This window comes from Chanodichthys erythropterus, chromosome 3 (genome assembly GCF_024489055.1).
Source record: "Chanodichthys erythropterus isolate Z2021 chromosome 3, ASM2448905v1, whole genome shotgun sequence".
NCBI classification, from domain to species: domain Eukaryota; kingdom Metazoa; phylum Chordata; class Actinopteri; order Cypriniformes; family Xenocyprididae; genus Chanodichthys; species Chanodichthys erythropterus.
In genome coordinates, this window is record NC_090223.1 from 23,779,207 (window position 1) to 23,851,295 (window position 72,089).

At 36.6% G+C, this 72,089-nt stretch overlaps 3 protein-coding genes across 4 annotated transcripts in view; 2 read left to right on the forward strand and 1 right to left on the reverse strand.

The window, feature by feature from the left end:
* fn3krp (fructosamine 3 kinase related protein) overlaps positions 1–6,349 on the forward strand; it is a 7,312-nt gene extending 963 nt beyond the window's left edge. For both annotated transcript variants that reach the window (XM_067372178.1, XM_067372186.1), the window contains 5 exons: positions 2,328–2,479; positions 2,610–2,701; positions 2,778–2,860; positions 2,964–3,086; positions 5,896–6,349. In XM_067372178.1, coding sequence (XP_067228279.1) covers positions 2,328–2,479; positions 2,610–2,701; positions 2,778–2,860; positions 2,964–3,086; positions 5,896–6,234 — 789 coding nt within the window. In that variant the 3' untranslated portion in view covers positions 6,235–6,349. The remainder of the gene's footprint in view (positions 1–2,327; positions 2,480–2,609; positions 2,702–2,777; positions 2,861–2,963; positions 3,087–5,895) is intronic.
* Positions 6,350–9,021: 2,672 nt separating this feature from the next.
* On the forward strand, positions 9,022–55,205 carry tbcd (tubulin folding cofactor D). The gene is made up of 39 exons (XM_067381432.1): positions 9,022–9,538; positions 10,635–10,685; positions 10,770–10,867; positions 10,960–11,061; positions 13,754–13,900; positions 14,088–14,143; positions 15,271–15,403; positions 16,651–16,696; positions 16,779–16,911; positions 17,013–17,155; positions 17,248–17,308; positions 17,457–17,531; positions 18,522–18,616; positions 24,536–24,692; positions 30,699–30,756; positions 31,488–31,517; positions 31,666–31,751; positions 34,567–34,647; positions 34,722–34,795; positions 34,921–35,038; positions 35,110–35,170; positions 35,263–35,285; positions 35,383–35,414; positions 36,904–36,966; positions 37,107–37,183; positions 37,267–37,348; positions 37,622–37,740; positions 37,830–37,921; positions 38,104–38,244; positions 39,583–39,666; positions 39,760–39,918; positions 42,006–42,144; positions 48,701–48,822; positions 49,458–49,535; positions 49,774–49,863; positions 52,216–52,303; positions 52,393–52,505; positions 52,598–52,682; positions 55,029–55,205. The coding sequence occupies exons 1-39, from the start codon at positions 9,364–9,366 to the stop codon at positions 55,041–55,043; spliced, it is 3,582 nt and encodes a 1,193-aa protein (XP_067237533.1). The 5' UTR covers positions 9,022–9,363; the 3' UTR covers positions 55,044–55,205.
* znf750 (zinc finger protein 750) lies at positions 19,220–22,398 on the reverse strand. The gene is made up of 3 exons (XM_067372198.1): positions 22,334–22,398; positions 20,021–21,300; positions 19,220–19,841 (listed from the first exon to the last, which is right to left on the reverse strand). The coding sequence occupies exons 2-3, from the start codon at positions 21,250–21,252 to the stop codon at positions 19,220–19,222; spliced, it is 1,854 nt and encodes a 617-aa protein (XP_067228299.1). The 5' UTR covers positions 21,253–21,300; positions 22,334–22,398.
* Positions 55,206–72,089: the final 16,884 nt, after the last annotated feature.

Sequence of the window (72,089 nt, forward strand, 5' to 3'; positions counted from 1 at the left end):
CCTTTTATTAAACTATGAGGAATTTCTTAGTCGTTTTAATATTACCATTACCCCTAAGGAATTTGCTATTGTATTCGATGCCATACCATCTGGAGTTATTAGACTATTTCAACATATCCCTTATCCCTCTATTTTACCTTCTTTAGACCCTAACATTACAATGATGGGGAAATATTGCTTTTCTTCCACTTCTTCTAATAAATCAATACGTTTATTCTCAAAGAAATCGTGGCTATTCCAAATGTCACAGTTTATTGGAATACCTTTGTTTTTGATATTGCCTGGAGGAAAGTTTGGCTGATCCCAAATAGATACTTAATTACTAATAAGATAAGAGAAGTTTCATTTCGTATTATCCATCGTGTTTATCCTGTTAATACTTTCATCAAGAAATTAAAAAAAAAAAGATATTGACACAAATTGTTCTTTTTGCAAACAACACCCAGAGACCATTGTGCTTTGCCATTACTCTAAAATATTGTGGAAAGACTTTTCCCTTTTTGTTATTGAGCTCATTGATAAGGATTTCTCCTTCCTTCCCTTATGTTTTGTTTGGAATTGTTAATTGGAAAAAGCATTTAGTGGAAAACAAGTTATACTTACTAAATCTTATTTTATTAACAAGATTTTATATACATAAATGTAAATTTTCAGGTCAGAACCCACTTTTTTGTGTTTTGCTTGCTGAATTGCAGCATTACTTTGGGACTATCCTTATCTCTTGTAACAAGAAGGCTTTAAAAACAATCGAAATTTGTAAGTCTTTTAATCTTTTCCTTTAAGGTGATTTTCTGTGATTAATTATATACCCCTGTCTTGTACCTTTTATTTTATTTTATTTTTTGTTTTGTTATTTGTCCTACATTGTGACTGCTTCGTTCTTTGTCGGTATAATGTTCTCAATAAAATAAAATAAAAAAACACGCTCTATCTCACACAAGAAAACAACAAATGGTGCTAATATACACACACAATGTGGTGTAATACTACAAAAAATATATAATTACAACCTTTATCTCCACACCAAAATTCCAGATGGTCAGACAATGATTCATCTTTTATAAATCATTAAAATATTAATATCTGTGACGCTGTGAGCACGGAGACTGTTGCGTAGACTGTAAGTAGTTAAAATGTTTAACTTTTTAAAATGATTGATGTTTATTATGAATAAATAGCGCTCTTAAATGGCCATCGATGGCATTCTCAAGTGAAACGAGTCGAGGCTTGGACCCGGAAACGGCGTTACGTCATGACTTAACAAGCGGATAGAATTACCACAACAAATCAATTCAAGTTCTTTTCTATAGTATGGTTCAAAAACACTATGGTATTTACTATAAGTTACTATAGTATTTTTTTTTTCATGTGGTTTTCTTTCTTTCTTTCTTTCTTTCTTTCTTTCTTTCTTTCTTTCTTTCTTTCTTTCTTTCTTTCTTTCTTTCTTTCTTTCTTTCTTTCTTTCTTTCTTTCTTTCTTTCTTTCTTTCTTTCTTTCTTTCTTTCTTTCCCAGTTCAGTGGTCAGAATACCAATGAATTCTACTTCATTCATATTATCAATAAATAATAAAAAAACAGGGACAGTACATTTTTGTAACAGTTATTATACTATTATTATATATATATATATATATATATATTAGTAATACAGATTGTATGTAATACTATAAAAAAATTATGTAAATAGTATATGTAAATAAATTTCCACTGCAAATAGTGAACATATCAAAAAAGAGTTATAACAAAATTATAACTTTACAAAATGAAATAACCAAAATAAAAATGAAAGCAAGATAAATAAAATAGTTTTTAAATTAATATTTTCAAAGTTTTCTGATTGTGTTTATAATTTTTATTTTCACAAATTGTGAATGTACTGCTTCCATTCATTCACAACTACATCTCTTTACATAAACTAACAAAAACTAACAATGAAAAAAACTTCTAAAGCATTTATTAATATTAGTCAATGTTCATTTCAGCATTTACTAATATATTTTTAAAATCCTAATTTGTAGCTGTTAACATTAGTTGCACTGTGAACTGACATGAACAATGATCAATTATATATTTTTTTAACAAAGGTTAATAAATACTGTAATAATGTATAGCTCATAATTAATTAATTCCACCCTAATGGATTAACTAATGATAAATACGAAACCTTATTATAAAATGTTACCTTTATAACTATTTGAAAGTACATAAATTAATGTTTTATGTTGTATATATCGTATAATTGTATATGCTTAGTGTAAAGTGTCTATCTGTAACTATGTGAAACATCATCAACTAATCATTGAAATTTTTCGAATCTCTCTCTGTAGGCTAGGAGGATGTTTGTTGGAGAGATGGCAAGCTTGGAAGCGATCCTGTCCACAAACACAGTGAAAGTGCCCAGGCCTGTGAAGGTCTTGGACCTCGAGAGAAGTGGAGCTCTTCTCGTAATGGAGCATGTGGATATGAGGAGCCTAAATAAGTAATCATGTGAACCCATAGAGCCTGTTTGGGATCATTGTGATAGGAGTGAGAATTGGGTTAATATCACATTAACATTCTGGGCGTTGTTGGAAAGTGCTCTTTTTTTAAAATAGTTTATGTTTGTGTAGATACTCATCAAAACTGGGGGAACAACTAGCTGACCTGCATCTTTACAACAAGAGACAGATAGAGCAACAAAACAAGGAGCAGCAGACTGTTGGTAATGTTTTATTAATATTGCATTGATAGACTTTTCAGTGCCATTATTGTTTATCATAATTTCTGTATTTAAAAAGGGAAAGGATCGGGACAGTCTGAGGTTGAAATAGCCAACAGGTTTGGGTTTCACGTGAATACATGCTGTGGTTATATCCCTCAGGTCAGCATCTCTGCTCTGTATGGTGCCTGATCATAAAAACAGAGTGATATATATTTAAACATACTTTGCAATGAGAGGTTTTTATCTCTCCTTTGGTTTTCAGGTAAATGATTGGCAGGAGGATTGGGTGTCCTTTTACTCCCAGCAAAGGCTGCAGCACCAGCTCGGCTTGGTGGAGCAGTCGTACGGAGACAGAGAGGCCAGGGAATTGTGGGCCAAACTCCAAGTAAACCAAAATGCTCAGATTTTTATTCCAGCAAAATAACAAAATAAGATTGTCTCTAGTTTTTCAATGGAATAAGCATTGGTAAAAAAAAAATATTATAAACATTAATGTAATATTATTGACATTATATACATTTTTTTAAGACGACAAAAAATCTACTGTAAATATTTACTATTTTTATTCTATTGTGAAGTATGTTATTCTTCATAATCTTTTGTTGAGATGCTATACGTTTCTGGGCCTCTTAAATTCATTTTCTTTTTTGGTTTATGTAACCAAACCATCTTACTTTCATCTCTTCCACTCCAACCATGTGACTCAATTCTGGGTTAGAATGACCACTTTTGTCAGTCAAACCAATTACTGTTTGTTTCCCAAATCATGATCAAATCAAATTGTATATTGTTCTATTGTTTTAAAGTGTAAAAGTACACAAAGTAAATTAGTAATTTGATATTTATATATAATGTTTACCCAAAACTTGCTCAAAAATATTTGAAAACAGAAAATCTGCATTATATGTTGAATGGGACAATCAAAATATTGTTTGTTAATGTAAATGTAATTAAGGAAAACTATTATAAAGCATCTTTTTTTTTTTTCTGACAAAAGAAGACACTAGTCTTTGTCTCAAAAGTGTAAAGGGATAGTTCAACCACAAATTAAAATTCTGTCAGCTTTTATTCAACCTCATGTTGATCCAAACCTGTAGGACTTTCTGTCTTCTGTGGAATATAAAAGAAAATATTCTGAAGAACATTCTTAACCAAAGAGTTTTGGTTCCCATTGACTTTAATTGACCGTTCGCAAAGACCCGCCCCCTTTAGTTACTGTTTCAATGCTACGCTCTCACGCCACACATCATGTTCTCACACAGTGAAAAAATACATTGCAGAACAAAGAGGACAAGACAGAGCAGGTTACTTGTGATATGAAACAAATTTTGTAATTTTTAAAGAAATTTAAACAAATAACGTTTTGTGGCTCTTTAAAGGGATTGTTCATCCAAAAATGAAAATTATCCCATGATTTACTCACCCTCTAGCCATCTTAGGTGTATATGACTTTTAGATGAACACAATCAGAGATATATTTAAAAATATCCTGGCTCTACCAACCTTTATATGGTAGTGAATGGAGGGGGCCTGTTTTTAAGCCCCCCAATACATGCATCCATCCATCATAAAAATAAAATCCATATGGCTCCAGGGGGTTAATAAATGCCTTCGGAAGTGAAGCGATGGGTTTTTGTAAGAGAAATATCCATATTTAAAAAGTTATAAATTAAAATAACTAGCTTCTCTTAAAAATTTCTTGTTTTAGACTTTGTGACAGTGTTTGCTCTTTCCTCTGTAATTCCGCGTTCGTCATTGTGTCACACGTCGGGTCAGAGGTTACTCTTCTTTCGCAAATCGATGCGTTAGTCCACCTGCCGGAAGCTAGTTATTATAGTTAATAAAGTTTTAATATGGATAAATATGAATTGCTTCGCTTCAGAAGGCCTTTATTAACCCCCTGAAGCCGTATGGATTACTTTTATGATGGATGGATGCATTTTTTGGGCTTTAAAACAGCCCCCCCTGTTCACTACCATTATAAAGCTTTGGAAGAGCCAGGATATTTTAAACATAATTCCGATTGTGTTTGTCTGAAAGTAGATAGTCATATACTCCTAGGATTGCTTGAGGGTGAGTAAATCATGGGATAATTTTCATTTTTGGGTGAACTATCCCTTTAATGTGTCTTGACAGATCACTGTAGCGGCTCAGTTCAAGCGGCTCATGAACCGATCATCTCTTCCTACTAGTTAATTTATAACATCAAATAAACATGAATGAACATCAGAAGGAATGTTGTTTCAACTTTGGAAAGGCGTCAGTACACACTATTTTCAAGTTCAAGTGCACTGATGTTAATCTACTAACTCCCCTGACTGCTTTGTCGGACAAAATGGTGAATTCTGCATTATGATTTACGGAGGGTCAGTTGTATGGACAAAAATTACAATGGAAGTCAGTGGAAGTCGAAACTGTTTGGTTTGATGCTTCATAGAAGAAAGAAATGCACACAAGTATGGATCAACATGAGGGTGCATAAATGATGACAGAAGTTTCATTTTGGTGTGAACTATCTCTTTAATTTATTCAAAGAATGACAAGCTAATGATGCAGTCTGTAAGGCTGTGTGTCCACCAAAGCGTTTTTTTCCAGCTGCTAGCGTCCTTTTCAATTGTTTTCAATGGGAACGGCGTGTTTTTTAAACGGCAGGAGCGTAACGAGGCGTCTTTTTCACGCTCAAGCGCTGAGAGATCGGCGTTTTTTACCGGTCGCCTCGAGTTGAAGAATGTTCAACTTTGAGTAAAACGCTGCGCTCATCACTGTCACTTTTTAGCCAGCCGTCCAATCAGAGTGGAGGAGGGGCAGGACAAATACAACACCGGCCAACTGTCACAACATTCTTGCTGTACAACAACATCAACAAGCAGAGAACGAAACAAAATGGATGAGAATTTAATATTGCTGGTCTCCGAACATACATAAGTATTCCACATTGTGTCGAAAATTTTTAGCCTGAAACAAATTACCTGCAAAATCAGTTATAAGTAACAATGCCGCGGATATCATAGCAATAAAGCGTCTCAACTAAAAGAAAAAAAAAACACTGTGCAGCTGAAGCGCTCTCAGATAGGCGTTTTAAGCAGATCGTCTAGCGTTTTCATCTGGCTAAAAAACGCTTCGGTGAACACACGGCCTAAGTCTACATACATATGTATGCCACTCAAAAATGTTTCATGTTTCTCTTTGTTTAGCTTAAGATTCCTCAGCTTTTCACAGACATAGAAGTGGTTCCAGCTCTGCTTCATGGAGATCTCTGGGGAGGAAATGTGGCTGAATGTTCTGATGGTCCCATCATCTTTGACCCAGCATCGTTTTATGGCCATTCGGAGTTCGAGCTGGCTATTTCTGGAATGTTTGGTGGTTTTGGGAGCTCATTTTACAATGCTTACCATGAGAAGATCCCCAAGACAGCTGGGTTTGCTAAAAGGCAACAACTATACCAGCTGTTCCACTATCTAAACCACTGGAATCATTTTGGTCAGAGTTACAGGGGCTCTTCTCTACGGATCATGAAGGATCTAACAAAGTAGATGCTCTCCATTACACAATCTCTCTCAATTCTTCATTTATGAAGGTGGATGATGAACTAACCCAAAGTTAGTCACACACTTTGAATCTAACATTACCAGTTTGATGGAAATGCATTGTCTTACACCTATATATATATATATATATATATATATATATATATATATATATATATATATATATATATATATATATATATATATATATATATATTTTAAAAGATAAAACTGTGAATACATGCGTTTCCATGCAATGGCCAAAAAATAAGTTGCTTAAAATGCATCATTCCCTTTTGCGAATTGCACTTTAACTTGAATGCATAAATATGCTTTTGAAGAGAGCCTCTTTTACAATACTCCTTGATTTAAAATGTGCATTATATGATAACAAAAAGTTGCATTTCACCACACTACACTGTTACTATCACTTTTAACCTACTGATGTTTAAAACATCTGAATAAGGTTTATTTAAACAGCTAGTGATCTTGCGGTACTGTAATGTTTCAGCTTGCATGAGTAACAGGATGCACAAAGGATGTGTGAACATTCAAATAAAACTTTAAAAATAATTTTGTGTTGGTGTGTTTTTGATTGCCATGTTTCATAACTGTGCTCGCATTTACAGATACGACTATAGTTTATTCGCTTTAAACATTGCCAATCTGTTTAAAAAGAAAACACAATAACCATAGATTTGAATAACGGCAATAATAATCATAGTATTATTATCGTATTATAAATTGATGTGAAGTTCCATGACCTCACATTTTGTTTTGGAAAATTGGGTGATTAATGAAACAATTTCTACATGATATAAGTGTTCTTTTTTTAATGACTGCTGGCTTTCAAGCTACAGTGGGTACTGAAAGTATTCAGACCCCCTTAATTTTTTCACTCTTTGTTATATTGCAGCCATTTGCTAAAATCATTTAAGTTCATTTTTTCCTCATTAATGTACACACAGCACCCCATATTGGCAGAAAAACACAGAATTGTTGATATTTTTACAGATTTATTAAAAAAGAAAAACTGAAATATCACATGGTCCTAAGTATTCAGACCCTTTGCTCAGTATTTAGTAGAAGCACCCTTTTGATCTAATACAGCCATGAGTCTTTTTGGGAAAGATGCAACAAGTTTTTCACACCTGGATTTGGGGATCCTCTGCCATTCCTCCTTGCAGATCCTCTCCAGTTCTGTCAGGTTGGATGGTAAACGTTGGTGGACAGCCATTTTTAGGTCTCTCCAGAGATGCTCAATTGGGTTTAAGTCAGGGCTCTGGCTGGGCCATTCAAGAACAGTCACAGAGTTGTTGTGAAGCCACTCCTTCGTTATTTTAGCTGTGTGCTTAGGGTCATTGTCTTGATGGAAGGTAAATCTTCGGCCCAGTCTGAGGTCCTGAGCACTCTGGAGAAGGTTTTCATCCAGGATATCCCTGTACTTGGCCGCATTCATTTTTCCCTCGATTGCAACCAGTCTTCCTGTCCCTGCAACTGAAAAACACCCCCACAGCATGATGCTGCCACCACCATGCTTCACTGTTGGGACTGTATTGGACAGGTGATGAGCAGTGCCTGGTTTTCTCCACACATACCGCTTAGAATTAAGGCCAAAAAGTTCTATCTTGGTCTCATCAGACCAGAGAATCTTATTTTGCACCATCTTGGAGTCCTTCAGGTGTTTTTTAGCAAACTCCATGCAGGCTTTCATGTGTCTCGCACTGAGGAGAGGCTTCCGTCGGGCCACTCTGCCATAAAGCCCCGACTGGTGGAGGGCTGCAGTGATGGTTGACTTTCTACAACTTTCTCCCATAAGCAGAAATTTTTTTGTAACCTTGGCCAGATCTGTACCTTGCCACAATTCTGTCTCTGAGCTCTTCAGGCAGTTCCTTTGACCTCATGACTCTCATTTGCTCTGACATGCACTGTGAGCTGTGTGGCTTTCCTAATCAAATCCAATCAGTATAATATAATCAAACACAGCTGGACTCAAATGAAGGTGTAGAACAATCTCAAGGATGATCAGAAGAAATGGACAGCACCTGAGTTAAATATGAGTGTCACAGCAAAGGGTCTGAATACTTAGGACCATGTGATATTTCAGTTTTTCTTTTTTAATAAATCTGCAAAAATGTCAACAATTCTGTGTTTTTCTGTCAATATGGGGTGCTGTGTGTACATTAATGAGGAAAAAAACGAACTTAAATGATTTTATCAAATGGCTGTAATATAACAAAGAGTGAAAAATTCAAGGGGTCTGGATACTTTCTGTACCCACTGTAAGTTAGGTAGGCCATATTAATATTAATTGTTGTTTTCATCTATTAACAATGATATTTTGGCGAATATATATATATATATATATATATATATATATATATATATATATATATATATATATATATATATATATATATATATATGAGCTTTAAAACATATGGGTGATTATATAATTGTAGGCACATTTGGTGTCCAAAGTTCTTATAAATGTGAAAATCATGAGTTCCTGTTGTCAGTGTCAATTCTGTTAGTATCAAACTCTGTTACCAAGGTAGTATCAGTTGCCAGTCGTATGTTTGAGAGAGAAAAAAAATAATGATTTTGGACATCAAAAATGTAATCACCCATATATGAGATAAATGAAAGGTGGCAATCTAAATATTAATACTCTCTTTTTTTAAATATTAAATAATGCGTTCAATTGCAACATTCCCTTAAAGGTGTAAAGACTTTAAACTTGAAGTGTAAAATACGCGTTTTTTAAATGACTTTTGATCCTACCGACTTGCCGTTGCCGACTTGAGCAGCAGCGTGAGCATCATAATAATACGAGGGATGCATTATAAGCCTTTACGCTCTTTTCTGATTATGTCATATGTGAGTCGATTTGTCAGTGTTTTGAAGAAGAAGACAGAGAGTTGCTTTTAATGAATGTTTTGCAGCGTATTAGAGACACTGAGAAGTGATGAGCTGAAGTTTGAAGAGAATTGAGTGCGTCATTGTGAGCGGCTGCGACTCGAGTTTGAATCAGTTCTTCTAGTCCGAGACATTTTAAACAAACCTTCACGCGCCCGTTCAGCGCATCTCCAGTCTGATCGGTCAGACACAACACTGTCGGTACTGCGATAGATCATGTCGGTGATGGAGGGCGTGTGTAATGGAGAGGAGTCTGAGTCTGAGCTGACGGTGCAGGCGTGTGTGCTGTCCGAGTTCAGCGAGAGCGCAGAGGCTCGAGCTCTCTTCAGCAGCCTGCCGGACATTCATCACGACACGGCCAGCAGAGAGGCCATCATCGAGAAATTTGTGGGTAAGAATGACTTTCATCTACATGATGGCTAGCTAGATAGCTCCTATCTGTCTGTCTGTCTATATCTATCTATCTATCTGTCTGTTGTATCTATCTATCTGTCTGCTGTATCTATCTATCTGTCTGCTGTATCTATCTATCTGTCTGCTGTATCTATCTATCTATCTATCTATCTGCTGTATCTATCTATCTATCTATCTATCTATCTATCTATCTATCTATCTATCTATCTATCTATATGTCTGTCTATCTGTCTGTTGTGTCTATCTGTCTGTCTGTATCTATCTGTCTGTTGTATGTATGTATGTATGTATCTTATCTATCTATCTATCTATCTATCTATCTATCTATCTATCTATCTATCTATCTATCTATCTATCTATCTATCTGTCTGTCTGTCTGTCTGTCTGTCTGTCTATATGTCTGTCTGTCTGTCCTTTGACCTCATGATTCTCATTTGCTCTGACATGCACTGTGAGCTGTAAGGTCTTATATAGACAGGTGTGTGGCTTTCCTAATCAAGTCCAGTCAGTATAATCAAACACAGCTGGACTCAAATGAAGGTGTAGAAACATGTCTATCTATCTGTCTGTCTGTCTGTTGTATCTGTCGGTCTATCTCTCTATCTGTCTATATGTCTGTCTGTCTGTCTATCTATCTATCTGTCTATCTGTTGTCTATCTGTGTGTCTGTCTGTCATGTCTATCTAAAAATTCAAAAATATTGCCAAAGCATATATACATAAAACAAAAAAATAACCATCTGTATAATAGAAGAAAATATTATCAAATATTATAACATTATCAAATATTATGACATAACTTAAACTTTAAACTTTAATTAACAACTTTAATGTAACACATTAGAACATGTCTGAACATTTGATACCAGAGTGTTTTAACATATACACACACACATACTGAGGACGGTAGGGAAAATCTGTCTGTTGTCTATCTGTCTATCTAACTGTCTGCTGTGTCTATATCTATCTATCTATGCTATTGTGTTTTGTATTGTGAATACAATGTTCTGTATTGTATTGTATAATATAATAGATGACAAAAATGTCAAGTCATGCTCTGGGTTGCTGTTGCAGTTATGATGGATCATTACCAGGAGCAGCCACATCTTCTGGACCCTCATTTGGGTAAGAGAAAGTATCATGGATGTGATGAACAGTTGACATGCTGATTGTGTTTTGTGATTGAAGGCTGTATTTGTTGTTGTTCAGAGTGGATGCTGAACATGCTGTTAGAGATGATCCGCAATGAGAAGTCACCACCTCTTCTGGTCCATCTCTGTTTCAAATTCCTCTATATCATCTCAAAGGCAAGCTGGTTTATGACTCTCTAAGTTGGACTGATAATCTTTCTGAAATCATGGTACAAAGATTTGTGACTGAATTTTTGGTGCTTTCTTAGGTCAGAGGCTACAAGATTTTCATGCAGCTGTTCCCCCACGAGGTGTCGGACGTTCAGCCAGTTCTGGACCTTTTATGCAGACAGGACCAAAAAGACACTGAGGTCAGTTGGTCCCTCAGTTTCATAAATGCTTTTAAGCTCTTTTTTTAATGAATACACTTTTTGTGTCCATTTTTGCACCATCTCTCTGATCCTTTGAATTAAACATGACATTATTTGCAGCTGTGAAACAATTTAAACACTACATACACAAATGCATTCAGCTATCTAAGGTGAGAAAGTTGCGGAGTTCAAAGGGTTTTTTACAGTTTGGTTTCAGTAAATGCTCTCTTTGGCCTACAACGAAAGTTTTGAGTTCTAACAGTTATTGTATGCTTTCATAATGCAACAAGCTTAAATTTAATTTCTGTTATAACCACATGATTTATTTATCTGCATTTTGTGGAAAGAGATACATTTTTCTGAAATATTTCAGGTTATGAACTTAAGGTACTTTAAAGTACTACTTATTTGTTTGTTAAAAAAACATTACACATACAGTACAGCTATAAAAGTTCTGTCATGAAACTCTAGATGGCGTAGGCTGATAGGTCCTTAAAGGGTTAGTTCACCCAAAAATGAAAATTCTGTCATTAATTACTCACCCTCATGTCGTTCCACACCTGTACGATTTTCGTTCATCTTCAGAACACAAATTAAGATATTTTTAATGAAATCCGAGAGGTATATGACTCCTTCATAGACAGCAATTTAACCACCAATTTCAAAGTCCAGAATGATAGTAAAGACAAAAATTGTCCACGTGACTACAGTGGTTCAACCTTAATGTTGTAAAGCAACGAGAATACGTTTTGTGCGCAAAAACAAAACAAAAACAACGACTTTATTCAACAATATCTTTTCTGTATCATTCTCCTATGCTGTTTATGTCCAGCTCTTCCAGGTTCTATGTCAGAATGCCGACTCATTATTGGCCGACGCTGTTTACGTGAGCAGCACGACACATTCGTGTGATGCTGACACAGGAGCTGGCCAATAATTATTGCTGTTGATTAGTGCAGGAACTTGCTCCGTTGATACACTGCTGTGAGCAAGTAAGACATGCTGCTGCTGCTGTACAAATAGCATATATCAATTACCCATAGCAGATCTATACAGGCGGAGCTGGGGAAGGTGAAGGGTTTCAGAGGAACTTTGAAAGAACGCTGAGAATTGCTATAGTAATTGTAACCAGTCATTTAAATGTTGTGAGCAGCAAGCTCATTGGCTGCAGATGTGACATGAACCAATCAGCTTGTGCCAGTAGTTAATATGGGTGTAACAATACATCGATATAGATCGATACATCGATTATATATCTAATGAGACAATATATCGATGTACCGTGTAACAAAACGATAACTGTAGGTCATATTTATGTATTTACACATTATTTACATTATACACATTATTTTCACAATGTGTCACTGTCACTGACCGGTCGATTGCTGAAACTTCACAAAAGTTTGTCAGTTGCTCATTTTTAAAGCATTGCAGAAAGACAAAAGAGAAGAGCTCAGCACACGAATAGGCCACTGAATTCAGTCTTTTTTTAACTTTTTTTATATTTGTGCTTCAGTAGATAAAGGTCTATGGTTTTGCAATACATTAAAGGGCTTCATCTTGCAAGAGTTTATTGCTGTTTCTAAATCATGTTACTTTCTGCTGGGTGTCTGTTAGATCACAGTACTGGAAAAGAGAGAACTATGAGTTGTTCTTTATGTGCACAGTAACTGAAATTTAAACCTCTAAAAAGAAAAAGCTCAATAAACTGTACCTTCAAGCACATCATTCTGTATTCGAGACTTTCATATTATAATACTTTTGCACAATGAAAGAATATTAATAGCCTATCTTGTTCTGTCCTATCTATATGTTGTTGCCGCAATAAAAAAAAGCATTGAAGAACAATGAAACAGCTTTTAATTTTTGTTGTGTTTATATATAAATATATTTATTTGTTTTTCAGTAGATTAAAGTACTACTTCTAATCTTGACTGTTACCATGTCATCAGCTGACATCAGATTACTGATCTCCTGTGTGACTTGAGTTTTTTATTTGTGGATGTCCCAATCAGGTTGCTGGATTTGAAATTATAAAATAAATGTATGTTATATATTTTGGTTGCATTTGTGAGTAAAAAAAAAAAAAAAGAAACTGGTTGTGTAAAATAGGCACATAATATCATAATATCGCTATATTGATTGATATACCCCTGAATCGGATCATATCGCAGAATTTTTTGAGATATTGGCAAATATTGTCGCTGGCTATAAGAATCAATATTGTATCGTATTCTGATGAACCTTCCGATTTACATGCCTAGTAGTTAACTGTTAACTCAGCTTGCGCCATCTAGAGTTTCATGACAGAACTAGGCACATCTCACCAGGTGGGTATTTTGCATTAGGTGCACTTATGCGGGTGTTCAGATGTGCGGGTACCAAATTGAGTCTGTGCTTGGCACTACTGATACTGCAGACATGTCTTAACTTTTGAACCAATCGCTTTTGAACGAGTCTCTCATTTCAGAATTAATGTCTTAACATTGATCTATCATTTTATTTATTGACATTTGTATTTCTTGAGCAAGAAATGACAACTGAATCGCTTCAGGTGGTAACTAGTTGCAGCAGGTCACCATTTGTCGTATCTGGAAAAATGCCATCCATGTGTTTTTTGTAATTTATCCTTCCCAAAGCACAAAACAAGTTGTATATCATCTACTTAGTTGACTTTATGTTTCTGTATTAGACCTGGGAAACACGCTATATACTCCTCCTCTGGCTCTCCATGACATGTCTCATTCCCTTTGACTTGTCCCGTCTGGATGGTCACCTGTCCGCTGACTCCGGGCTGAACAGGGAGACCATAATGGATCGTATTTTGGCTGTTGCCAAGGTAACACCCACAATCACAGACCACCATAGACTTTAACATCCTTATTTAACATCACTTATCAGTGAGGGTGGTTAAAGTTTATTATATTTTTACATTTTTATTTTATTAATTCTTTGCCAGTTTTACTAATATCTTAAAAAATATTTTTACTTAACATGGCCTTTGTGTCATCATTGTTTTTTGGCAGTCCTTTCTCAGAGTCAGTGACAAATCTCGAGATGCTGCATCAGTGCTTGTATCAAAGTAAGTTACATGTTATGTGTTATTCCTCTATATGTGTGTTTTAATATCTGGGTAGAGCTGGCCAATGTATCAAATATTTAAATGATTTTGCTTGCAATATAAATTAAGCAATAGAGTAAATATAAATATTGCTATTGATTTATATATAATATAATATAATATAATATAATATAATATACAGTGGCATGATAAAGTAAATTAAATTAATTGAATTTTAATAAAATAAGAGGGATAATAAAAAATGCATGTTATTTTTTTGTTTAGTACTGTCCTGAGTAAGATATTTTACATAAACGATGTTTGCATTTAGTTCACAAGACAAAACAATAGCTGAATTTATTAAAATAACCCCATTCATAAGTATGTGAACCCTTGATTCTCAATACTGTGTGTGGTTACCTGATGATCCACGACTGTTTTTATGTTTTGTGATGGTTGTTCATGAGTCTCTTGTTTGTCCTGAGCAGTTAAACTGAGCTCTGTTCTTCAGAAAAATCCTCCAGCTCCTGCAGATTCATCAGTTTTCAAGCATTTTTGCATATTTGAACCCTTTCCAGCAGTGACTGTAGGATTTTGAGATTCATCTTTTTACACTGAGGACAACTGAGGGACTCAAACACAACTATTAAAAAAGGTTCAAACATTCACTGATGCTCCAGAAGGAAACACGATGCATGAGCCGAGGGGTGAAAACTTATATATATATATGTAATATTTAAGCCGTTATTTTTTTATTTTGTACTTAAAGCGTTTAGCAAACTATATAAGCAGGTAAATGTTGCTGTTTAGTTCTTTAGTCTAATAATGTACAGTGTATTGATGCATATAAAAAAAATATTAAATATAATTCTTTCTTGCATTCATTTAGTGAAAAGCAGTTTGGAAAACATGATTTATTTAATAGTTTTTTACTTCTTGCTTTAAACATTTTGCATCCACTTGTCTAAATGGAAATACAATTTCACCAGGTGTAATAAAAATTATTTCCAGTTAGTGCCACTCTTATAATATCCAAAAGTGAGTGTTTACTGCAAAATATTGACAGTTTTCTCACTGAGCAGTAGATGGCACTGTTTAAACACTTGTAGAAGTTCTCTTTCCTTAAAAGATTGGTATTATCTGCACAGGTTTGTGACTCGTCCAGATGTGAAGCAGAAGCGTCTGGGTGATTTTCTGGACTGGTGTCTGACCACCATCTCTCAGACCAGTGAAATGACCATGGAGGGAACTGTGGCCCTTGATGGAGCTTTGCAGTCCCTGGTGAGCCTCCAAAACAAGCCCTTTGGCAAAAACAATCCATCTACAGTTGATCCTTAGCTATGTACTACATTATGCATTTTCGTTCACTTGTTCACTTGCATTTTTGTTCACTTGTCATTTTATTTTGTTGGACATGGGCTCCCAGTCTGTACAAACACTCTCACACACACACAATATATATTAAAAAAATATTAAATATTAATATGTTAATATTTTTTATGATGCATTATTAGGCAAAATTATTGATGATTGGGCAGGTACGAATGATTAAAACATTATATTTCACTTTCAGATTCTTACTTGCTAGCTGTAAATGGTCAAATACTCAAGTTACAGTCAAATAGAGGCTCATATTTGGAATCACTTTCGGAACACTTTTTTTTCCACAGCTTGTGAACAATAAAAGTTGATAGCCAATCAGAATCATCCTGCTTTAAAGAGCTCGAGCATTACAGAGGCAGATAACAACTGCAGTGTGTGCTTATAATAAACAGAATGATATTGTCTGTTGGTGTGGACACTGATATAGTTATTGTTATAGTTATTGGTGTGAACGGCCTTTAAGCCTATAATTCTTGTATTTGTAGCTATGATACCTGCCAAAACCAAGAGAGGCAGAAGTTACATTCCCTCCTACCTGTGTTTTTACATTGCTCTATTAAAATGCTCATAATTGCTAATTTTAGTGACTGATCCTTATCAGAATTTGTTTTTGCATTTGGGCATCCTGCATGGTTTAAAGTCCAGAGAGATGTGAAAACAGTCCTGCAGTTGTTATTCTTTCGTGAAGCATGTCTACCGCCTGAGGCGCTCAAAACTGGCTCCGTGTGTTTGGGAATGCCTGGGGTGCTAAAACTGCCATCAACAATTTGCATATATGCTTTAAGTGCCATAAGGCAGGGAGCAGGAACTTTAAAGCAGCGGTGCACTTTTAAACTTGGCAATTACAAGATACTGCTGCTGGCATTGAGCGTAACTGTATTCAGATTTTTATAAGATGCATTGCAAATGGGTTTAATTAATTTTAATAAATTTGACTCCGCATCAACCTAAGGATATATAGGTAAAGTATTGCTCAAAAGATTTTTAATGGGTAGTTGGGGTAGTTTGGTATTTCCCAGCTAGGGGTATGTGTACTGCAGGACTTTAAGCACAGTTACTTAAATTTTCATTAAAAAATTAAATGCATATCAAAAAATATTAGCAAACACTGTAACCATCCTAATCAAGTGATGATTTCTCACCAGGCCCAGCTCTTCAAGCATGGGAAACGTGATGACTTCCTGCAGTATGGTGTGTATTTGGTCTCTAAAAAACCAAAACGTACAAATAGATAAATGTTCGCTAGTCTTTACCTGACCCCATTCGTTTGCAGCCCCCACAGTGCTTCAGTGCCTGAACCAGAAGAAAATAGCTGAAAGTAACCAGGCCACGTTACGTAAGCTGGGAGTAAAAGTTGTCCAGAGGCTTGGCTTGACCTGTCTAAAACCACGTTTGGCCAAATGGAGGTAAGTGACCGATTGACAAAAACAACAAAAACATAAAAATGAAAGAAGGAATGCTCAAAAGTGTCAGCTTGTTTGTAAGCATTCTGTATGATTGCATCCAGATACCAGAGAGGAAGTCGGTCACTCGCCGTAAACCTGGCTCTGTCTTCTGCCACTGGAAGCATAGAGGATACAAAACCTGATCTAGAGTCTGTCAGTCAAGAGGAGGACTATGACATCCCTCAGGAAGTAGAGAATGTCATTGGTAAATATCCATGCGTATTTTCATGTCTGTTTTGTTTGCTAAATAACTAAATGCTATCTCGTTACTGCTAATTTTCTTATTCATTGTTGCAGAACAACTTTTGGTGGGACTGAAAGACAAAGAGACAATAGTGCGATGGTCTTCTGCAAAGGGGTGAGAACAGTCAAGGTTATGAATTACACTTTGTTTAATTTTGACTGTCTTGGCTAGGTATGACAGTAATTCCATATTTCTCTGTAATAATCCCTAGAGTGCTAAAATGATTCCTTTTTAACTGGTCTTTCTCTTTAACCACCTGCAGGATTGGAAGGGTGACTGGTAGACTACCTAAAGAGCTTGCAGATGAAGTGGTTGAATCTGTTTTAGAGTGTTTCAGGTGTGTCATGATATGACAAAAGGCTGAGATATAACGATTAGGGGTTAAACGGATCGTTGTTGATCCGTGATCCGTACGGACCAGGACCCACGGTTCAGCACGCATGTGATTCTCGGATTAAATTCAAGTTTGACCACCATAGGCTGAAACTTTATCATGTGCAACTAGTTTACTCATTCAAAAGATTTGAAACCATTCCAGCACTAGAAGTGCAAAAAGAGAATTTAATTCGGTACTCGTGCGCTGTTATGTGTGCGCACAGCTGCGCAAACCCGAGGCATGTTTCAGGTCGTGTGCAAACTCTGAATTGATTCTTCTTTAACGTCTACTTACACTTGCATGGACACATACACACATAAAATTGGGTCAAAATACCAGTCTCAGCAAGTATTCTTGTAATGAGAACAAGAAAGAGAACAAAAGAAGGATGTGTACCATTATTTTTGGTCCATGCCCTCTGTCTTAAAGTGACAACAGCCTATACCTGCTGTTGTCTATATGTTATTAATGTTAATCAAACTACAAAACAGCTTTAACAAAGATGAATCTATATTAAATTTATACAGTGAACATAGTGTTATTTTACATTTAATTATTACATTTCTGTACCTGAAATCAATACTACAGTTAGACCTTACTTTATATGTAATTTTGTTGGCTATACTGTATTGTATGCTTGTAATTAGTGTATTTATTTATATTTTTTACAGACTGTTCACTTGCCTTTAATAATGTTTTAACTTTATTAGTTAGGCTAGTAGTTTTTGCTGTGGTATCAGAGTACTTAAAGTGTGCTTTAAGTAATAAATGGAAAGTTACCCCCACCCCTAAAAATTTTTTTTTCTTGTTGTTCTGAAAATTGATCTGATCCGTGACTCAAAAATCGTAATATGATCCAAACCGTGAGTTTTGTGATCCGTTAAACCACTAGTGATGATGTGTATTAAGTATCTTCAAATACTTAGTGAGGTCTTTTTCTGCATATTGCAGTTTCCAGGAAACGGATAATGCCTGGCATGGGGGCTGCCTGGCTCTTGCAGAGCTAGGCCGGAGAGGACTCCTGCTTCCTTCACGTCTTCCAGATGGTTCGTTTGTATTCTCTTTTTTTATTCTCTATTGTAATAAATTTGAAAATTGAGTTTGTTTACCTTACCCACTGACATAAATTATTGCTATAATCGTAATCTAAACATTGTACCACCCCTACACCGTACTCAGTTTAAAAACACTCATAAGCAACATACTTTACTTTATGCAAACTTTTTATTCAAATAGTGCAAGTTTGACTTGCTTCTTTATTTAAAAAGAAAAATAATAAAAATGCCACCACCCAGCTTCCTTTAATGAACTGATACATACTTTTGTAAGTCTATCAAAGAGCCAGAAGACTTTCAGTGACTATCTGGGCTGCCTTCTTTTTCCAATCAGTGCATAATGTTTTATTTTGGAATTATCTACATTTATATTTATCCATTAGCCAGACGCTTTTATCCAAAGCAACTTACATTGGATTAAAGGTATACATTTTATCAGTTCATGCATAGTCTTTGAATTTGATCCCATGGCCACTGACAGCTGATTGAGGTTGGCCATCTTCCTGTAAAGTCTCTTGAGAATTGATCTTTTCACTGAAACTCCTTTCTTTCAGATATTTGAATTGCAGCATTCCATTCTTTGAAATCTCTGCATCAGCAGTTTTGCGACCTCTTTCTTTGAGTTCGGGATGGTTCTTTTACCTTTGCTCTTTTGGTAGTGTGCCTCAGAGGTCTGTTGTTTGCCCGTTTTTGACCCAGTGCCCATGTGCTCTGTTTGGGTGTGTCTGGAGTGTCTTTGACTGGGCACTTGTCTGGGGGAGGAAGGCATTGGCTGTTTTCACCCTCGGCCATTTCTTGTTGGCCAATAGAGGAGTCACTGATAACGTCCCTTGAACTAGCTAGCTGACACAGAGCAAAGGCCGCTGAGTGTCTCTGGTCACATGGGTCTAGGTCTTGTTTTCTGTGTGAAGCAATTGTGGATACCTCAACTTTTATGATGGTTTGTCTCTCTGGAGTTTCAGAGCCTGTGGTGTTTGGCAAGGCTTGGTTGTTGGGCTGTCTCCTGAGGCAGAGGTTGAGCGGTGCCTCTTCTTGACTACTGTCTGAATCATAATGGAGCTCTTGGTCAGAGTAGTGGTGTGTCATGTTGCTGGATATGGCCTGGTCCCTCTTTGAAAGGTTAAGAGGACCTGGCTCCTCCTCATTTTCTTCATCCTCTTCCTTTTCTGATGAAATCTCACTGCTTCTTGGAGAATCAGTGGTTTGGGGTTCATTCCTAGAAAGGAAAAAAACAAGATACCCATGTTAATTTAAGTTCTGTAAAGAATAGAAAACAACAAAAAAAACATGAACTTGCCTGTGGGCAAGCTAACCAGATTTTTTAGTTTTTTTTTTTTTTTTGACTCTGATACAAAGTGTCTTTAGGACCTTTTATGTCTCACATAGTTTACTTACCTCTTTCTATTTTGTAGCATGTTCTCTTGAGGTTGTCCACATGATTTCTTGGTTAAGTTGTTGGTTGCTGTAGTTGTCCCTGGTAAGACATGATGTGATTGACTGACTGGGAGTGACTCCCCATGGGAAGCGAGCCTAATTGCAGCAGGGTTACGCTGGGTAACATCTGCGGTACTGGGCCTGTCTGGAGACCCAGAGGCGGCACATCCTTCTAAAGGACTCTGGCGAGTACCTTTGTCTCCTGGACTGTGCTCCTGGACAGCCATGTCTTCAGGAAGTCTGCTGTAAGAATCCTGATGAGAAATTGGGACCAGGTGCCCTCCGTACTCTCGAGGATAAAATCTGTTGCTGTACACATCTACAGGAAGATACCTGGTTCTATGTAAGGACATGGATAGTTCAGGGTGTTGGTAGAGGCTGTAGGGTAGAGGTGGACCGGGTATAATTGAGTGACCATATCTGTAGTGATAAGAGTGGAGAAGAGAAGGACTAGGCGGGACCAAAGGTGATGGCACCAGAGGTCTCTGGGTCTCTCGGGGTGTGAGTTGATAGGCTGGGGTGTTTGCTTGGTTATGTGGGTAGGGCGCATAGAGGGAGTGCAAGGGCCTCTCAGGTACCATGTATGAAGGATAGTCTTGTATTAGAGGAAGAAGAGGTGCTGTGGAAGCAGGTGGAACCCAAGGTGCCATTTGAGTGTAGAATTGAGGAATGGATGAAGATGTTTGATTGTCTTTGTGTGGAGACCGAGCTAGAGTTTCACTTTCCCCTGTTCGTGTAACTGGTGAGAAAGCTGAAGAGATTTTGTTCTGTGCAATGTCCATGTCTGCACTTTTGTCCCTGGTTTCACGGACTGGCTCAGGGACTTGCTTACTGACCTCCATGATGGGACTTCCAGGCTTTTGTCTTGTTTCTTTAACCATCTCCTCTTGTTCAACCCTGTCGTTGACCATTTCTATAGGTTTGTTGGGTTCAGCTTCCAGGGGTGGCTCTTTACTGGTCTGATTGAAAGGAAGATTATGCTGGGAAGCTCTGGTTGTTTTTCCTGTCTGTTCCATGCGCTGTGATACCAGAGAGATGGAGTTCTTGCAAAGGTTGTACTTCATGTGGTTGAAGAGATGAGACTTGATGTTGCAGGTGAAGGGACATTGGAAACACTGATATTTGAAAGGTTTGCCAGGAGGGCGAGGAATGTAATGGGGTTTCTTCGGTTTTCTCCCCTGGAGAATGTCCATTTTGGTGTAGTTATTCCAGTCCAATAATGTGTGGTTTGTCAGCCTTATCTGGAAACAGAAGAAAAAAATACATTAACAGTTCTGCCGCACACTGGAGCAAAGCATCTTCTGTTTGTTGGGTCACTACTTGAGTTTTATAAAAAGGAACTATGCATGTTCACAGTCCCTTAAGCTTTTCAACTAGTTTGTAGCAGTTCTGTATTGCTTGCTGGTCTGCGTGTTAGCATGACATGCTCCAGCTGCACTAGTGAAGCCAATGTAGGCCTGTAGAAACATGCTCCCCTTCATCAAAACCTGATGGCGTGGGAAACCACATACACCTGTTTCCCATGACCTTACCTGCAAGATACAAACTCTAGACTTTTAAAAGTTTATCTCACTCACGCTGTGAATGTGGAGACTCTACCAGAGGTATTAGAATAATTTTTCATTTGTTATAACATGAGTTACCAATTGGACTGCTTCCGTGATTGAAAGAATTTCCTTCAACAAGTCTGCGCTACAATGAGAATACATAATGGTCCGGTAAGTGTACAAAGATTTTGAGGCCTGAAGGTTTGTATTGGGAAGACGATTGAAGAAAGAGATTGCCATGCAAGTTATGCAGAAAAGGACTCCGCCTTAAGGAACCTGTTTGTCACACACTGTCGCAAGAAGTGGTGGCTCAGGTTTTGACTCCCATGTTTCATATGAAGCCGCTCCCTCCTCAAGGCACAAAAAAAAAACAAAAAACAAAAAAAACATTTTTGTATTGTGAAATTTTTGCTGTATTATGCGTTGTTTCCTTGTTTTGTGGTTCTTAATCACTCTTCAGTGGGTACACGATATCTTGTGATTTTTGCGTAATACAAGAATTTTATGTAAATTGTTTGACTTTTTAGTCTCTGTATAGGTGTACAACCACATGGCAGACACAAAAGAGTATTTTCTAACAGGTGAATCTATAGTCAGCACTTTAGATCTACCCCTGAAACACCTGCTACAAACTTCATCAGCCTTAACAAATGCTAGAAGTACATTCAAACAGCAATAAGAACAGTTACCATTGAAAATTTTAGTGACTTGGTTGTTGCAGCCTTACCTGTTGTCAGCTTCGACAGGATGTTGGAAGTATCGTCAATTTGATATACGTCCACAGTGGACCTTCTAAGGTGATGACAGTCCCACAGTAGAACAGTTTGGCTGTTGTGATTGTCCTTGAAAGCGGGTGCTCTGCTCTTTAGGTGTTCTGTCACGTTTCTGATGAGTCTGATGAGTCTCTTGCTTTCTGAGGTGTTGACTCTGTGGGGTGGAGTCTATGCCCAAGCAGTAGAGCCCTGAGGCAGCATCAATGTGCCTAATATTAGGCAAGCCCCAAGCCACGATACATTGCTCGTTTGCCTTCAGTCTTACCTGTTAGTGAGAATCCACATGGACAAGAAGCCAGACAAGACTGTTTGTGCCTTTTGTTTGCCCAAATGGTTGAATTAGCCCAGGAGTGGTAGAGTTAGGTGTGAAGCAGGTTTGAGGATGTTGTCAGAGGGGTGTGGAGATATTGAGGACAACCAGTGAGATTTGCATGAAGCCAAATGTGTGATGCACCTGATGTGTCTTTCAGCATGCTTATGAAAATTTTTGTTCTGAACAGTTATTCGTGCTGGGTTTGGATCTCAGTTTGTATAAATTTAATGGTAGTTTTGAGTTTTGAAATGCATTCTCATTAATTTGCACATATAGCATGAATCATGAACTCTTAATACTTTTAATACAAAATTTTGGCTCCACCTAAGTTTTAGGAAGATATTTCCTTGTAATGAGGTCCTTCCAAAAGTCAACTATCAATACTCTTTTCTTCTTTGGTGTGTGTTTGTGTATATTTATGCACTACTCACATTTTATTATGAATATGTAATAATTTAGTTCATATAATTGAATAAATCTAATTATATATGTAATTTTTCTAGTTATATAATTATATAAAAAATTTTAAGTTTGGTCAGTAAGATTATTTTTAAAGGTGCCATCGAACATTTTTTACAAGATGTAATATAAGTCTAAGGTGTCCCCTGATTGTGTCTGTGAAGTTTCAGCTCAAAATACCCCATAGATTTTTTTTTAATTCATTTTTTTAACTGCCTATTTTGGGGCATAATTAGAAATGTGCCGAGCCATGTTGCGGCCCCTTTAAATGCTCACACTCCCCGCCCACGGAGCTTGTGCTTGCCTTAAACCGTTTTTTTTTATATATATATTATATATATATATATATATATTAGTGTTAGACTTGCGTTTCGCTGTCATTTTGTTGGACAGGATCGTAAAAAAAAATCCATCATAATCAATATTACCCGTCATTTTAATTTTTATATTTTAATGATAATACATTTTATTCACAAACTTACAGGATAAGCAAATAGGCATAGGCTTGCATTTATTTATACTATGAAAAGAAAGTTGATCAAAGACAAGCTGCGTCACTTTCAGTTTTCATCTTGAACTCTTGTCACGGATTGTGAGTGAATCATCCTTTCCTCTTTACTACTGTACAGAACGAAATAAACATGAATGAAAATAAAAAATATGTTGAAAGATACAGTAGCTTACCGAAATCTGTATCACGTCAGTTCAGTCAGTGTTGCCAACAATGTCACCTAACATGGTATGAAAATTATGTGTAGAATTATGTCTTTGCTTTGATATGAGAAATAATGTCCGGAAAAATGAATTTCATTATCATGTGACATCATTCAGGCATATGCAAAGGGCCACATGGTTGTAAAGCAAAGTTACTCTCTTTTAACTATTTGAAAAATTCATGTTTTCATCTGCTCACACACATGTCCTGAAACATCAGGTCATTCGGTACAACCATTCTAAAACATGGAAAATGTTGTAATATTTTAAAAAGTTGTACTAAATATAAAATGTTAAATTGTCCTTTTGCTAGCTAGCTAGATATCAGCCTATTAACACTGTTTGAAAATATTGTCATTTGGTAAAACTGAAATTTTGGTTAAACAAACGACTTTTTTGGTGACAAATTTGGTCCATCTTGTAAAAAATGTCAAAAGCAGTGTTAATTGATTATAATCTCATATCTCATTGTTAACACTTAATAAAACTTCAAAATTAATTATATCTCCATTATGTTTGTTTTTTTACTTTTTTAAAAACCTTAGTTGTCAATGACCTATGTATGTGTGTGTATATGTATATATATGTATGTAATTATGTATTTAAATAATTTGGATTGCATAACAAATGATTTTTGCATGCTAATGTTTTGTCTGTATGACTCCTACAGTGGTGCCTCTGGTTCTAAAAGCTCTGATATATGATGAGAAAAGGGGAGCATGCAGTTTGGGATCAAATGTACGTGATGCAGCCTGCTACGTGTGCTGGGCTTTTGCCCGTGCCTATGAGCCAAGCGAACTAAAGCCTTACGTCAACCAGATTGCCAGGTACGAGCCCAACACCATCACTGAGACATTATGCATGTTATTTATTCCATTGGTTAAATTTGCTAAATAATTACCAACCTTAAGTGTCAAACTTGGGTAAATATTTCATCCCATACCATTTGTGCTATAGACTTGCATTAAAAAAAAAATCTATTTAATATATTACTTTTGGCTCTTAATTCACAGAGTTAACTTTACTATGTTATTTATTCTTTTAAATAATTCATCTTAATAGTTTTCCTGAGTGGCAGACATATGGATCAGATTTAGAGTATTTCATCTTAAATATGAATATACGAAAATATATTCTTTCCCAACTCTGGATTCAAACTGACTTCTTGTACGCCCACTATTTGTTCAAGCATTTGCCGTGACCTTTCTTAGATCTCTGTGAAGGTGTTTTTGGATGTTCTCCAGTACGAAAGCTCTTTGCGCACCAGAACCAACTGTGGTGAGAGCTGATCTGATGTCAGTGATGGGTGAAAATGACAGCTCAACTTGGGTGGCTCTGTTGACATTACAGTTACACTTTCTCTCCAATGAAAATAGTCTTTTTGTAAGTGAGGTTAGGCTGTGGAATTTGATTAGTGAGACTGGCAGCAAAACTGCAGCCCACATAGTGAAGGCTATTTGTTCTTTAGTCAGCAAGCCAGGAATTGACCTTTTTCCTCCACACTACCTTGTAATTATTTTAAGAAAATTATGTCACAGCAAATTCTATTTGAAAGAAGATTACTGTTTGTTATAATTCTCTCAACCATAATTCCCAACCCCCAACTTTGTGGACTAATATGGAGATAGTTTTAATGAGATTTGAACTTCCAGGAGGGAAGGACAAGGATTGTAACATACCTGTTCTCCTGGCTGTAGTTATTTACCGCCTTAAAACCAGTTTATACACCTCTTACAGCTCAGAACCTCTCCCTATTGAGAAAGTACAGTTTAGTATGTTGGTCTATGCATCTATGTGTCTATGCAAGCAATAACCATGAACTGTATTATAGCTCTACTGAAATTTTAATGAAATAAAAATAATGTATTAGCAAGGCCATGCTGTTACTAAAATGCGTTTTGTACATTTACCATATACACAACCACCATAATAACACGGAAGGTAAAGAGAAATTCAAATGATGAATCAAAATTCCTCACAAGTAGCTTTTTTTTACAAGCCAAGGTAAATACTAATATAAAGGTGCGCATAAAAAAAAAAAAAAAAAAAAGATAATTTTGACAGAAAATTACATTAATAATTCACCCAACACAGTCATGTTGTTACAAACAGGGATGTCAAACTGAAATGAGAACCACTCCCTTTGATTTGTCAAAAAACAAAACAAAAGAGCTCCTAGCTTCAGTACTTGAAGCTTGGCATTGTGTTCGTCTACACATGCTCATGATTCGTTTTTTCAGTGTCTTGGAGCGGCTCGTTTGCAGGAAATGCTGCTTCATATGAATTACAAGCGCTGTGAGTCACTTATAACGTGCATTTGAGAACGCAGCACTTGCCAACTATCTTCCCAAATTTGTATTGGGGATAGTTTGTCAATCTATTTAAGACTTTCTTGTGGTTTCCTACCAGAATAAAAGCTCCATGGTTTAACATTTGAAAGCAAAGAATTAAGTCAGCCATGAATCTTAGTACTGTAATAAATGTCACATCTTTGCCAGCTTTTACTCTCATTATGAGCAACCCTGTAAAAACTTTTTGTCGTTTTTGTTTGTTTTTAGACATTTGAAGAATCTTTTTATAGGTTAAGCTCCAAAAAGCCCACAGTAAAAGCAATATTTTGTAGTCCATATGACTTGTGTGCTGATGAATACAATGTGACAATGAAGCCTAAAATTATTTCTTGACAGTTTTCATTTCTTCCAAAGCTCTAAAATGCATTACAAGCTGTTGTAGACTACACCTGCTTAAATGTTCTTCAAAGATCCAGTACTGCTTTGATAAATATGACTGATTTTTACATTTTTTTTTTTTTTTTACACTGATTTTTGGATCAAATCTGCAGAAGGATGGTAAAATGTGTTAACCAATGCTGATAGTACTGCTGTTATTGGTAGCTGAAAGCATTATCGAATTACATATAGCTAAAATACTAAATAAAAGAACAAGCAAGGGGTGGAGGCCGTGTAGATCTTGTTGATTTTTTTAAAAAAAATTTTGTTATCTGCACAGATTCCATGTGGTTGACGTATGAAAGAAAATTAGTTGGTGCTGTTCTTTCATGTTTCACTGTAGCATTAGATATCATTGATCATTGTATTATTATTGCCAAAAAAGAAATGTCATGTTTTTGGATCAAGTCCAGATCTCTCTTGGAGTGTGTTCACACTTAACAGGTTTGGTTTGAATGAAATGAACTGTGGTGCGATTGCCCTGTTGAAGGGTTAGTTCACCCGAAAATGAAAATTCTGTCGTTTCCACACCCATAAGACCTTCGTTCATCTTTGGAACACAAATTAAGATATTTTTGATAAAATCCGATGGCTCAGTGAAGCCTCTATTGCCAGCAAGATTATTTCCTTTTTCAATGCCCAGAAAACTACTAAAGACATATTTAAAATAGTTCATGTGACTACAGTGGTTCAACCTTAATATTATGAAGGGACGAGATTAATTTTTGTGCGACAAAAAAAACAAAATAACGACTTTATTCAACAATATCTAGTGATGGGCGATTTCAAAACACTGCTTCATGAAGCTTCAAAGCTTTACAAATCTTTTTTTTCGAATCAGTGGTTTGGATCGCATATCAAACAGCCAAAGACACCTGAACTATTCAAATTTCGAAACACTTATGACGTAACGAAGCCTCATTTACTGAAATCAAGTGATTTTTGCGCTCCGAACCACTGATTAGAAACAAAAGATTCGTAAAGCTTCAAAGCTTCATGAAGCAGTGTTTAGAAATCGCCCATCACTAGATATTGTTGAAAAGTCATTATTTATATTTATTTATAATTTATTTTTTGGCACATAAAAAGTATTGTCGTCACTTCATAACATTAAGGTTGAACCACTGTAGTCACATGACCTGTTTTAAATATGTCTTTGTTTAAATGTTTGGTAAGTTCTGTCACAAAATATATGTCAACAAATCAGGTATCTACCTTATACCTTTTGTTTTGTATCATTAGGTTCAGTGTTAAAAATCACAGTATGAACGCTAAGTTAACCAGGACTAAATGTTTCATTCTTGTTTTGGTTCGGACCGAAAGAGCTAAGTGTGAACATACCCTAAGGGCTTTCGCTAACGACTGTTTTGGTAATCAAGTGATTGGTCGATTTATTATATTTTCATGAATAAGTGGATAATCTTTTTTTTTTTTTTTTTTTTTTTGGTAACAAAAAAATACCCATGGAACGGGTATTGCTTTGAAACCCAAAGCGACCCATCAGACTTAGAGGCTTCACTGAGCCATCGGATTTTATCAAAAATATCTTTGAAACCCAAAGCGACCCATCAGACTTTATATGCATTCCCAAATGAACTGAGTTCACATGGAGTAGCATTTACTCTGAGACCCTGAAGAAACTCATAACCTGAATGTGTGTAAATAAAGCATCGCACTTCACTATCAAACCCACAGCTCATATATTTATTGAGCCTTTGTGATTTCACAATAGCGCTATGCTATATTATGATTTTAATGGCTTGAATATATCGTGCAGACTCATAAAATGACCTAATAATGCGGTTCTTGGATTCTTGTCCTTAGAATGTGCTCTGGTATTTTGCCTATTGTTCGACAAAAATTTAAATTGGGTGTCGTGACAGCCCTAACAGCAGAATTATTATTTAATGAATCTTTTTCAGATTGCTAACATATTTTCTGCGGTGTCCCACAAGGAAGTTGCGTGTTTGCTTTAACTGTGCTGCTTTCTATTTTTACTCAGACTTATGGTTAGAGGTTTGCTGTATTTAACTTTGCTGTGTAACTGTATTCTGTAATTCGTCTAGCAATTCTGCCATGTTAAGTTTGTGTGGTGATGTAGTGGTGAATCAGCTTAGTGAAACAGTTTCATCAGCAGAAAGCATTTTTTTTCCCCTCCCAAGGTTCAACAGTAAGCCTTTCAGTCACCATAAAAATATAATGATATTACGCGAATGACAGCTGAAAGATGCTGCGCTGCCCCCCTTCCCCTCCCTCCCTGTTTAGGACAAGTGTGGGCCTGTGTGTAACTGACTGTGCTTTTGCATTGCTCCTTCAGTTTGTTGGCCCTCCCCGCAACTTCCCTCCTCCATACCCCCACGGTGCTGCCAGGTTTCGTCTGTTGTCGTGGGTTTCGGTCGCCATTTGGCACCCAGGCTGTAGGCCTGTCGAGTCCTGTTCAAATTTCATCAGCAGTCATAAGCTGTTTCTATGAGCTTACTGACGCTTTCAGAAACTGTGTCATTGCATGAAACTACGCTATTGTTATTTTTTCTCCTTTTTTTTTTTTATACACTAATGTAGAGAAGTTTGGGATCAGTAAGATTTATTTATTTATTTTTTTTAAGAAATTATTTTATTCAACAAAGATGTATTAAATCAATTGCATTTTTACAAAAATAAATAAATAAATGCTTTCTCTTCATCAAACAATTGTGGGGAAAAAAAGAATCACGGTTTTCACAAAAATGTGAATAAAATATGTTTTTCTCTTTTTTTTAAATACACTACTGTAGAGAAGTTTGGGATTAGTAAGATTTTTTTTTTAAGAAATTATTTTATTCAACAAGGATGTATTAAATCAATTGCATTTTTACAAAAATAAATAAATAAATGCTTTCTCTTCATCAAAGAATTGTGAAAAAAAGAATCACGGTTTTCACAAAAATATGAATAAAATATGTTTTCAACATTGATACTTATAAAATGTTTCTTGAGCATCAAATCATATTAGAATGATTACTGAAGGATCATGTGACTGAAGACTGGAGTAATGTTGCTGAAAGTTCAGCTTTGGAATAAATTACATTTTAAAATACATTAAATTAGAAGTTAGTTATTTAAAATTGTAATAATATTTCACAATATTACTGTTTTTACTGTATTTTTTATCAAATGCAGCAAGCATAAGAGACTTCTTTAAAAAAAAAAAAGTAGTGTATATACAAAAGTTTTCACAAAACAAAGCAGATCCTTAAGAATAATAAATCATCTTTTTTTTTTTCACACTTCATTTACATGAAAAGTTCCCTCAGCAATTCTATATTTATTTACTCAAAACTAAATCCTGTTCCAAATATGTATGACTTTCTTCAGTCATATTTGAAGAAATTCTGGTTTGAAGTCTGGTTTGTTTTTCACAAACTCATTTTAGGACTTCAAAAGATTTGGCTCACAAATTGTATGAAGCACGTTAATGATACTTTCAATTCCTGTTTGAATCTTCAGTCTCTATTTACTGTAATTACATTTTTGTATGATCAGTACTGGCAGAAGTTTTCAATGGTTTCCGTAAGGCGTTATTATGAAACAATAACAGTGACACGTCTAGCTCCGCATGCATGTTTAGTCTCTGTCCATTTTATGCTGCTCCAGGCCACTATCAGTTGTTCATCGAAACCAGCACGGCCGTGTTAAGCCCGTAGGCTTGTGCGTGTATATGTTTGTGTACTTCATTCTCCCGGGCTGTGAGTGACGGTGGGAATACCTCGCGGGCACGTTCTCACAGCTTGATTGAGGAGGAGGAGGAGTGGTGGAATAAAGGGAAAAGTGCAACAGGTTTATGGGGGCACTGAAATGATAGATGAGTTTTGAGATGAGAACTACACACTGTTTTTAATAATATGCCTCATCACTGGAAGTGAAAGATCAAAAGGTTTTGAGCTGTACATATTTGAGTGAAAACGTTAAATGTGTATCACCTCAGGCTGTAACAAAACTAACAAAACCAATGTATGTCAAGAGTTAGGATGCACATAAAAATAGAATAACAGCTGTCCCAATTGATGTATTATCATAGATAGTTATTCTGTTAATGATCTTTCATTTGTTTTTCTACCTCTACAGTGCACTGGTCATCGCAACTGTATTTGACAGGAACATCACCTGCAGAAAGGCTGCGTCTGTGAGTTTGTCCTGAAGTTCTCTTTAAAGCTGAAGTGTGTAAAATTTGGTAAATTGGTTTGTAAAAACACTCCAACCCTAAACTCTCTGCATTGGTTGAGTCAGTGTTAAGGCTGTTTAACACCGCAAGTGAACAACAGAAGTCACCTTTATTTATATAGTGCTTTTTACAATTCAAAGAAGCTTTACAGTGACAACAGGAAAATAATGCAATAAAGTTTTTGTCAAGAAGATGCTATTTTCTATGCTGTGGAAGCAAATGTACTTTGCTGCGCTTTCAAAGGACGTGGGCTCACGCTCAAATTGATATGAAAAAACTACGTAATTGTTACTGTTCGTGTACAAGTGCTAAGGAAGATCCACAGCTGAAATTCAGATATGCAAATTGGGGTTTAGTTTCCGATATGCACTGTAAGTGGTCGTCCAATCGCAACAGACTGGTCCATCTGACCAATCAGAGCAGAGTAGACAAATCACAACAGACTGGGTCACAATCAGAGCAAAGGAGGGGTTTAGAGAGTCTGAATCCTTTATCGAACCATTTCCAATGCTGTGAGAAAAGAGATGATTCTGCACTGTATATTATGAGAAGTTTTTTGACCTTGGACACATTTAAACCTAGAAAGTATTATAACAGAAAAACTACGCACTTCAGCTTTAATTTCATGTACTGCAGCTGCATACAATATGACATTTCAGAAAATGTAATGTTTGCTTCCTTTTCTTTTTTAGGCCGCTTTCCAAGAGAATGTGGGCAGACAGGTACAAAGAAAGAAAATACACTTACATGAAGACTATTCAGATCCATTATAAACACCTTCACTGATCTGTAGTGCAACAGGCCGTGTTCTGTGAAGCCTGCTGAGTCTGTGTATCTAATCTGATTCCCTGAGATATCCTGTCTCCACAGGGCACCTTCCCCCATGGCATAGACATCGTCACAGCGGCGGACTACTTCACGGTTGGTAACCTGAATAACTGCTACTTGACTATCAGGTAAGGAGTTTGGAGGTGACTGTGTGAGTAAGAACGGTTTTAGCGTGCATAATTGAACCTCATTGTACTTCAGAGTACATGACTCAAACAGTATGGCAGCAGGTGGATCAATCATACACCCCAATTGTCAAGCACAGTATGTTTTGAATGCATTAATGAGTGAAGCAGCGGTTATGCTGTCGTGCCTTTCTTGTCACTCTCTTGTGTCCCACCCTCCAGAAAAATGTCACCATTTGACTGTGGCATCTCAATGTAGTGAAAAAGCAATGTGAAAAATGCTAGCCTTAGGGAGCAAAGAGCCATACTCCAGGCTTACTGCGCAGCCCGCTGTTAAACATTAAAATGTTGATTTAGCACAATTCTCTACCCATTCCTCAGCCAAAACCAAAATAAAATGGTTGATAATGTGATAGCACGATTTATCACCACGCTCTTGGGGCTCAGGACGTGGACATAGAATGGACCATTTAACGGCGACATATCATGGAAAACAGGATTTTCGTGTTTCCCCAGCAGTCTGGTCAGACATTTTTAAGTAAACATAAGCTTTAAAACTGGGCCATTCAGAAACTGTTGACATCAGAACATAAGCATGCTAAAGATGTTTTCAGACCTGCTGAAAAGATCTTTTGTTTTGGGACTTATTTTCTTGGTTTGATTCACTTTCACAAGGCAACTTTTCAAAACATTCTAAAATGTGTTTATGCAAGTCACATGTGAGCAGGGTGCGATTTGTATCCCTGCCTCTGCTAAATTTTTTTTTATCCCCAGGGGCGATAAAAAAATATCCCTCCCGGGTGATGCTACTCCACAAACCACCAACAGAGCATATAAAATATCAAAAATAAAAATCTTTTTTTTTTTTAAACATCACCAAGTAAAACGCTGCGTTTATATAGAACTGTCTCTTTACGACCACAACAAACGGGACACTTTTCAGAGACGCATTCCGACTTCGCCTCAGCGTCAGGCGCAAGTCAAACGAGCAAGGAAAAGATAGCGTTAGGTGACGATGAGGGAGCTTCATTTGAACAACAGTGAACTCCGGTCAGATGAGATGTTGTCAGACTATGTCGGTGTATATATATATATGTATGAGCCTCCAAACGCCCTATTATATGACTACCAACATGCATACATAGACACATATGAATAAATCATAAAAATCCTCATTTATATGTGTCCTTAATGTTACCCTTCCTGTTTGAACCACCCACTCTTAAGGCCCCAGTATACTTCAAACAATGTTCGTTTTTGTTCTTCGTTTAGGGGTAAAACACAGTTCGCAATGCGTGACCAGCGATACACTGTAAACGAACGTCTGACGCCACCCACACTGCTGAGAGCGGCATTTAGATGAATATGTAAATATGTAAAACTGCGTATCATATGCACGCCAAAAATCATTTTGGCATATATATTCTACGAGATTACACACGCGTACTATTGATACTAGGGCTGCACGATATATCGAACGATACGAAAAATAACATTGAACTTGAACACGATTATCGCTTAAATTCGATTCTTAGTGCGATTATGAAATCGCAAAGGCTGCGATTACTTTTTTTTTTTATGCGCAGCTTGTCAATGAAGTATGGCTCCAAATGCGTATCCATCTAAAAGCATTGCGAGTTTGAGTCACTCATAATGTACATTTGAAAAAGCAACACGCGTCAAACTTCTTTTCAGACATGAGAAGCATTTATTAACATCTTGTCCAACAAAAGACAACATTTAATAATATGTTTTTACTCCAAACTCAATTCATAACGACAATTGAGCATCCTTCTGTGAGATGATGTGGCTTCTTACACAGAATAATGCAGTCGTGTGTTTATTAGTCATGTTTAATTAATCAAAGTGTTATCTTCTTCTGCTGCAGGGCATATTTCGAGTTTCTGCGTGAGAGCGCCGTCTGGCTTTCAGATGCAGAATCATTTACTACTGATCACAGAGCCGTACAGCTCTAACAAGCCACGCATTAGATAATCGCAGCCTTTCCCATATCGCGTGCGATTTTATCGCGATAAATCGTGCAGCCCTAATTGATACTCATTCTCATGTGATCGTGTTGGAATGTTAGCACGAGCTCTGCAAAGTAGCACTCCAGTTACGCCATGTCTTCATATAGCACGTTATTCAATAGACTGTGTCAAAATCAAGCAGCTTTACAGTATCAAACATGAAAAACAGTGTTAGTGCCTCATTTTTTATTTTTTTTTTTACAAGCACAACTTCATTTTGTACTATAAAGCGGCTATCCATTGCATGTTTTCACCCGTGGAGATCTTACCTCGACGAACTCAAACACACAAAATGAGTCAAAGACGCGCTCCACACAAGTGAAGGCGGAGCCTCAGCGCACACCTCCTATTATGTTATCGACACGGACCAATGGTAGTATGAAGGTGTATTGCAGCTGGAGCGAACGTTTCCTGAAAGTTCGCTTTGGCAAGCCGTTTCGAACTTCCAAAAAGAACACAAAACTTCTTTTTGGCCTCATTTTGAACTCACCCCACTAAACCTCATTCCCACCTGGGTCACGGCACCAATGTAGCCCCTCCTGTTCGAACCGCCCACTCTAAGCGGGACTCAACCCGGGTCCACCGGCATGGGAGTCAGGCACTCTAACAAGGAGGCTAAAGACCACAGTCTCTAGTGTCAGTCGCTAGAGCGCCTCTTGAGATCAGGGGAGTGAGGTTTACATGCACAGCTCTTACGTCCGTTACGAAAAAGTAATGCAAAATCTGCCTTTTGAATTCTAAAAATCAGAAATGGCTATGTAAAACTCATTTACGACTGTTTTTTTCAGTGTCTACATCGCTGGTTTTGAGGAATACACCAAACCTTTAATTGACCACTTGGTGGCTATGAAAATCAATCACTGGGATGGGTAAGTATGTGTACTGTTTCATGTGGGTTTTTTGGTTTTATACTTTTAACTGAAGCTGTATTTGCATTTATCAGGGTGATCAGAGAGCTGGCCACAAAAGCATTGCACAATCTAACTGCCAAGTCTCCTGAATACATGGCCAGCACAGGTGAGAACGCCTTCATATGTCTGTAAACATCTGATAAACCCAAACTCAATGCGTCTCTTTCACCTCTACACAGATGCTAAGAAATTTTGACATTTTGTGCTATCTTGCCTTTATTTTGATTTCAGTCTTACCCCAGCTGCTGCCCATGGCGACGGGGATGGATTTACACCGCCGCCACGGCGCTATCCTGGCCTGCGCTGAGATCACTCATGCTCTCTATGAGCTGGCCACCCAGAACAATAGGTTATACCCGCTTTCTTTTATTAAAGCTTTGCCTAATCTTAACTTTATTTAATGCATTTGTTTCCTTGTAGGTCAGTGACTGACTTCCTGTCCTCTGACACCATTGAAGGCCTTAAAGACATTCACCAAAAGGTCAGCAGAATTAGTCTCTTGTGTTATTTCATGAAATATACAACAAAAAGCAGTTTATTGCAACTGATCTTCTATATGTTTCTTCACTTCAGCTCTCTGACAGAAAGCAGTACAGGTAGGCACTTGCTTCATAACCTGACAATAATTGACATCAAAGCTTTTTAGAAGCACTTATTTGTCTATAGCTTATAACTGAAGTTGTTTTACCCTAGGGGATTTGGTGGAGAGCTAATGAGACCAGCTGGTAAGAAAACCCGCCTGATAATTTACAGTTTTTCTGTAAAATTTATTGATTCTTGTGTGAAATTATAAACTAATGTTTAAGTGTGTGTGACATAAAGCGAGCCACATTACTACTATAGCTCATACTAATGGTTACAACAAATCTTTTAGCTTTCTGATGCAGACATGAATAATACCACAAATTATGGAGAGGTGTGTACCAATTATAAATTTGTTCTGCCAGACCATAAACAGGGTGCAGAAATCACTTGAAGGTGGAAGGAGGGACCTAAGCCAAATAGGAGCCACAATATCAATAAGACTTAGGGTGGACTCTTGACTTTGGTGTTTTTGGTGCTTTTGGTGTTGTCCAGTTGTATAGTGGTTCTTGACGAAAACACCTCAAGTCGTCTGTATGTGCCACCTACAGATTAACATACTAATCATTAAAAGCACACACACTCATTTCATCATGACTGGCTTGACAGGAGTTCAGCACTTGGATTCGCTTTTTTTATGTGCTGCATGTTTTAAATGGTTATGAACCGGATAGTTCGGGTCCTTGATTATGATTGGTTGAGCCGTGTTGGAAGCCATTGTACATTACTCTACAGGCAAACACCTGTGAACGCATTGTATTACTTGTTGCTTGGCAAGCATTCCACTTCTGAAGAACTACATTGCTTGGCGGAAGAGTAATATTTTTTATCAATAGCCTTACATTTTTGTGAAACCTTGCCAGATATGTGGATAACCATTTTATAAAAGCAATAATCCTTTGGGGTTATTCCTTTATTTTAAAAGAGGCTGTCTTAAGATGGAGCGGTCTGTTACATTCATTTACGCATTCTTGCGCTCTCTCTAGAGTGTCAGCTAGACCTGTAGAGTTGTTACAGAATTTCCAATTCAGCAAAAAGTCACGTAATGCATAATGTTTTTACAACAGTGATCAAAAGTGTCGCATCTCTAGTGATATGTATTAAATCAGGCTAGTGTTGTTATAATGCTACTTGATAAGATCATAAAACATCTTACCTTTTTGGATTCAAGAAAGTTGTCTTAACTTTTATATTTTTTCTTTGTATATTTATTTATTTTTGCATGGGCAAGCACCATTTTTCTTTATAAAATGTAAAAGTTGTTAATGCTGTACACATATTTAACTTTAGAATCAGGTACCAAATTCTGGTGCAGGCGGTTGTGCATGAGATGTATTGTCATTATTTTTATAAAAATAAAGATAAAATAAAATGAAATAGTTAATTCAAGTTAAATATGATTCATTGGGAAATTTTCATTTGATTAGAAGTGGAAATGCTGCCATTTTTTAAAACTAATGGCAGATAAAGTTGAGGGGCGAGTTTTGTTCTCTGTCTTAAGAATCAGTGATTATTTGTCAGGAAAGACATTGCAAATGTTCCTGAATCAGAGTAACAAAGCAACAAAACAGAAGCCCAGTTACAGTTTTTTACACCCTTTTCCTTTTCCTTGTCTTTTTTGTTTTTTTTCAGTCTGTGGCCTCATTGAAAAGCTCTCTCTCTCCATGATGCCTTTTAAAGATGACCCAGTTATCAGTGAGTCGGCCACACCTCTTTACATTTGCATTATTTAACTGTGTTTGACCACAAATGTCTCACGGAAAGAGATTTGTTTGATGGATTGCTAATGTTGTCGACTGGTTTGATAATTGTGAGTGTTTTATGATTTCTTGCAGCTGGTTGGCAGTGGCTAATAGACGACAGCTTGAAGAACCTTCACCTGTTCTCCGGCGGGGCCAGACGGGGTATACAGGTACAGTCCCGACCTCAACACCCTGAAGGCCTTACAACTGTACCGAATGTGGTTGTAATGAGAATATAATGTGTTTTCTGTAGGATGCCGCGGTCTCAGCATTGGCAGCGTTGTGTCAGCAGTATTATCAGGTTGAACCTGGGATAGCTGACCTGAAAATGCAAGGTACAGGAAACTAATTTAAATAACACAGTAGCAGACAAGGGAGTGATTAATGCCTTTGGTTATGATATGAACTCTTTCCCTGCCAGTGGTTTATTTTTAGGTTGCCAGTCAGCGCCAGCATTTTTGATTACATTCACATTACATTCACATACGTATATATAAAATATATAAAATATATAATAAAGTTGAACGAGCACCTATGGGTGTGGTTATTGGGTGTCCACATACTTTTGGCCATTTATTCTTTGTTTACATCCATTTGTTGCCATACAGAACAGCTGATTAGTCAATACCTGTTGGCCCTGGAGAGTCCCGAGGTTATGACACGCTGTGGCTGCGCTCTCGCCTTGGGCTCGCTGCCTCCATTTATGATCCATGGCAAACTACAGCAGGTCGCACCTCATATAATGCCTCTTGTTTTCAGCTCAAGTCTGTATCTGAACCATTAGGCTGAGTGTACATACTCTTACGTGTTCCCTAGATCTTGCCTGGGCTCCAGGCTGCCTGCAGAGTTGCGCAGAAACAGGAGAGTCGAACCGAAGCCAGGAGGGATGCGGCCACAGCCATGTCTCAGTGAGTAACACCTTCTCCTGTCTCCTGCGCTTGAAGAACCAGTCTGCCTGAGCTTAGCGTGAGCCAGTATGGTCAACGCCTGCTCCTTCCTGCAGGACCTGAAATTCACGTCTAGTTTCACTGCTTTGTCCCATCTTGTCCCATTGCATGTCCATGTCTCCTGTGCTTTCTCGTCTTCTCAGGGTGTGTGTAGCTGTAGGAGTGTGTGCGCAAGGAAGTCCGGATCGTGTCCTGTGTGAGGGCAACATAAGGCCTGTGTACGAAGCTTTGCTGGGCTGTATGAACGATTACAGCACGGACAGCAGAGGGGACGTAGGGGCCTGGTAAGTTCACATGCCACCTTGGAGGTGCATGCTTGTGTTGCACAGTATACAAGTGCAGTAGTGCTATCATGGTACTCAAAACTCAAAATAAAGGTACTGCCTTGGTTCACAGTAAATGCTGTTCTACTTGAACTCCATCTTTTACATTATGAACAAAAAGGTCTTCCTGTGGTTTTCTGCCAAAAATACAAGCTCTGTGGTTTAATGTTTAAAAGCAAAGAAATGAAGACAGCTATAATTGTAAGCTATTATTAAGCTATTAGTCATGTAATATTACTGTTGCTCTGTAAAATAAATGTATTATTAATTTTATTTAAATACTTTTTTTATTTTACAATACAATAGTATTACTATAGTAATACATTTCTTTGTTGGTTTGTTTAATTATTATAATTTAATAAAATAAAAATATTTTAATGATAATAAAAATGAAAACTTAATAATAATAATAATAATAATATTTACTTATTAAAAACTTTTATTTTACTGTACAATATAATTACTATAGTAATACATTTCTTTATTTGTTTAATTACAATTTAGTGAAATGAAAATATTTTAATAATAAGTATTATTATTTATTAAAATATTTTATTTTGAAGTACAGTAGTATTGCTATACTATTTATTTATTTTATTATTTAATAAAATAAAAATTATTATTATTATTATTGTATAGTAACTCATTCATAATGCATTCCATTAGTGCTTTGAGTTTAAGAAAAGTGCATTCGAAATAAAATGTATTATTATAATTATTATTATTATAACACAATATAATCTTGGGTAATTTCTTCTTTATATCTTCATTATATAATAATGATAAGTTGAATCTGTGTAATGTAGTCATTTAGTTTTGTTTTTTTTAGATCAGTGGTAAAATAATGCATTAAAATTTAAGCAAGAAGATAATTTGAATTAAAAATGTTTTTAAGTGTCTTTCAATGTATCTTATTATTTGGCTATTTATTTGTCATTTAATGTAAATAATTATGTATAGCCCTAATATACTAATTTAATTAATTTAGCTTTTAAATTTTAACTTTCACTTAATTTTGCCCATTTTAAATTTTACTTAATTTGTCTGGAATTTAAACTTGGAAGTGGCAGATATTGCAATTCTACATTATATTGCCTAAAAATATAACACTGAACATGTTTATTGTGTTCCACTGCCCCCCGGCCTGCCCCATGAGTGATGCATTCCTCACATTCCCCACAGGTGCCTCCAGGCATAGCAAAACCTCAGCATGATAAATATTTGAAGCATCTTTTGTGTGATTGTGGTTCTCTGACAGTCACATTGTAGCTCTGACTCTTCATTCTCTTTCCGTTTCAGGGTGAGGGCGGCAGCAATGAGCAGTCTCATGGATGTGACCCTACTGGTGGTGGCGTCTGCTCCAGAGCTCCTCTCCTCTGACCTGTGAGGCACTACCAGTCTCCCTTAACTTCAGTCAGAGTCAACCAAGTGCACATTGCAGACTGCTCACAAATATTTTTTTCTCATTTTCTGTAGTGTTCAGCGTATGATGTGTTGCCTGGCCCAGCAGGCTGCGGAGAAGATCGACCGATACCGAGCCCATGCTGGCACCGTTTTCCTGCGTCTGCTTCATAGCACGGAGCCCGCAATACCTCACATTCCCCACCGGGAGGAGCTACTGAGCATCTTCCCTCCGTGAGTGCCACACCGGCTTGGGAACGTTAATATAGTCCAGTTTTACAAACAGACCTACTGCTTGCTCACAAATCGCCATATTTGTGTTTTTTGCGAAAATGTACGTGTATGTGCTTGAACCCCCGATAATTGCTGCTTGCAGCTATATTTATTATTATTATTCTAATTTTTCTTCCCTAAGCTGATATGTTAGATATGTGAAACTTGAAAATGGTAGTACTATTGCTCGCTACTCAGGTGCACTGACCACCCTATAGGGGGCGCCACAGTGACAAAAAAAACTGCAAAATCGCTCGTAACTACTAGAACGTTCGTCTCAACTGTTTTATATCATTGGAATCCTTGGGTCAAGACAAACAAAATGAATATCTCTGATTTCATTTCCATCATTACTTTTTTTCGCCATATTTATTTTTTTGTACAAAGCCTACTTTTGCGGGCTAGTGCTACGTTTGTTTACCCATTCGGAATGTAGCAAGCGAAATAAACCGATATGACCAAAACATAGTTTACACTTGATGCATCCACAAAAGCACTCGCTAAAAAAGTGCAATTCTCAGTCACCGTTTCCGTGCAGTCACATGTAGTGTTTTTGCCTAAATTGTTTGTTTTAACTCGTCAGTTTCATTGAAAAACTTGACTGAGTTGTGATGCACTGAAATTTTGGCAGCTGAAAATAAATTTTCAGTTTCGACTGAAACAGTTTTGGAGGGCTGAGATCAACTTTGATGTTTAATTGATAGCACATTTTGACTTTGTCCGTGTCTATGTTGTGTACACCATGAATAATAGACCATGTGAATAATACAGGTAGTTAAAAATGTCAACTGTGTGGACCTTAGGACTGGGTTGACAATATCGATTTGTCATTTTTTTTTTCTTCACTTTAATGAACCACAATCTTTTAGTCTATGCTGTATTCATTTGAAGCACTTCTACCGTTCAATAATTGGGACAAGTTTTGTGCTTTACTTTTGAGATAAAACAAAGTCAATTTTATTACGAAAGCCGAGCAATAATGTCATTTTGATGGTCTGTAATTTGGTGTGACGAATCGTTTTAGTGCCTCACTTCAAGCAGAACATGAACCAATCATCGCTTCCTCTTTACTACTAGTTATAGCACCAAATAAACATGAACATCAGAAGGTATGTTGAAAGATACAATACAACTTACTGAAATGTCATGTCTCATGTAATCGCTCAATCATTGTTTCAATCGTGGAAAGACGTCAATAAAATAAAACAAACTTGTGATCATTGTCATGTAACGTAACATTTACCTCAGGAAAGCTATTCTTTTTTACTAAACTCATTAGATTGAAAAAAATTTGTCCTGAAGAGAAGCATTCAAATTGTATGTTTGAATAAATCTTTTATTAAGTTTTTAGTACACCCACCTGTTTATATTTCAGCAACAAATCATTAAAAAGTTTGTGTAAAAAATGCCTTGTTTGCAGTTGAGATTTTTTTACACTTTTTTTTTTTTATTTGTGGGTTGATTTATTATATAAATGTGATTAATTTATTGATTTTTAAATAAACTTTAGTTTCAGTTTTCAGCTAAATGAAAGCTTTAATTTTGGTTTTGGTAAAAAGTTTTTGGAATCAGGATGTTCTTTTGGTCAGTTACAGCAATAATTTTAGAATATTTTTTTGGCTTATGTACTACATTATATACTATTTTAGTGTTTATGGTCTTATTACAAACACTACATTAAACCGTGGGGGGAAAAATTGTATTAACAAGTGCTAGTAGAATTGTAGAAAAAACTTTGCCTTCAGATATTGCAAGGCATGTGTTCAATCATTAAGAGCTGTTCTGAAATGAAAATTAATGCATTTTTTGGCCTAGATACTAGTTTAAGTTTCTTAGTTGATTTGCGTGCAACAGATGCGTCAGGAATTAACACTGCTTACATTATGTCATTAAATTTGGGAGGTGCACTTTTGCATTGAAGTTTCTGGAAAGCACATCTTTTTATTTTTATTGCTTACAATTTTAGCTGAAGTTCAATAAAAGTCCCATCCCTAATGCTTCATTTGTTTTTATCCCTGACCTCTGGTGTTTTTTGACATGTACCCTAGAGAGACAGGAAAGTCCCTCAACTGGAACGCCGCATCACAAGCCTTTCCTCACATCATGCAGCTGCTGCGTCTGCCTCAGTACCAGTACCACACGCTCCTGGGCCTCTCCGTGTCTGTGGGTGGCCTCACCGAATCTACAGTAGGTCACCATATAAACACAACCATTAAAACACAATTCACCCTCAGCCGCCTCTTTTTCCCTTGAGAGGCTTAAAGTATAATGTTTTTAAAAAACAAAAAAACGGGGGATTTTAACCTTTCTAAAGGTTAAAACAGTGAAAAAAATCAAATAAAAAATCAGTTGTACTTTTAAACATCAATTTAGAGCTGTAGATTTAGAAGTAAATACTTTTAGAATAAGGTTTGATTTGTTAACAATAGTTTAATACATTAGTTGACATGAACTAACAATGAAAAATACTTCTACAGCATTTATTATTCTTAAACTAATACATTTTTAAGATCAAAAGTTGTATCTGTTATAGTTAATGGACTGTGAACTAACATGAACATTTCATTAACTAATATTAACAATTAATAAATACAGAAAAAATTGTTGCTCGTTATTAGTTCACATTAGTTAATGCATTAACTAATGGTAATAAATGAGACTGTAACACTTGGTGTCTTTGTTACACTGTAATTATACATTTAAATACTGACTATTAAATAACTACATGTACTTACTCTAGGGTTAGGATTAGGGTTGGTTTGGTTTAAGGTTATTTGCATATAAATATGTATAATTTATATGTATTGCTATAGTATATGCATGTAACATGTAACAATGACACTGTAAAATAAAGTGTTACCCACTTTACAATAAGATTCATTTGTTAACATTAGTTAATGTATTATCTATTACATGAATTAACAATGAACAATACATTTGTTAATCTTTTTTAATGTTAGTAAATAAAAATACAGCAGTTCATTGTTTGTTCATGTTAGATAATAATGCATAAGCTAATGTTAACAAAAACAACTCTTGATTTTAATAATATATTAGTAAATGTTGAAATTAACAGTAACAAAGATTAATAAATGCTTTAGAAGTGCAGTTCATGTTAAATAATGTTAAGTAATGAACCTTATTGTAAAGTGTTACCAACCATATATAATTTATTAGGTTAAAGTTAATTAAAAAATTTAATCAGTTGACAGTATACTGAACAATAATCAACATTACTACATTGCATAAAGTTTAACAAATAAGTAATTAAATAATTAGTTGTTCATTCTAAAAAGTGAAAATGGAAGAAAATACTGCTTTATGTACAATAAGTTGATATGTCAATTCTCATCAGTAATACAGTAAAAACAGTAATATTGTAAAATATTATTACAATTTAAAATAACTGTTTTCTATTTGAATATATTTAAAAATGTAATTTATTCCTGTGATCAAAGCTAAATTTTCTGCATCATTACTCCAGTCTTCAGTGTCACATGATTCTGTGTTAATTTGCAGCTCAGTAAACATTTCTTATTTTTATCAACATTGAAAACAGTTTTGCTGCATTATATTTTTTGTGGAAACGATACTTTTTTTTCAGGATTGTTTGATTAAATATAAAATATCAGCATTTATTTTAAATATATTTTTTGTAACATTTTAAATGTATTTACTGTCATTTTTTGATTAGTTTAATCCATCCTTGCTGGATAAGTATAATTTTTTTAGATATATAAAAATTATATTTTATATAAATATAAAATATATTAATATAAGTATAGAAATCTGTTTCTACCCCTTTGACCCCATGGAATGGATTCACGGACCCTTGATTGAAAATAAATCTACCACATAACCAGACCAGAGCCATCAGAATAACAATGCGTGGAAAAACACAATGGGTTAGTAAGTTGAGAAACGGTTCAATTAGAATATATTGCATGGTGAGAAGAGACACAAAAGCGACCAACAGAGGGAGCCGTCGACACTCTGTTCTCCAGAGAGTCTGTCTATGATGACCGCGGTCAGGAGTGTGAATAGTTTCAGGGAAATTGAGACTATTAGACCATGTAGTTTTACTTTTCCTTGCTTCATTTCAGATTTGCAAGAATTGCAACACAAAAGCGGTCGGTTATTTTGGGTTTTCAAAAATAAGCTGGTGTTGAAATGCTTTGGTGTTTTAAGAAAATTTCTGACATGTGTTTGAATAAACTGACATTTTGCCACAAATGCAAGTCTGTGCCCATCCTGGCCTCAAAGTGCACAGGGTGTAAACGGCTTAGAGGCAAAACCACAGCTCCTCCAGTGGGCCAGGCTTTGTTCAAAACAAATTTAGCTGGAACGGAGCAAGTGGGATTGGCACTATGTGATTTTGCATTTGCACTAATGCTTTCGGTGGTGAATGAGAGCCCCTGGAGGGATCTTCAGCTCATCAGCTCTCATACACTTGATCTTTTCCTTTCTTTTTTTCTCTATAATGCTGTTTTTTTATTAGCATGTTCTTTCTTCCTGTACTTATTTTCCTGTGATGCAAAGCTGGATTTTCAGTATCATTACTCCAGTCTTAAGTGTCACATGATTCTTCAGAAATCATTATGTTGCTGCTCAAGAAACATTTCTTATTATTGTCAGTGCTAAAAACATTTACACCTTGCTGCTTCATGTTTTTGTGGAAACTAAACAAGAAAAAAAAAAAAAAAAATTATTATTGACACCCAATTTTTCATTGGTAATGTTTGTGTTTCTAAAGAATATCACTATTATTCCGGCTCATTTTGGGTTTAGAACATTAGTAACATTTGATAACATTTAAAGGTGCCCTTTTTAAAAAAAGATGTAATATAAGTCTGAGATGTCCCCTGAATTTGTCTGTGAAGTTTCAGATCAGAATACCCCATAGATTTTTTTTTTAATTCATTTTTTTAACTGCCTATTTTGGGGCATCATTATAAATGAGCCGATTCAGGGCTACTGGCCCTTTAATTCTCGTGCTCCATGCCCACGGAGCTCGCGCTCGCTTTGAACAGTGCATAAACAAAGTTTACACAGCTAATATAACCCTCAAATGGATCTTTACAAAATGTTCGTCATGCATGCGTCGGATTATGTGAGTATTGTATACTGTTATATCGTTTACATTTGATTCTGAATGAATTTGAGGCTGTGCTCCGTGGCTAACGCTAATGCTACACTGTTGGAGAGATTTATAAAGAATGAAGTTGTGTTTATGAATTATACAGACTGCAAGTGTTTAATAATGAAAATAGCGACTGCTCTTGTCTCCGTGAATACAGTAAGAAACGATGGTAACTTTAAGCACATTTAACAGTACATTAGCAACATGCTAACGAAACATTTAGAAAGACAATTCACAAATTTCACTAAAAATATCATGATATCATGGATCATGTCAGTTATTATTGCTCCATCTGGCATTTTTTCGCTATTGTTCTTGCTTGCTTACCTAGTCTGTTGATTCAGCTGTGCACAGATCCAGACGTTTTGCCCTTGTCTAATGCCTTTCATAATGTTGGGAACATGGGCTGGCATATGCAAATATTGGGGGCAAACATATTAATGATCCCGACTGTTACGTAACAGTCGGTGTTATGTTGACATTCGCCTGTTCTTCGGAGGTCTTTTAAACAAATGAGATTTATATAAGAAGGAGGAAACAATGGAGTTTGAGACTCACTTTATGTCATTTCCATGTACTGAACTCTTGTTATTTGTCTATGCCAAGATAAATTCAATTTTTCATTCGAGGGCACCTTTAATAACAAATGAATGTATTTGATTGAAAATGTAATTCAAACATACAAACAAAGTCATGTAGTGCAACTAACTAATGTAGTGTTAAAACATTCAGGCAGTTATCAAATAAATATAAAATGGCAAGGTTATTTAAGGCTTAAATTCTTATTTCTATATCTAAAGTCTGGTATATATAAATTATTCTTTCTCCATCCCATTTTCTTAGTGTTTTAGGCTCACTGCCTCTGCTCCAGTGGCTGTTGGGACATCATCTTTGAGCATGATTTTTAAGCCCTTTTGTTATTTATAGCCATCAGTGTTTGTTGATGAAGAAAAAAATTATGTAAAGGCCTTGAATGGGAGCTTTGAGCATAGTAAACGTCAACTCATCTGCCAACTGGACCTATAAATGAGTCCCCCATTAGAAGCGGCAGAGTTTTCCTACCCCTCTTTTTTGATTAGAGCCACGGTAGAGGTTACACTCTCACCTTCAGCCTGGAACTGGGTGATCTCTCTGAGCCAAAACTGCTGGATAAATGAGCAGTTCTCACAGGCTCAACACTGAATGATTGAGCTTCTCTCTGAATCTCAGCTCCCTTTGGACAGCAGGAGTTCGGACTGATACCTTACATAATCATGCACCATCTGACCCCTCTCACAGAGAGTTGTGGGTAAATGTTCAAGATGTGGAGCGAAAGTGCTGCTTTCTCTGCTGATTATTACATGTTTTCTCTATGAAAATATAGGAACATGCTGTCTCATACATTAAGCTCCCAAGTTCCATTACTTGACATGACTTACACTGAATCACAGACTGTCTGAATTGAGATGAAATTAAAAATCAATCTGCCTATTTATAACTTTCTGAGTAAATGGTGTCTGAGCTCTCTGGTGGCGAATACAGGTCTTCTCCAATCATTTAAACCCTTTTAACCCAGTTAAACCAGTAAAGTTGATGCTCCTCTTACTCCACTTTTGTGTTGATTTGACCACAACTCAAAATCCAATCAACAATCGATGCATAAATCCAAGTCCCTTCCCTACTTTTTCTCTTTTTAATCTGTTACACTTGGGTTAGTCTTGTGTAGCCAGACCTTCAGACTGATGGCAAAAGGTCTGGACTCCATCGCAGCGCCAAGCACCTCCCAAGACGACATCTGAACAACATGTAAAGCCACCAGTCAGTTTGTTTTGTTCTGTGTCATGTTTAGGGGCATGAAAGTATAAATTCAATGCCTCTACGATAACCGACTGGCTTGCACTGAATAAATTACTCATTTACTGCAACAATGGTGCCGTGAACTTTACATACTTTTGAAATTCCAGCGTTTAGTTGATACTGATATTTGCTGATTGTCACAGTTGTAAACACGACAGCTTTCTTTTTCCATAATGTGGTTTGGCATCACGACAGCTTTCTTTTTCCATGAGGGGGTTTGGCATCATGACGGCTTTCTTTTTCCACGAGGGGGTTTGGCATCACGGCAGCTTTCTTTTTCCATGAGGGGGTTTGGCATCACGACGGCTTTCTTTTTCCACGAGGGGGTTTGGCATCATGACTGCTTTCTTTTTCCATGAGGGGGTTTGGCATCACGACGGCTTTGTTTCCAGGTAGACCGTTAAAGTATGTGACATGCACGTCTTCCGGAAAACCTGGAGAATTCAACCAATTAGATGATGACTTTGAAACACCTGAAGCGTTTCCTATTTTGTGTACTTTATGCAGCAGACATTCATCCAGCGGTCTGTGGGTGTGACGTTTGAGGCGTAGACTATGTTTGGTTGTACAACAGTGTAGAAGAAAAGATCTGGCTTCAGACTGTGATGTGATCGCAATGCATCTTGATTGGATCAATCCACAAAAAAATATACATATATATATATATAAGCTGAAATGTGTTTTTTTGACATAGAAATACTCAAGCAATGGGGTGTGAGTTTGGAAACTGAGAAATCCAAACAAAACAAAACATTCCACACTCTAGCTATTAAAAAACTATATTTAATCATTATTCAGGAATTAATACTTGTGTTTACAAAAGCATATGCAAGACAAAACTTTACATACACATATAAATGCCATAAAAATGACAAGGAGAGCACATGTATTCAGCATCATATATACTATGAAAATGCAAGTTTACAAAATGAATTGTGCAACTGAACAGTTACAGTAAGACCTTCAGATAAGTGTAACAGTCAAATACAAAGAGGCTGGAAAATCTTTTGTTATTTTACAAAATCTTAAAGAAAGCAACCAACCAACGTTATTCCCTTTGTGTCTTAAATGCCACAATGCAGTTGTGAGGTGCAGTGTATCACATGCTTTAAAGTTTATCATTATCTCATGCGTAGTCACATAAAACAAGTTATTGTTGAACTAGCCCTGGCTTGTTTGGTGCCTTTTAAGTGAATTAAAACTCTTAGAAGTTCTATATGTAAATGCAAGACCAACTAGTTTAGCTTTTTAAATACACTTTTACAAGCATGGTTGGGAGGGATCATGGCACCTCGGAGTCCAGACCCGAGGTGTAAATTCATTGAAAGTCTTTGGGATGTCCTGGAGTAGACTTTACAGAGTGCTCACCTCTTGCATTGTCAACACAAGATCTTGACCAATAATTGATGCGTCTCAGAGGTGCCAATTCATGTGTGAAAATGATTCTTCATGCTCCCTCCCAACCATTCTTTCACAATTTGAGCACAAATCATGTTATCCTGGAATATGGCCATGATGTGTCTTCCTACATGGCTGTTTAAGAAATGAAAAGCTACACACGCCATCATTTAGAATTTAAAGAATAATTTTCTAGTTATAGACTCTTTAAGTATTTGCCTATTTAAATCCAAATTGCCAAACTTTTTTGGCTGGGCAGTGTATAATGAATAAATATAGTTAAATCAATTACAAATAATAATTAATAAATAGAATTTTAACCATTTTAATATGAGTCTCTCGCAAGTGGAAACTTTTTTTTGTCTGCAGGTGCGTTTTTCCTCTCAGTCTTTATTCGAGTACCTGAAGGGCATTCAGCAGGATGCTGCAGCGCTTCAGCAGTTTGGAGACACATTGTTACGAATCTTCAGAGATAACCTGCGCAATGACAGGTACAACTGCACTGCAAAACACAACATAGCCACAGAACAGCTGCATATGTCATACAAATGCAGGGAGAAAGAGGTGAAATCTTATATCACAGTATCAGTAACTTGGCATCATGGTAATGTTGTATATGTTTGTAAATTCAACAACTACTACAAAGAAAATGCTTTCTATATTAAATAATATGGTAATGTTTACTTTTGCCTACGGAAGAGGATTAGGGCCAAGCAATAATAAAAAAATAAAACCATCTCGAGATTAAAGTTAAATTTCGAGAAAAAGGTCGAAATAAAATGTTGAGAATAAACTCATTAAATTACGAGAAAAAACTTGTTCTCGTACTCGTAATTTAACGACTTTTCTCTCATAATTTAATGACTTTATTCTCAACATTTTATCTCAACTTTTTTCTCGAAATTTAACCATTTTTTTCTCGTAATTTAACGAGTTTTTTCTCAACATTTTATCTCGACCTTTTTCTCGTAATTTAATCTCAAGATGGTTTTATTTTTTTATTATTGCTTGGCCCTAATCCTCTTCCGTATTTGCCTTTTTTTTCACTTGGAGGCTGCGAACCAAATTATATGATTTTATTTTGTATTTATACTATATATTTTGATATATTTTGATTCACCCACAGGGTTTCTATACCTTTGCTGAAGATGGTGGACCAAATTCTTGCTAACGGCTGTTTTGAACTCTTCACCAGCGAGGAGAGGTGAGCGTGGGAAAGCCCAGCGTATATTACTGCCTCCCTTGGCTCAGATACACAAACCATCCAGAGCTCGGCAGGAGAGATGATATCATGACAGAAATACACAGAAAGGACTCACACAGGGAACCTTTGGGAGAACTTAAGATGAGCCCGGCCAAGTCATGTGTTGAAACAGGGAGACAGGATGAATATTTGTGTTGGTTTGTTTTAATTCGATGTCATTTTTTTGTTTTGTTTTCAGCCATCCTTTTTGTGTAGAGCTGCTGTCGCTCTGTAAGGAGGAAATCAAGAAGTCCAAAGATGTCCAGAAGTTGTTGTCATGTATAGCTGTGTAAGTGTAGTTGAATTTCCAACACTCTTGTGGATATATGGGTCAAATAAAAGCCAATTCACACTGCTCTGACAGACTAACACCGATATTCATCAGATTACAGCACGTCACTTCTCAGACATTCTAATTCCGTTTCAACATGTTCATTTGGCAAAATTAAGTTCCAACCGACCCCAACAGTGGTAACACACTGAACCGAAAACGAGACGAAGTGTGAATTGGCCTTAAGGATGTGGAAATGGAGAAATCTAGTTCCTTGAAATTAAAGTTCAAGTTCTTGAAATGCAATCTCTTGAAAAAGTTTAATTTGTGATGTTTTAGTGTGATCTGTCTTGTGATTGTTCATTTTTTCTGAGCACTCTCTCTCTCTCTCTCTCTGATTGGTAGGGCTGCATGATAATGGTTAAAGGATTAGTTCACTTCAGAATTAAAATTTCCTGATAATTTACTCACCCCCATGTCATCCAAGATGCTCATGTCTTTCTTTCTTTTAGTCGAAAAGAAATTGTGAGTTTAGAGGAAAACATTCCAGGATTTCTTCTCCATATAGTGGACTCCACTGGGGTTCAATGGGTTGAAGGTCCAAATTTGCAGTTTCAGTGCAGCTTCAAAGAGCTCTACACGATCCCAGAGGAGGAATAAGTGTCTATCTAGAGAAACCATCAGTCATTTTCAAAAGAAAAAAAAGAAAATGTATATACTTTTAACCACAAATGCTCGTCTTGCACTAGCTCTGCAATGCGCCACGCATTATGTAATCACGTTGGAAAGGTCACATGTGACGTAGGCGAAAGTACCAATCCAGTGTCTAAAAAACAAATGTGCAAAGACCAAGTCAAATGCCCTTGACATAAAAGGGGTAAAGTAACGATGGCGGATGATTTTAAAGTTGGAGGAGACAATGAGATGGAGTTTTTCGCCCTACCACAGTACTTCCACCTATTTCACACGTGACCTTTCCAACATGATTACGTAATGCGTGGTGCATCACAGAGATAGTACAAGACAAGCATTTGTGGTTAATATATGTATATAATATATGTATATGTATATGTATGTGTGTGTATATATATATGTGTGTATATATATATATATATATATATATATATATATATATATACAACCTGAATAACATGAGGTGAGTAAATTATCAGGAAATTTTCATTTTGAAGTGAGCTAATCCTTTAACTGATAGTCATGATTATTTTCCTTAAAAATGACAATCACTTTTTTTTTTTTCTTTTTTTTTCTTTTTTTTTTTTTTACATTTCATCACAATTATTGTACTTTCACGAACATCAACTTGAATGGTTTATTTAGTTTCCTAATATATTATACGTATCACATAAATAACATAAACACACTCTTTACATTATGAAAACTGGTACAAAACTGGTAAAACAGTGATTAACTCCCTAATATTAACTCCCAACAATTCCAAATTAGATTGTTTTTCTATTAAAACATCAACAAAAATGAATTTGTATTGTGGCACAGAAGTTGTGTGTATTTATTTAGAAACAATCGATCAAGATCACAAACAATATAGTCAAGATTTATGTTTGGATTTATTACAGTTCATCACTGAAGTTTGCTTGCAGATTTTGCCGCAGTAAACTGACCGTGTGAAAGAAAACCAACCGGCTGTATTACACTTTCATTTTGACTAAATATTCCAGTGGAGATCACTAAACTCCAACTTACTGTACATGTTTGCTGGTGTTTTCAGATCATCATCTGCGCTTTTTCTCAGAGAAGAGAGAGCGTATACACATGATTGCCAGGTTGAAAAGAAAATCAACATTCTTTTAATTATCGACATCGGCCGGTAATTTTTTCTGTCTGCCCGATAAGTGTCAGTAGTGTTTATTTAGACAGCGCCAGGACTTTTATTTTGACGGCACTGAGAATGCTGCTCCTTTGAGCAGATGCACAGGAGTTTTCATTCTCCAGCTTCATTAGTTCACTGTCTTTGTTTAACAGTTCAAAAATATATATTAGCGAATATTATATGAAAAAAGCATTTATTAGTAGTAGCTGAAAAGTAAACTCTATAATACTTTCTCATATAGGGGGAATTCAGGTTGACTGAGACACTTTTTTTGACATTGAGATGTCTGGGAAAAAAGTCTCCCAATCAACTTGAATTCACCCCGTCTCAATTTATTTCGATATCAAATAAACTTTTAATTTCACAAACCTCACAATCTTTGGTGAATCCATCTGTGAGATCCTCTGAAGTGTGCTTTTAAATCACTACTGCCTAAGATATTGGCATCGACCAATCTGTCGATCGATAATCAAGTGCACTTTTGTGCAGCCCTTCTGATTGACACCCCGTCTTTCACGCAGGTTCTGTGGAATGGTGCAGTTCCAGGGGGATGTGAGGAAGAATGTCTTGGTGCAGCTGTTGATTTTGCTCTGTCACCCCTTCCCTGTGGTGAGACCATTAGCAGACCACTTCAGCCCAGACTTAGTCTAGGCACTTCTGATGTAATTCTGACTCCATTGTCTCTCTTGGGTCCGAAGATCAGGAAGACAACTGCCAGCCAGGTATACGAGATGCTCTTGACCTACGATGATGTCATTGACGATGATCAAGTGCTGGCTGATGTCATGGCCTCGCTTAGTGACACTAATTGGTGAGTGTTGACAAGGGGCTTATTGGAGGATCATGATGAAGAACTTCATCTCGGCTACTGATTTCATGGTCGTTTCTTGTTTCCTGTCTTAGGGAAAGTGACATCGCTACTGTGCGGACCCACAGGAATCAGCTCTGCGATTGGTTGGGAGTGCCAAGGCCGACTCTGTTAGCCAAGGTAACACATTTAGGAATCTAAAGAGGTTTTATGAGGGAACATTTTGTAGTGTGGGAGCTGTTGCATCATACAACATCTGACATCCAGATGCTGCTTCCAGCATTATGCATCCACTTTTGGGAAAACAAGGTGTTGCATTTGTGAGTGTTCAGGTCTTCTAATCGGACACGGAAACCATTAGGCTTCAGTTACCAGAAAATTTGCAATTAGTCTATGGTAAATATACCTTTCTCCATCAGTAGGTAGATTTTTTTTTGTACAGCCCATTGCTACAATGAAATAGATGAGCTGTCACTCAATGGAATAACTGTTAAAAAAATAAAACAGTACATTTTTGTGTATATGGGTGTACACTACTGTTCAGTGTTTGAGTTCAGTAATATTTTTCTCTTTTTTGAAAGAAATAAATAGGATGCATTAAATTGGTCAAAAATGTCATTAAAGGTGTGATATGTAAGATTTCTGTCCACTAGAGGTCGCTAGAGGCCTATTCAAAACAAAGGCATGGCTTGATGATGGCAAGTTTGAGCGTGGAATGTTGGGACATGTGGTCTCCACATTACAGCCGGAGGAAGCAATTGGGATAGAACTCAGGAAGAAATCATGTTCATGGATGTGATTATTAACGTTACTGTAGTATGAAGCAGAGAAGGAGCGAGTGTTGATGGAGCTGAACGAGGCCGCTGGAGCGATTGCACAACACACACCTCACGAGCAGCAGAACTTTTATTATGACACAGTCACCGGCGCCGCTTTCGCTATTCTGGTCATGAGTATGAGGTAACGCAGCTCTGTTTATCATATTAGATCAATTTAAGAGTGTTGAAAATGATGTTATAACGTTACTCTGTGCAATCGCTCGGCGGCTGCTGTGAGACACTGTTACACACTGCAGTAAGATCGATCGATTTTAGAATATCATATTAATAAACGCTGGATGCTTTTGTTGATAAATAACATGCAATTAATTTTAAAACGTATTGTATGATGGAGAAAATGCTGTATTACTGTTACTAAAAATAAAGCTGCATCTGATTATGCTATGTTAGCTACTTGACAAAATAGTGTTTTTCTCTGAGTCATAGTAAAGCATGGTACTTGCAAAAAAAATCTAGAAAATTAGATATAACAATAAGACTAAATGTGTTGAGCTGTATAACAACAATTAGTTTTCTGTCTATAAATATATCAAAACAGTTGTTCCGTTGTCTATTAAAACATGTAAATATTAAAGCGTCTTTGGTGTTTCCATGGTTTCTACCAAATAAAAAAAAACGGAAACCGAGGGAAACGCGGGTATGACGCAATTGACAGGCGACTCCTCACACGTCCCGGAGCCTTGGTTAAAATTGCAGTTTTCTCACGATTTACAAATAGTTGCAAACATTTGGGATATTGTAAGTACTCAAGTGAACAAAATATATAACATTGGCCTAGTGGTTTTTGGATATTTTACTGCAAAATTCTTACATATTGCACCTTTAAAGACATTTGTAATATTATAAAAGATTTCTTTTTCAAATAAATGCTTGAAAGTTTTTTATCACTAAAGAATCCCTTCAAGTATCATGAGTTCCACAAAAATATGAAGCAGCACTACTTTTTTTAATATAATACTATTAAGTGTTTCTTGAGTTTTAAAAAATCATATTAGAATGATTTCTGAAGGACCATGCGACAGTGAAGCAAAGCTGAATTTTCAGCATAATTACTCCATTCTTCACAGGAATAAATTGCATTTTAAAATATATTAAATTAGAAAACAGTTATTTTAAATTGTAATAATATTTCACAATATTGCTGTTTTACTGTATTTTTGATCAAATATTTGCAGTCTTGGTGAGCATAAGAGAATTAAAAAAATAAGCAGCATTGTAAATATTGCATTGCTTTTCATTTGGCCAGTGGGTTTCATAAAGACAAAGTAATTAAAATAATTTTGCTATCCCTCCTTGCAAGAATGAGAATGATAAGAGATTTTAAACAGCATCTCATATTTTAACTTCATTAGGGGAAAAAATAATCATTAAAGTTTGTAAGTTCCATTCACTTCATTTTAGCGAATCACTTCAAACTGTTTAAGAAATGTAAGTTTTAATATTTGTATATCTCAGACTTTTTCAGTTGTGCCATGCAGAGATATTAAATACTGTCAAAAGACAAAGTGATATTAAAAAGTGAGATGTTTTTGCTTCATCTCCTGAACTTTTCAACATCTATTAAAAAACAAAACAAAAAAAAGCCTTTTGGAATATAATATCTCCAAATCACCTACTGTACCCCTTTAAAAAAGACCTTTATGTTGGTTTTAGTGCATTTGTCATCTCGTTTGTTTGTTTGTTTCAGACTTCACCCCAATAGTACCGTTCAGTCTCACCTGGACAGAAGCATGTCACCTGACGGCCTCTCTGCACTGCTTTCTGTCTGGACATCAGGGCCAGTGTCCTTATGTCCTCTCTGCTGTCAGATAATGTTGTCCATCTAATCGTATATGCCCTGTCATCATTAAATTCTTAAGCAAAATGTCTTTGATCTCAGTGATTCATTTTTTAAATGATCATTTCCCAGTCTACAGAGTTAAGCTTACCTTAACTCTGGAGTAGTGATGCGCGGATCAGTTCAAACGTCACCCGAATCCGCTTTTAAATATGTGTCATTAGATATCCACACCTGATCGTCACATTACAGATATTCAAATTCTCAGTGTTCAGCGTTATGATATGCTAACATATTACACTGCTTTTAAATTAATTTAGAACTTATTTAAAGTAATAAAAGGTCTTCTTTGGGAAAATTTGGTGTCTTTTTTAGAGGATTTAATCCCTTCAAACTTAAACTGGAATGTCATTGTTACCATCACTGCAACACTTAACTACTTAACTACTTCACTAAAACGCTCTTTCCTTTCCTTTCCTTTTTTAAATTCACCTTTTTTGAAAATTCTCTCGGATTTGTTTTGCCTCCGTTGCTGCCAATTGAACCACGCAATTGTGTCTGCAAATTAGTGCCCGATGAAAAATTATTACGCAATATCTCATGTAGATTTTCTTCCTATGTGTTCTATAATGTCCACTAGGAGTTGCACTCGGTAAATGTTTTCCTTTATTGATTTTCCCTGAAGAGATACATTGTTTAAAAATGTTCATTGTTTTACTGTCAAATGAGAGTTTGTGCCTTTTATTAAAATCAAAACATTCATGATTTATCTCTCATCCACCTGCGACCCATCAATCAATTGAATGTTAATTTTTATTACCCGACCGGCGGATTAGCCGCAGCGCCAACTGTGATCCACGCATCACTACTCAATCTAGTTTTATCTTTTAGTGTTTTTTTTGTTTTTTTTTAAATTATATTGCAAATTATTGACATTATTAGAAATGATTTTTCATGTACAGGTCATAGCATTTCATTCAGAAGCATGAGGATCTACTTCCATATTTGACTTGTTCCAACAAAAATTCAAGAAATCATTCACCCAAAAATTAAAATTCTCATAATTTAAGCACCTTCATGATTTGAAAACCAAATCTGTGAACAGATCTTTTTTTGTTGTTGTTATTGTTGTTGCTATGCTTTTCAATAAACCGGTTGAAACGGTTCACAAATCTGATTCGTTCTGTTTATTTCATTTTACTGACTTGGGCCATATGGACTGCTTTTAAAGGGATAGTTCACCCAAAAGTGAAAATTGTCATCATTTACTCACCCTCAAGTAGTTGTAAATGTGTATATATTTATTTGTTCTGCTGAACACAAAGGAAGATACTTGGAAGAATGTTTGTAACCAAGCAGATCTTGGCCCCCATTGACTACCATAATAGGAAAAATAAATACTATGGTATTGGGGGGAGAGATCTGCTTGGTTACAAATATCTTACTTTTTTGGGTGAACTAACCCTTTAAGGTGATTACTTTGAAAGCTTTCTGATACTTTAATGCTATTTTTTTTTTCCTATTTGAAACTTAATAGCAGCTATGGAATGGAAAGAGCTGCTTCAAGATTATTTGAAATATCTTTGTTCCACAGACGGAATAAGTCATGTGGGTGTGAAATGTGAAACTAATTTAATAACTGATGATCTTTACAACAGAACTAAATCAACACTGAACTGACTTCAACTGAATGACACTGTTTTATTTTCTTTTTAAAGCTGCTTTACAGCCAAATTGAACTATGTTTGCATCATTAAAGCATTATTTTCCTGTTTATCACTGTAAAACAGCTTTGAAACCATCTCTATTGTATAAAGAGCTATAAAAATAAAGGCGACTTGACTTCAAATTATGACATGAGGGTGAGTAAATGGTGGCATTTTTGGGGACAACCATTTCTTTAAGCCCAGCTTGTGTTTGTCATAGTATAGTGAAAGAGTATAGTAAAAAACAAAACAAAAAAACACACAATTACTAAAACTTTAACTAAAATTAGGATAGAAATAAAAAATATAAAAATAAAATATTAACAAAAACCATAATAGTATATCAGTGATAGTAAAACAACACTGGTGCCTTTTGGCTCTTATTTTTATCACCTTCAAATTGATAATTGGGTTTTGAGAGAACATAGGTGCACAGAGACCAGTAGGTAGATTACTTCCTTCTCTCACACCCTCAAACAATTAGTTCCCCCACTTCATTCCCCTCCGTCACAGCCAACACAACCGCTTTCCAGACAAGCAACTTAGCAATGAAACTCAATCTAATCCACCTCATTATACTCCAGGGAAAGTGTTAACATTTACAGGAGAGGAAGCCCTGGCAGTGGACAGATGCAGCTTGGCAAGCTCGTTCCAGTCCTGGCTTCCTCTGGCGGCGTGTATCCGTGTGGCTGATGTCTGACTGTGGGCGGATGAGGAAGCCTGGCGATCTCTCACACTCAGCCCAACCCAACTCGACTCTCACTTTGGGCACGGGCTTTACTGGAGCTTAGAGAAGAACCCACATGGTCTCAAAATACACAACAGCACTCCTGGCTAAAACAAAGGTCTGATTGTTGAGTTGGAGCCCTTGGATGGAAGGGGTCTCATTCTTTTAGAGAGGCACAGTAGATGAAGTAGTTCGATTTCTATTACTGCCCGTTGGGTAATCAGGATTTGAGCTCAAGTATGTCCTTGCATTCCCCCTGAACTTTCAGTAGTGTTTTTCTTTCCTTTTTCTTTTAGTTGAAGGAATAATTCTCTCCAAAAGAAATATTTTGTCATCATTTACTCACCTGCATGTCATTCTGATGTACAAACCCGATTCCAAAAAAAGTTGGGACACTGTACAAATTGTGAATAAAAACAGAATGCAATGATGTGGAAGTTTCAAATTTCAATATTTTATTCAGAATACAACATAGATGACATATCAAATGTTTAAACTGACAAAATGTATAATTTTAAGGGAAAAATAAGTTGATTTTAAATTTCATGGCATCAACACATCTCAAAAAAGTTGGGACAAGGCCATGTTTACCACTGTGTGGCATCCCCTCTTCTTTTTATAACAGTCTGCAAACGTCTGGGGACTGAGGGGACTGAGGAGACAAGTTGCTCAAGTTCAGGAATAGGAATGTTGTCCCATTCTTGTCTAATACAGGCTTCTAGTTGCTCAACTGTCTTAGATCTTCGTTGTCACATCTTCCTCTTTATGATGCGCCAAATGTTTTCTATGGGTGAAAGATCTGGACTGCAGGCTGGCCATTTCAGTACCCGGATCCTCCTTCTACGCAGCCATGATGTTGTAATTGATGCAGTATGTGGTCTGGCATTGTCATGTTGGAAAATGCAAGGTCTTCCCTGAAAGAGACGACGTCTGGATGGGAGCATATGTTGTTCTAGAACTTTGATATACCTTTCAGCATTGATGGTGCCTTTCCAGATGTGTAAGCTGCCCATGCCACACGCACTCATGCAACCCCATATCATCAGAGATGCAGGCTTCTGAACTCAGCGCTGATAACAACTTGGGTTGTCCTTGTCCTCTTTAGTCCAGATGACATGGCATCCCAGTTTTCCAAAAAGAAGTTCAAATTTTGATTTGTCTGACCACAGAACAGTTTTCCACTTTGCCACAGTCCATTTTAGATGAGCCTTGGTCCAGAGAAAATGCCTGCGCTTCTGGATCATGTTTAGATATGGCTTCTTATTTGACCTATAGAGTTTTAGCCGGCAGCGATGAATGGCACGGTGGATTGTGTTCACCGATTTCCATTACAGTAGCATTCCTGTATGTGATGCAGTGCCGTCTAAGGGCCCGAAGATCACGGGCATCCAGTATGGTTTTCCGGCCTTGACCCTTACGCACAGAGATTGTTCCAGATTCTCTGCATCTTTGGATGATATTATGCACTGTAGATGATGATAACTTCAATCTCTTTGCAATTTTTCTCTGAGAAGCTCCTTTCTGATATTGCTCCACTATTTTTCACCTCAGCATTGTGAGAATTGGTGATCCTCTGCCCATCTTGACTTCTGAGAGACACTGCCACTCTGAGAGGCTCTTTTTATACCCAATAATGTTACCAATTGACCTAATATGTTGCAAATTGGTCCTCCAGCTGTTCCTTATATGTACATTTAACTTTTCCGGCCTCTTATTGCTACCTGTCCCAACTTTTTTGGAATGTGTAGCTCTCATGAAATCCAAAATGAGCCAATATTTGGCATGACATTTCAAAATGTCTCACTTTCAACATTTGATATATATTCTATTGTGAATAAAATATAAGTTTATGTGATTTGTAAATTATTGCATTCCTTTTTTTATTCACAATTTGTACAGTGTCCCAACTTTTTTGGAATCGGGTTTGTACTTTTTTCTTACATGAAACACAAAATTAGATGTTGGCAAGAATGTCCAAGTTGCTCTTTTCCATATAATAAAAATGGTTGATAATTTATACAGAAAAAGACAAAAGAAGCCACTTTATTAGGTACACATTTGCTAGTACCAGGTTGGACCCCTTTTTTCCTTCATAACTGCCTTAATTCTTCATGGCATAGATTCAACAAGGTGCTAGAAACATTCCTCAGAGATTTTGGTCCATTTTAACGTGATGCATAGCATCACACAGTTGCTGCAGATTTGTCTGCTGCACATCCATGATGTGAATCATGGATCCCAATTGAGATCTGGTGACTGTGGAGGCCTTTAAACTCATTGTCATGTTTAAGAAACCAGTTTGAGATGATTTGAGTTTTGGAACATGGTGTGTTATCCTGCTGGAAGTAGCCATCAGAAGATGGATACACTGTGAAAAGTAATGGACATGATCAGCAACAATACTCAGCTAGGCTGTGGCCTTTAAACAATGCATACTTAATGCTAAAGGGTCCAAAGTATAACAAGAAAAGAAAAAGAAAAAAAAGACCCTACTATCTGAATGTAGCAGCAGAAATCACAACCTCTGCAAATTGTAGCCTCCGATTCCAGTTCTCAGCTGACAGGAGTGTCACTGGTGTGTCTTCTGCTGCTGTAGCCCATCATCTGCTTCAAGGTTCGACGTGTTGTGCATTCAGAGCTGCTCTTCTGCAGGCCTGTAATGAGTGGTTATTTCAGTTACTGTTGCCTTTCTATCAGCTTGAACCAGTCTGGCCTTTCTCCTCTGACCTCTGGCATCAACAGGACATTTTTGTCCACAGAACTGCCGCTCACTGGATTGTTTCTCTTTTTAGGACCATTCTTTGTAAACCCTAGAAATGGCTGTGCATGAAAATCGCAGTAGATCAGCAGTTTCTGAAATACTCAGAATAATAGACCAGCCTTATGGCACCAACAACCATGCCACATTGAAAGTCAATTAAATCAACTTTCTTCCCCATTCTGATGCTTACTTTGAACTTCAGCAGAATATCTCGACCTTGTCTACATGCTTAAATGTGTTGAGTTGCTGCCATGTGATTGGCTGATTGTATATTTGTGTTAAAGCTGCAGTCCATAACTTTTTTTGGTTAAAATGATCGAAGTACATAACCAGCCAGTGTTCAGAACCGTCTCCTTACCTTAGCCCAATTCACATCGGTAAGCTTCTAATAATGTTATAATTAATGGGAAATTGGAGCATGCAGCTGGTAGTCTTTGCATCATTATGTCACATTTGTTTACATAAAGAACAAGTCCCAGCTAGTAGGTACTGTATCATTTTATTGCGGATTGTAATCCAGAAAGGTCCATCAATGACTGCTGGAGATTTACCTGTAGTCAAAAGCAAAGACTTCGAACTGCAGAGTGGCTACAGAAATTGAAATCTACAGGTAACGCATCTAATGCACACTAAATACACATAGTCCCGCAATGCTGATGTTGTTAACATTAACAATTTGAGAACAAAGTATAACAATAATTTGCACGGTTTGATGTGATCCGAGCTAAGCAATCGTTAGATTTAATCAGCATTGGCAGCACGATTTATTGTATTGTTTTTTTTGTTTGTTTTTTTTTCCTCAGTTGGTCAGAACAAAAGTGGCAGACATGTTTCTTGTTCAGATGATATTTTCCGGTGAAAATTCTTATTTTTGTCATACTTCCAAGACTACAATCTGTGATTCTGAAATACAGTATCCACACCGATGTGGTGACTGACAGTAAACTTTAGGTTCATCTGTGCTGAGGAGTCGTGCCAATGCACAACCCACGTAAAGATGATAATTCCACAAATAACTACAATTGCAGATTTCAAACAGAGATGGCGACAAAGAGGCAAAACTTACAGACTGCAGCTTTAACGAGCAGTTGAACAGGTAATAAAGCACACATGTAATACAATGTAATTCGCTTTGGATAATACTTCTGAAGTCATACTGTATAATAGCTTTGTGTGAGAAACAGACCAAACATTAACTTATTTACTGATAATCTTTCCCTCATATCTCATTCACAATTGTGTTCACGCCTTTGGATGCATCATGCCACGATTGATGGGAAAAACAGTGTTGTGCGCAATTATAAATGTGACAGGTTTGAAAAATGCTAACTTGAAGGATATATGAAAGTCACAGTGGATGATTCAGTGAATGTCTTAGATTTGGATTCCTCAAACAATGGTAATACATGACTTTAGAGGACTTAAAGTAAAGTGCACGTCAAATGGACAGATACTTTTATGATGTTTTTGAGTCTTGTCTGTATAAATCGCCATCAATTTTCCATGAATGTATAATAGAAGTTCCTACATTCTTTTGTGTTTAACAGAAAAATTAAAATAAACAAAAAGATAAAATATGGGGTTGGAACAGCATACCAGTAAAAGATAACTAAAGGATAATTAAACTAAAAATGTTTAACAAAAACATTTCTCATAATGTGTTCCTCAGAAGAAAGAAAGTCATATGGGGTTGGAGTGACATGATGGTGAATAAATGATTTCAGCTTTTAGTAATAATCTGGTTCACACTCACTTGTTGTGTTTAAGGGTTGGTAAGGCTTGCTGGAATCTTAATGGAGAAGAAAATGATATGATTATTAAGGCTATGCAGTTGCGTAAGTTGTGCTGGAGTAATAATAGGTCCTGGAACAATCACAAGGCATTGTCCAATTAAAAAGGCAAGACTGAGTTTTCATGCAGTAATGTACTGTAATATATGAAGACATTTTAATAGCATTATAAATAGCACCAGTTAAGCTGATTGTTTTTCGAACGTGTCTCCAAGAGCCTCCATAGTCATAAGGTGCGTCCCAATTCGTGTACTTATGCACTATTCTATGACGTTTTTAAACATAAATAGTGCAAATAGTGTGTTCACACGAAAAAATACCAAAAAGAAAAAGTACACTATAAATATCCGGATGATGCACTAAATTAAGTGTGGAATGTTGGACACTTCGTGCACTCGACTGTCCCAGCTTTAATAACGTAGTGGAGGGGATGGGGCTGTCAGACTCCGATATTAAATGACAAAATAACCTTATACAATTCACGCGCTACATGGATGAGTACATAGTGCATAAGTGCATAGTGTATAGTGTGTCATTTGGGACACAACTGTAGTCTCCACAGAAGTAAAGGGCCTTTGTTACGAAACCAGCCTGTCCTCCTAAAATTGAGCTTAAATTGTCTGGGTGGAGACCAGGGACACAATTACATGGTGTTCTTAATAAGTGTCTCCGTCTAAATTACATCTATTACATTCTGTATGATAGAGAGACAATGTAGTGAAAATAACTTGAATCATGTGAGTGACAGTTCGTCCCACCCTTGCGCCAGTAAACACGTCATCAGAGAAGAGAAGAGAAGAGAAGAGAAGAGAAGAGAAGAGAAGAGAAGAGAAGAGAAGAGAAGAGAAGAGAAGAGAAGAGAAGAGAAGAGAAGAGAAGAGAAGAGAGGAGAAGAGAGGAGAAGAGGAGAAGAGGAGAGCCGGTTCAGCAGGCTGGTTTTAGAGGGGTTTTGGCCAACTCTTTAGATGTTCAGGCTGGGAGACCTGCTGATCAAACCGTTAAAAGCAGCTGAGCACCAGCATAGCCAGGCATGGAGACCAGCTTAAACCAGATACATCCAGCTAAGTTATACAGTAGTTTCCAAAATTATTGGATATGAATAGCAATCATTATGTCCAATGTTTGCATTGCCAAATTCAGGAATCAGAATTTCAGTTATAATTATGACGTCAATTTCAACTACTGTATAAAGCAGCTATCTAGCATATTCTTGAATGTCTGACATCTGTCTGGTTAAGACAAAATTTAAGAGATTTATAATTTCTTCCTTTATCAAATCGGATCCGGTTAGGTCATCCCAACAAACAAAAATATATGAACCTGGACCACAAAACCAGTCATTAAGGGTCAATGTTTTGAAATTGAGATTTATACAACAGCTGAAAGCTAAAATAAGCTTTCCATTGATGTATGGTTTGTTATAATATGACAATATTTGGCCGAGATACTACTATTTTAAAACCTGGAATCTGAGGGTGCAAAAAAAAATCAAAATATTGACAAAATCGCCTTTAAAGTTGTCCAGATGAAGTCCTTAGCAATGCATATCCACTCACAGAAATACATTTACGGTAGGAAATATCCTAATATCCTAATGATTTTTGGTATAAAAGAAAAAAAACGATAATTTTGACCCATACAGTGTATTGTTGGCTATTGCTACAAATAAACTCGTAACTGGTTTTGTGGTCCAGAGTCACATATGTTCTAAGAACATTTTGCTAACGTTCCTAATAAGTAATGAAAATGGTATTTCTTAATATTTTCTGAACATCCAAAATTACATTAACAGAACATTCCATTTTTTTATAATTTTGCAAACATGGGAACATTACTTTTAAATGTTCTCTAAACATTCTGAAACAATTAGTAATGTAGATAAATGACTAAAATGTTAAAGAAATGTTTCATGAACAATGTATAAATAATGTTTTTATGTTAATGTTTTGAGAACATCATTTAAGACCAGATGAATTTGAATGAACATTCTAATAATGTTACTGGAAGAACATTTTGTTCATAACTATCTTGCCAGAATGTTAAACACAGTTCTGAGAATGTTCCCTGTTAGCTGTGCTATGCACTGCTGATTCATATTAAATCCTGTTGTTGTTGTTGAAAGTTTCTTCCATCGCTGCTGAGCAAAAGCAACACCACAGTCTTTATACACCTCACACAAACCCTGGGTGTTTAGTTAGTATGAGGTTTCACCTTCTCCACTCCAACCTTTTGTAATTCGAATTTAATTAATTTTGAGGGGAGAGAGATGGAAAGTTCAGTTAGTTTTTATCTGGCTGGTTTTCTGCAATAGCGAGGGGCTCTGCTACAGTGCCGAGAGTCAGGAAGAATGCTAATAATTCTGAAAGGCTTACAGTTGGTCGACAGTAGCCATGGTGATGGCTCCTGTACAATGGAGGCCTTTTAAAGAGGCCGATGGGGAGGGGGGCAGTTCTCATCTACTCAGCGGTGCGGTGATATTGCGAGCGGGCATTTTCCACTCTCCCCTGAGCTGTTTGTTATAGGATTAGGTGCTGCCTGTAGTGATCTGCACTATTCTGAGGTTAAAGTCTCTCTTTTAATAGTGTTTTAATAAAGTGCAAACTATGAACCCACTGTCTTTACAAGAAGGGAGCTTTATCTGCTTAGATTAATGTTGACTATAAGTATGTAGATACCCATACATGCTTGTTGAGCAGCTTTGACTCTTCTGGGAAAGCATTTTTTATTAAGCTAGTTTGTTCTCTTCATATGAATAAGTGCATCCCATGTTGCACTGCATCATGGTAACTGCCCCTCTGAGAGTGAGGTGCATGTTTGAATGAATAAACTTGCATCTCTGCACAATGCAGCCAATTCAGATGTCCTTTTACACAAAGACCATGGCAAGTACTAGCACAAAGAAATATGTGTAGCTTAACACATTTCTCCTCTACTCTGCTCCTCCAGACCTTTTGAGTTTGATTACTATCCATTATCATCCAGTTATCTTTTTGGAGAGAACAATGTGTCCTCTTGTAGGGAGCAGCGTTTGTCTAGAAAAAATCATTCCAAGAAAAGGCCTTGTCAAGTTCTTCTTATAGCTGTCTTGTTCAGGAACAGAAAGGCATGTCTAATTAAACCTCATCATCTCACTTATCCATCGTATTCAATTACATCACCAAATGAGCCCCACCATCATGCTGGTAAGTATCTTATCTGAAGTCATGAGTAATTTTATATCATGCCAACAGTATATCATGCCAACTGTATCACAACATAGTTATGTTTGCTGAAATTCTTGAAAATTATTTAAATGGTTTAACCTGTATGTCACAGGTGGTTGCACAAATAGCACAATGCTGGAGATTCCAGGAAACAAACAAGTCTTTAGTAATCAATCCAACAAGGATCTATAGGAGAAACTCGAGAAAAAAAACAAAAAAAAAAAACACAACCAACAACTGGAAACTAATTAGTGAATACAGACAGGCAGGCAGACAGGGCAAATAAACTAAAACAAAGCTGAACATAAATCAGCTGACGAGCAGCCGTGGTTGAACCAGGGTGCCGGAGGACTGAGGCGCAGCCAATGGGACCGAGGACCAAGGTTGAGCTGAAGGGGTAGAGGGACGAGGTGCAGCTGAAGCCCCAGCAACTATGACAACTGACCAAGGCGGAGCTGGATGGACGAGGGAGCCAGGTGGAGCGTTGCTGGGGCGAGGTGGAGTAACAGGCGTGACGGTGGAAGTGGAAGTATGGGCGGGGCTCAAGTCCATGCCATCAAACTCCACAAGGATGCCCTCATTGGCGGACGTTGTTTTCGGCTTACGCAACTTGTCAGACTCTGTTGACCTGAGGTTCTGGGACGATGTTGGGCTCCGGCATAGGCTCTTGGTCCATGGAAATGTGGCTTTTGTCTGGCTGGGCTCAGGGTCCAGAGTGGGGCTGACATTGGCCTCAACCACGAGGCAGATGGTAAGAGGTGATTTGCAGGTAACCAGCACCCACTCCACAAACTCCGAGAATGACCTTCAAGGACCATCACTGGGCAGGCGTACCTTAGTTTTTTGAACAAAAAAAAAAAAAAACAGAATGAGAGCGATCAGGGAAGATCGTGTTAGACATGACAGATCTAAGAAGTCCCTCTTTTTAGAGGTTTGGTATTCTGTTACGGGTGGTTGCACAAATACAATGATGCTGGAGATTCCAAGAAATAAACAGTCTTCAATAATAAGTCCAACAGGGAACACATGAGAAACTCAGGAAATATAAAACACAACCATGTAAACAGATGCAAACAACACTTAACAAAGAACTGTGAGAACTCAAGGTATAAAGGGGATCTATTATGCCCCTATTCACAAGATATAATATAAGTCTCTGCTGTCCTGTAAATATTCAGCTCAAAATACCCCACAGATCAGTTGTTATAGCTTGTCAAATTTGCCTCTAAGTGGGTGTGAGCAAAAACATGACATGTCTCTTTAAAGGAAAATGAGGTGCAGCTCCGGCTCCCTTTCCAGAAGAGGGCAGAGTTCTAACAGATTGTGTTTCGGATACTCAACAAAAACAAAACTGGAGAATCTCACGCAGCCAAAATGTCAGAAACAGTAGCAGTGTTCAACTTTGCATGATCGAACCGGAGTTGGACACTGATGTAGAGTTTCAGGAAGAAGTTACAAAATTTAGAATTCAACTGGACATTTCTGAATGGTTAGTCGATACATTTATGTAGTTGTTGTGGAGTCAAGTTAACCCTTAAATGCATCACTGTTTCGCCAATCATTCTTACATATTCGGGTCCTTATCAACCCGGATGGATCTCTACCTGTCGCGATAATATAAAACTCCTCTGATATTAGAGTAACAATTACAGAAGAATAAATTAAATCATATTTTGTTACCTTTTGGAGCTTGAAAGGGCTCGGTTTGAGCAGATGTTTTATGTCATCACCACTGTCCTCGTCAGAGCTCATTTCCCAGTACATTCAGCAAATAATAGGCTAGTTTTATGTTTGAGGTCACGGATATGAGTCCATCTCAAACGTATTCTCAAAACTATGTAATTTTCAGCATCTTCAAAATCAATATTTCGATCGCTAACAGCTTCACCAGATTCATCCAGTGACAGTGACAGTCATATTTGATTGTGTTCAGTACTTGTTCTGCAGTAAATCGCTGAGCCATTTCATGTTTTTCTTATTATTTTGTTTTCTGTCTGAATGAGTCGTCACTTCAGCATTGTGTATCAGACATTGCCACCTTGTGGAATAAAGGTTAATTGCACTTATTCCATCATCTAAGATTCAATTATTGTTGTGCAGAAAAAAAAATACGTACACTCATACACATCTCGGGTCGTTAGCGACCCTATAAATGTTTTTACAAAAAATGAATACAAAAATAGGCATTCTTTTATCATTTTATGATTTTTTTTCTTGTTATATTCTATATGATGAATTGATTGAGAATACCAAGAAGGTTGATGTCTAATTTTAAAAAATAAACAAGGAGGAGGGTAGTGAATGACTTCCTGGGTCACTAAAGACCCGAGGTATGCATTTAAGGGTTAATTCAACTCATCGACTAGCATGTACCACCATCATGTTAAACTTTCGTGCAAATCCAGTGCAATATATATAACACTTTACCTACTTTCTTTGGCACATTTCCTTCATAAATTCAACAACAGTGTTCCCAGTGACTCAGATGTTGGGAATCATCACCAGTAATGGGTGTGGATTACCCCTACTCTTACATAAGAGTAGGGGGAAATCTGAAACCACACATTTGGAGAGACTGTTTATGATTTATAGGGGTTATAAAAAAAGGAGTGGGTGAATTTTTACCATAATAGGCTGGTTGTTTAGACACACTGTGGACACACATCTGTGTTCAAATGCCTTATAAAAGTGAATTTTGCATAATGGTCCCCTTTAAATATGCAAGGGAGGCTAATTAACAGAAACTGAAACAGGTGCGTAACATAATCAGTAACCAAGTAAACTAACTAATGAAAACAGACGTGCAGCAGACAGGGAAAACTAAAATAAAAGCCTTTTATTTTTTTATTTTTTTATCTGTGCACATTTTTTATTATGAAGGTAATAGTTTAGTCACATTGGCTTTGCAGACTTACCACTGCATTGTGATAATACAATGTTCATTAAAAATATTGCTTTATCCTTGTACTTATTGAATAGTTAACAAATCTGTTTTACATTATTCAGTAGAATTTTGTGCCTTACAAGTAAAGTTTTCAGCTGAATTTGCATTTAAAAGTGGATCAAGACAACCTAAAAGTTGTATAAACAACAATACTGTGGGGAATTCACACACTCACACACACAAATGGATAATGCTGTACGAAGAAAGAACAGATGTTCCACTTTCTGTGGTGTCCTGTGTGTAATGATATTCTTGTACATACCCAAATGATGGTTTCCACATGGTACATTAATTTTTAATTTGCTATGTTTATTTCAGCAGTTTCTAATAGGAACCAAATCTTCTGTATCTCATTAAGTAGAAGGGTTGGACAGTGAGTCATAAATTCAGCTCTGTTGGACACAGCCCTAGGTGACTATGTGGGGCCCTTTATAAAATCATTATAAATATGTGGGATGTTTAATTACGCCCAGGTGGAACTACAGCACACAAATCCTGGAGCTCCTAACACCTGGTGAGAGAGAAATGACACCCTGCGCTCATTAACGTCTCCTGGCCACAGACTGGTTGGCGAGTCCTATGTGATAATGACCAGAATTTTATGAAGAGAAGCTGTGGTGGGTCTGTATTTAACGGACCCTGACTCTCATTAAGGTAGCTGCTTTTGTGAGACAAAATTAAGAGGAATAAGGCACATCCAAAATGTGCAGACATTTTAGAAAAATGTTTACGGAATCTAAGTTTTGCCTGAGCTCATTGTTTTGATAGCATGGCAGCTGCCTGCACTAATAACTTTCAAAGGGGAAACTAACATTTTATCTCACACAGAGTTAAGAACCACTTTATTAAAGAGATAAACATGAAAAACTAGCTGGGACAACTGTGAGAGAATTGTGGTTTCATAACAATGATGTTTAAAAAATGAATGAGCCATTGTTTGTTTTCAGATAGGGATTTCTTCTTCACAAAGAATCATGTTTTCAGATCTCATGCCCTGTGTGTGGCGGAACGAGAATCTACAGGAAATGGTTTTAAGAAAACAGATAGGCTATATGAAATTCTTGCCCTTCATCATCATGTTATCATCTCTCAGAGCTAGCAGACTCAAACAAGAGGTCCCGATGCCAAACACGTGGCTCACTCATGGATAAATATCTGTGGACATCCACAGATATTTCATTTTCGAGAATATAGAGGCCTAAGAAAGGGTATCTTTCTGTGAGGATGGCCAAATAATGTAATTATATGATTGAAATACCAGATATGTTGTAATTATATGATTACAGTAGAAATAGCAGAGATGCTATAATTATGATTATGACAGCTGATGCGGTCATTCTTCAGGAAACCGCACTTCTTATATCTTTCCAAAAGCCTTAATGAACAGTTTGAGAGGCATGCGTTCCCTGCCTTAGAAATTGCCACGTTGTTGTTAGGAATTATAGTAATTTGGGGACAGAGGCTGCTGGATCGCAACGGGAATGTGGGCTAATTGCTAAGTCGTGTGCTTTTATAGACCACAGGTTAATGGGCAGGCAGTTTTTATATAGCGCGTGCAGAGGGACGCCTATAGATTATCTCACTAATTGACTGGAGAGGTCAGATTCGGCTGCTGACATGCGGTTGATGTCAAATCTAGACTAGCTAATGAAGTCATAGATTAGCCTAATTGACATGTTTTCAGCTTTACGTTTTTTTTAGGCAATGTGCTGTGCTCACGTCTTTTTTTTCTTTTCTTTCACTTTTTTTTGGGCTTCTGTTCTCATTTTAAATGAAGCAATGTGCTGTGCTCACATAATTTTTTTCCCTTTGCTTTTGTTTTTGATTATGCGTTTTAAATTGAAAACGATCCTCGTCTACACTGGCGTTTCCACAGCATTTCAGAAACGATCTATACTACATGACCAAAAACGCATGTGACTGTTCATGCAGGTACAAGTGTAAAACAGTTGCCTCTTGCGCATGTAGACAGCTGCAGTATTAAAAAATGCAGAGTTTAACTGAACAATGGCTGCTAAAATTGACAAGGAAGGCAACAAAGATTGCAGTTCAGTCTCCCTGTTATTGTGGGGTAAGATGAGCCATTTTTTACTTATGTGGTCCTCAAGATAAGGGAAAATGAGACAGAAGTACAATGAAAGTATTTAAAGGTGCCCTAGAATCAGAATTTGAATTTTCCTCAGCATAGTTGAATAACAAGAGTTCAGTACATGGAAAAGACATACATTGAGTTTCAAACCCCATTGTTTCCTCCTTCTTATGTAAATCTCATTTGTTTAAAAGACTTCCGGAAAACACTCGGATATCAACATAACACAGACTGTTACGTAACAGTCGGGATCATTAATATGTATGATCCCAATATTTGCATAATGCCAGCCCATTCGACGCATTAGACAAGGAAAGACAGTATTAACGGCTGGATTTGTGCACAGACAAGGTAAGCAAGCAAGAACAACAGCGAAAAATGGCAGATGGAGCAATAATAACTGACATGATCCATGATATCATGATATTTTTTGTGATATTTGTAAATTGTCTTTCTAAATGTTTCATTAGCATGTTGCTAATATACTGTTAAATGAGGTTAAAGTTACCATCGTTTCTTACTGTATTCACGGAGACGAGAGTTGTTGCTATTTTCATTTTTAAACACTTGCAGTCTGTATAATGCATAAACACAACTTCATTCTTTATAAATCTCTCCAACAGTGTGTAATGTTAGCTTCAGCCCGTTAGCCACAGAGCATAGCCTCAAACTCACACAGAATCAAACGTAACCATCTAAATAAATACTTTACTCACACAATTCGAAGCATGCGTGCACCATGCATGACGAACATCTTGTAAAGATCCATTAGAGGGTTATATTAGCTGTGTGAACTGTTTATGCGATGTATATATAGTCGAAATCTCGTGTGGCAGAGGAAGCGCATCTCTTAAAGGGGCCGTGCTGAAAAAATCAGTGCATAGTTAATGATGCCCCAAAATAGGCAGTTAAAAAAATTTATTAAAAAAAATCTATGGGGTATTTTGGGCTGAAACTTCACAGACACATTCAGGGGACACCTTAGACTTATATTACATCTTGTAAAAAAACAATCTAGGGCACCTTTAATGTAATTTCAGGTTGTTTCCTATCATTTTAAATGAACTGAATACATTTATGACAAAGGGTTCTAAAAATATGGCTTCTTATAAAAAAAGTGTTCCTCTGGCTCAATTTACCCCAGGTTAGGGGTAAGTTGAGCCGGGTCAGTATGTGGGTGTAAACTGACCATCTAACTGAATCTTAATCAAACCCATATGAAATTTTAAAGATAATGTACTAATGTGCCTATTTTTTATTACTAATGTACCTATTTACCTACTTAAAAACTTATTTAATAATCAAATTTCCTTTTACGTATTCCTTGTAAAAATATTTTACAAATATCAAAAAAGCTAAATTAAACAACATAAAACCAACCAAATTAAGCTGAAATTTCAGTATCTTTAATTGTTTGCATTTCTGAAACAATATGTTGAACACCAAAGTTGTAACCTTCCCATAAACAGACAGATTGTGTTTGTTGAGTAAAATTAAATAAAAACTAAACAAGAATGAAAATATGTCACTGAAACTAATAAACATTTTAGTCAAAAGGTTCTTGACATGGTAGTTTTTCTGCAATGTCGACCATGTTAGGCCATTAGAGACTACAAGTGGAAAGATATATTTGATTAAACATCCTCTTGGTTTGTATCAGAGAAGAATTTGGTGTACTTGTACACTCAATCAAATAAACTCGAAAATAATGATAAACTAAACCAGTTGTGTAATATTACATTGAAATGACA

Excerpts from the sequence above, each read along its gene's own strand:
- tbcd (XM_067381432.1), top strand. The coding sequence starts at position 9,364 with ATGTCGGTGATGGAGGGCGTGTGTAATGGAGAGGAGTCTGAGTCTGAG. Across the intron at positions 16,697-16,778 it reads TGATGACTTCCTGCAGTATG|CCCCCACAGTGCTTCAGTGC; the intron begins GTGTGTATTTGG and ends ATTCGTTTGCAG. Across the intron at positions 35,286-35,382 it reads TCTGACAGAAAGCAGTACAG|GGGATTTGGTGGAGAGCTAA; the intron begins GTAGGCACTTGC and ends GTTTTACCCTAG.
- znf750 (XM_067372198.1), bottom strand. The coding sequence starts at position 21,252 with ATGGACATTCTCCAGGGGAGAAAACCGAAGAAACCCCATTACATTCCT. Across the intron at positions 19,842-20,020 it reads ATGCTACAAAATAGAAAGAG|GAATGAACCCCAAACCACTG; the intron begins GTAAGTAAACTA and ends TTTCCTTTCTAG.